General features: G+C 42.8%; 2 protein-coding genes across 2 annotated transcripts; both read left to right on the forward strand.

The window, feature by feature from the left end:
• Nucleotides 1-25,454: 25,454 nt before the first annotated feature.
• st8sia4 (ST8 alpha-N-acetyl-neuraminide alpha-2,8-sialyltransferase 4) lies at nt 25,455-43,134 on the forward strand. The gene is given in 5 exon segments (NM_001124216.1): nt 25,455-25,567; nt 32,138-32,263; nt 36,876-37,133; nt 38,829-39,122; nt 42,855-43,134. Coding segments are annotated over 5 exon segments (1,071 nt in total).
• A 13,017-nt stretch (nt 43,135-56,151) lies between these two features.
• On the forward strand, nt 56,152-57,639 carry LOC110522837 (transmembrane protein 217). The gene is made up of 2 exons (XM_021601309.2): nt 56,152-56,241; nt 56,770-57,639. Exon 2 carries the CDS (start codon nt 57,060-57,062, stop codon nt 57,624-57,626), a length of 567 nt encoding a protein of 188 aa, XP_021456984.1. The 5' UTR covers nt 56,152-56,241; nt 56,770-57,059; the 3' UTR covers nt 57,627-57,639.
• The last annotated feature ends 1,472 nt before the right edge of the window (nt 57,640-59,111 follow it).

Here is a 59,111-nt window from a genome sequence, read left to right on the forward strand (position 1 = left end):
TTGTTGTCCTTGATGATCTTTATGGCCTTCCTGTGACATCGGGTGGTGTAGGTGTCCTGGAGGGCAGGTAGTTTGCCCCTGGTGATGCGTTGTGCAGACCTCACTACCCTCTGGAGAGCCTTACGGTTGTGGGCGGAGCAGTTGCCGTACCAGGTGGTGATACAGCCCGACAGGATGCTCTCGATTGTGCATCTGTAGAAGTTTGTGAGTGCTTTTGGTGACCGAATTTCTTCAGCCTCCTGAGGTTGAAGAGGCGCTGCTGCGCCTTCTTCACGATGCTGTCTGTGTGGGTGGACCAATTCAGTTTGTCTGTGATGTGTACTACCCTCTCCACTACTGTTCCATCGATGTGGATAGGGGGGTGTGCCCTCTGCTGTTTCCTGAAGTCCACAATCATCTCCTTAGTTTTGTTGACGTTGAGTGTGAGGTTATTTTCCTGACACCACACTCCAAAGGCCCTCACCTCCTCCCTGTAGGCCGTCTTGTCGTTGTTGGTAATCAAGCCTACCACTGTTGTGTCATCCGCAAACTTGATGATTGAGTTGGAGGCGTGCGTGGCCACGCAGTCATGGGTGAACAGGGAGTACAGGAGAGGGCTCAGAACGCACCCTTGTGGGGCCCAGGTGTGGGGATGAGCGGGGTGGAGATGTTGTTGCCTACCCTCACCACCTGGGGGCGGCCTGTCAGGAAGTCCAGTACCCAGTTGCACAGGGCGGGGTCGAGACCCAGGGTCTCGAGCTTGATGACGAGCTTGGAGGGCACTATGGTGTTAAATGCCGAGCTGTAGTCGATGAACAGCATTCTCACATAGGTATTCCTCTTGTCCAGATGGGTTAGGGCAGTGTGCAGTGTGGTTGAGATTGCATCGTCTGTGGACCTATTTGGGCGGTAAGCAAATTGGAGTGGGTCTAGGGTGTCAGGTAGGGTGGAGGTGATATGGTCCTTGACTAGTCTCTCAAAGCACTTCATGATGACGGAAGTGAGTGCTACGGGGCGGTAGTCGTTTAGCTCAGTTACCTTAGCTTTCTTGGGAACAGGAACAATGGTGGCCCTCTTGAAGCATGTGGGAACAACAGACTGGGATAGGGATTGATTGAATATGTCCGTAAATACACCAGCCAGCTGGTCTGCGCATGCTCTGAGGGCGCGGGTGGGGATGCCGTCTGGGCCTGCAGCCTTGCGAGGGTTGACACGTTTAAATGTTTTCCTCACGTCGGCTGCAGTGAAGGAGAGTCCGCATGTTTTAGTTGCGGGCCGTGTCAGTGGCACTGTATTGTCCTCAAAGTGGGCAAAAAAGTGATTTAGTCTGCCTGGGAGCAAGACATCGTTGTCCGTGACGGGGCTGGTTTTCTATTTGTAATCCGTGATTGACTGTAGACCCTGCCACATACCTCTTGTGTCTGAGCAGTTGAATTGAGATTCTACTTTGTCTCTATACTGACGCTTAGCTTGTATGGCTACGCCAGGTAGGAGACCTGGGCAGACTCCCTGTGCTTACCGGGGGGCTAGAGAGACCGGACAGGCACCGTGTTATGCAGTGGTGCGCACGGTGTCTCCAGTGCGGGTGCATAGCCCGGTGCGGTATATTCCAGCTCCGCTTGTCGGCCGGGCTAGATTGAGCGTCGAGCCTAATGCCATGAAGCCGGCTCTACGCAGCTGGTCCCCAGTGCGTCTCCTTGGGCCGGCTTACATGGCACCAGCCTTGCTCTCTGTGTCTCCGGTTCGCCTGCATAGCCCAGTGCGGGCTATTCCACCTCGCCGCACTGGCAGGGCGACCGTGAGCATTCAACCAGGTAAGGTTGGGCAGGCTCGGTGCTCAAGAGCTCCAGTGCGCCTGCACGGTCCGGTTTTTCCAGTACCACCTCCACACCCCAGCCCTCCGGTAGCAGCTCCCCGCACCAGGCTTCCTGTGCGTGTCCTCGGCCCAGTACCACCAGTGCCAGCACCACGCATCAGGCCTACAATGCGCCTCGCCTGTCCAGCGCTGTCGGAGCCCTCCTCCTCTCCAGCGCTGTCGGAGTCTCCCGCCTGTTTAGCGCTGTTAGAGCCTTCCTTCTCTACAGCGCTGCCGGAGTCTCCCGCCTGTTCAGAACTGCCAGTTAGCATAGAGCTGCCAGTTAGCATAGAGCTGCCAGTTAGCATAGAGCTGCCAGTTAGCAAGGAGCTGTCAGTCTGCAAGGAGCTGCCAGTCTGCAAGGAGCTGCCAGTCTGCAAGGAGCTGCCAGTCTGCATAGAGCTGCCAGTCTGCAAGGAGCTGCCAGTCTGCAAGGAGCCGCCAGAGCTGCCTGTCTGCAGGATGCCGCCAAAGCTGCCAGTCTGCAAGGAGCCGCCAGAGCTGCCAGTCTGCAAGGAGCCGCCAGAGCTGGCAGTCTGCAAGGAGCCGCCAGAGCTGCCAGTTAGCATGGAGCAGCCAGGGCCGCCAGTCAGTATGGAGCAGCCAGGGCCGCCAGTCAGCATGGAGCAGCCAGGGCCGCCAGTCAGCATGGAGCAGCCAGGGCCGCCAGTCAGCATGGAGCAGCCAGGGCCGCCAGTCAGCATGGAGCAGCCAGTCAGCATGGAGCAACCAGAGCAGCCAGTCAGCATGGAGCAGCCAGAGCTGCCAGTCAGCATGGAGCAGCCAGTCAGCATGGAGCAGCCAGAGCTGCCAGTCATCATGGAGCAGCCAGTCAGCATGGAGCAGCCAGAGCTGCCAGTCGACCAGACTCTCCCAGATCTGCCAGTCGACCAGACTCTTCCAGATCTGCCAGTCGACCAGACTCTCCCAGATCTGCCAGTCGACCAGACTCTTCCAGATCTGCCAGTCGACCAGACTGTTCCAGATCTGCCAGTCGACCAGACTCTTCCAGATCTGCCAGTCGACCAGACTCTTCCAGATCTGCCAGTCGACCAGACTCTTCCAGATCTGCCAGTCGACCAGACTCTTCCAGATCTGCCAGTCGACCAGACTCTTCCAGATCTGCCAGTCGACCAGACTCTTCCAGATCTGCCAGTCAGCCAGGATCTGCCAGTCAGCCAGGATCTGCCGAAACCACCAGCCAGCCAGGATCTGGTAGATTCATCAACCTGCCTGAGCTTCCTCTCACTCCTGAGCTTCCTCTCACTCCTGAGCTTCCTCTCACTCCTGAGCTTCCCCTCAGTCCCGAGCTGCCTCAGTCCCGAGCTGCCCCTCAGTCCCGATCTGCTCCTCAGTCCAGTGGGGTTCTGGGTGAGGACTACTAGGCCATGGTCGGCGGCGAGGGTGGACTATCTAGGGACGCGAGGAGAAGGGACTAAGACATTGATTGAGTGGGGTCCACGTCCCGCGCCGGAGCCGCCACCATGGACAGACGCCCACCCGGACCCTCCCTATTGTTTTGAGATGCGTTCGGGAGTCCGCACCTTAGGGGGGGGGTTCTGTCACACCCTGGTCAAAGTATTTTGTGTTTATCTTTATTTATTTGGTCAGGCCAGGGTGTGGCATGGGTTTTTGTATGTGGTGTGTATGTATGGGGATTGTAGCTAGTGGGGTGTTCTAGCTAAGTCTATGGCTGTCTGAAGTGGTTCTCAATCAGAGGCAGGTGTTTATCGTTGTCTCTGATTGGGAACCATATTTAGGCAGCCATATTCTTTGAGTTTGTCGTGGGGGATTGTCCTTAGTGTCCTGATGTCATTGTTCTGTGTTAGGATACACAAGTATAGGCTGTTTCGGTTTTCGTTAAGTTTATTGTTTTGGTAGTGTTTGTGTTTAGTGTGTTACTTCATTAAACATGGATTGCAATAGACACGCCGCATTTTGGTCCGACTTTCCTTCTCACCAAGAAAACCGTTACACGGACCAGCGTTGAACAGACCTCAGCGCGGGAGCTTCTTGTTTTAGTTTCTGTCTGTAGGCAGGGATCAACAAAATGTAGTCGTGGTCAGCTTTTCCGAAAGGAGAGCGGGGCAGGGCCTTATATGCGTCGCGGAAGTTAGAATAGCAATGATCCAAGGTTTTTCCAGCCCTGGTTGCGCAATTGATATGCTGATACAATTTAGGGAGTCTTGTTTTCAGATTAGCCTTGTTAAAATTCCCAGCTACAATGAATGCAGCCTCCGGATATATGGATTCCAGTTTGCAAAGAGTCAAATAAAGTTCGTTCAGAGCCATCGATGTGTCTGCTTGGGGGGGAATATATACGGCTGTGATTATAATCGAAGAGAATTCCCTTGGTAGATAATGCGGTCGACATTTGATTTTGAGGAATTCTAAATCAGGTGAACAGAAGGACTTGAGTTCCTGTATGTTGTTGTGGCCACACCACGTCACGTTAACCATTAAGCATACGCCCCCGCCCCTCTTCTTACCAGAAAGATGTTTGTTTCTGTCGGCGCGATGCGTGGAGAAACCAGCTGGCTGCACCGACTCCGATAGCGTCTCTCCAGTGAGCCATGTTTCCGTGAAGCAAAGAACGAAAGAACAAAGAACAAGTCAATAATACAGTAGAACAAAAGAAAACAAAACGTCTATATACAGTGAGTGCAAATGAGGTAAGTTATTAAGGAAATAAATAGGCCATGGTGGTGAAGTAATTACAATATAGCAATTAAACACTGTAATGGTAGATCGGCAGAAGATGAATGTGCAGGTAGAGATACTGGGGTGCAAAGGAGCAAAATAAATAAATAAATACCAGTATGGGGATGAGGTAGGTAGATAGATGGGCTGTTTACAGATAGGCTAAGTACAGGTGCCGTGATCTGTAAACTGCTCTGACAGCTGGTGCTTAAAGCTAGTGAGGGAGATGTGAGTCTCCAGCTTCAGAGATTTTTGCAATTCGTTCCAGTCATAGGCAGCAGAGAACTGGAAGGAAAGACGACCAAAGGAGGAATTGGCTTTGGGGGTGACCAGTGAGATATACCTTCTGGAGCGCGTGCTACGAGTGGGTGCTGTTATGGTGACCAGTGAGCTGAGATAAGGTTGGGCTTTACCTAGCAGAGACTTGTAGATAACCTGAAGCCAGTGGGTTTGGCGACGAGTATGAAGCGAGGGCCAACCAACGAGAGCGTACAGGTCACAATGATGGGTAATGTATGGGGCTTTGGTGACAAAACGGATGGCACTGTGATAGACTGCATCCAGTTTGTTGAGTAGAGTGTTGAAGGCTATTTTACGGATGACATCACTGAAGTCGAGGATCGGTAGGATGGCCAGTTTTACGAGGGTATGTTTGGCAGCATGAGTGAAGGATGCTTTGTTGCGATATAGGAAGCCGATTCTAGATTTAATTTTGGAATGGAGATGCTTAATGTGAGTCTGGAAGGAGAGTTTACAGTCTAACCAGACACCTAGGTATTTGTAGTTGTCCACGTATTCTAAGTCAGAGCTGTCCAGAGTAGTGATGCTGGACGGGCGGGCAGTGATCGGTTGAATAGCATGCATTTAGTTTTACTTGTGTTTAAGAGCAGTTGGAGGCCACGGAAGGAGAGTTGTATGGCATTTTTATTTATTTTTTTATTTAATCTTTATTTAACCAGATGGGCTAGTTGAGAACAAGTTCTCATTTACATCTGCGACCTGGCCAAGATAAAGCATAGCAGTGTGAACAGACAACAACACAGAGTTACACATGGAGTAAACAATAAACAAGTCAATAACACAGTAGAAAAAAAGAAAAAAAAGAGTCTATATTCATTGTGTTCAAAAGGCATGAGGAGGTAGGCGAATAATTATAATTTTGCAAATTAACACTGGAGTGATAAATTATCAGATGGTCATGTGCAGGTAGAGATACTGGTGTGCAAAAGAGCAGAAAAGTAAATAAATAAAAACAGTATGGGGATGAGGTAGGTAAATTGGGTGGGCTATTTACCGATGGACTATGTACAGCTGCAGCAATCGGTTAGCTGCTCAGATAGCAGATGTTTAAAGTTGGTGAGGGAGATAAAAGTCTCCAACTACAGCGATTTTTGCAATTCGTTCCAGTCACAGGCAGCAGAGAACTGGAAGGAAAGGGGGCCAAATGAGGTGTTGGCTTTAGGGATGATCAGTGAGATACACCTGCTGGAGCACGTGCTACGGGGGGGTGTTGCCATCGTGACCAGTGAACTGAGATAAGGCGGAGCTTTACCTAGCATGGACTTGTAGATGACCTGGAGCCAGTGGGTCTGGCGACGAATATGTAGCGAGGGCCAGCCGACTAGAGCATACAGGTCGCAGTGGTAGGTGGTATAAGGTGCTTTAGTAACAAAACGGATGGCACTGTGATAAACTGCATCCAGTTTGCTGAGTAGAGTATTGGAAGCTATTTTGTAGATGACATCACCGAAGTCGAGGATCGGTAGCTCGTCTGGAGGTTAGTAACACAGTGTCCAAAGAGGGGCCAGAAGTACACAGAATGGTGTCATATGCGTGGAGGTGTATCAGAGAATCCCCAGCAGCAAGACTAACATCATTGATGTATACAGAGAAGAGAGTCGGCCCAAGAATTGAACCCTGTGGCACCCCCATAGAGACTGCCAGAGGTCCGGACAACAGGCCCTCCAATTTGACACACTGAACTCTATCAGAAAAGTAGTTGGTAAACCAGGCGAGACAATCATTTGAGAAACCAAGGCTGTCGAGTCTGCCAATAAGAATGTGGTGATTGACAGAGTCGAAAGCCTTGGCCAGGTCGATGAATACGGCTGCGCAGTAATGTCTCTTATCGATGCCGGTTATGATATCGTTTAGGACCTTGAGCGTGGCTGATGTGCACCCATGACCAGCTCTGAAACCAGATTGCATAGCGGAGAAGGTACGGTGGGTTTCGAAATGGTTGGTATTCTGTTTGTTAACTAGGCTTTCGAAGACCTTAGAAAGACAGGGTAGGATAGATAGGTCTGTAGCAGTTTGGGTCTAGAGTGTCACCCCCTTTGAAGAGGGGGATGACCGCAGCAGCTTTCCAATCTTTGGGAATCTCAGACGATACGAAAGAGAGGTTGAACAAGCTAGTAATAGAGGTTGCAACAATTTCGGCAGATCATTTTAGAAAGAGGGTGTTCAGATTGTCTAGCCCTGCTGATTTGTAGGGGTCCAGATTTTTCAGCTCTTTCAGAACATCAGCTATCTGGATTTGGGTGAAAGAGAAATGGTGGGGGCATTGAAAAGTAGTTGGTTCTTTAACAAATCAAAAACTGAAAAATTGGGCGTGCAATATTATTCAGCCCCTTTACTTTCAGTGCAGCAAACTCTCTCCAATGTTGACCTAAATGACTAATGATGATAAATACAATCCACCTGTGTGTAATCAAGTCTCCGTATAAATGCACCTGCACTGTGATAGTCTCAGAGGTCCATTAAAAGCGCAGAGAGCATCATGAAGAACAAGGAATACACCAGGCAGGTCCGAGATACTGTTGTGAAGAAGTTTAAAGCCGGATTTGGATACAAAAAGATTTCCCAAGCTTTAAACATCCCACGGAGCACTGTGCAAGCGATAATATTGAAATGGAAGGAGTATCAGACCACTGCAAATCTACCAAGACCTTGCCGTCCCTCTAAACTTTCAGCTCATACAAGGAGAAGACTGATCAGAGATGCAGCCAAGAGGCCCATGATCACTCTGGATGAACTGCAGAGATCTACAGCTGAGGTGGGAGACTCTGTACATAGGACAACAATCAGTCGTATATTGCACAAATCTGGCCTTTATGGAAGAGTGGCAAGAAGAAAGCCATTTCTTAAAGATATCCATAAAAAGTGTCATTTAAAGTTTGCCACAAGCCACCTGGGAGACACACCAAACATGTGGAAGAAGGTGCTCTGGTCAGATGAAACCAAAATTGAACTTTTTGGCAACAATGCAAGACGTTATGTTTGGCGTAAAAGCAACACAGCTGAACACACCATCCCCACTGTCAAACATGGTGGTGGCAGCATCATGGTTTGGGCCTGCTTTTCTTCAGCAGGGACAGGGAAGATGGTTAAAATTGATGGGAAGATGGATGGAGCCAAATACAGGACCATTCTGGAAGAAAACCTGATGGAGTCTGCAAAAGACCTGAGACTGGGACGGAGATTTGTCTTCCAACAAGACAATGATCCAAAACATAAAGCAAAATCTACAATGGAATGGTTCAAAAATAAACATATCCAGGTGTTAGAATGGCCAAGTCAAAGTCCAGACCTGAATCCAATCGAGAATCTGTGGAAAGAACTGAAAACTGCTGTTCACAAATGCTCTCCATCCAACCTCACTGAGCTCGAGCTGTTTTGCAAGGAGGAATGGGAAAAACTGATAGAGACATACCCCAAGCGACTTACAGCCTTAATCGCAGCAAAAGGTGGCGCTACAAAGTATTAACTTAAGGGGGCTGAATAATTTTGCACGCCCAATTTGTCAGTTTTTGATTTGTTAAAAAAGTTTGAAATATCCAATAAATGTCGTTCCACTTCATGATTGTGTCCCACTTGTTGTTGATTCTTCACAAAAAAAATACAGTTTTATATCTTTATGTTTGAAGCCTGAAATGTGGCAAAAGGTCGCAAAGTTCAAGGGGGCCGAATACTTTCGCAAGGCACTGTAGTCACTCTGATCACCTACTCTGAAGCTTTGCAGTGCCCAGATATTTGATTGTTCCAAATACACTTTTGTGGTAGAGTTTCTGTCACTGACAAACACCCTGGGGGGTTATAACATTGGTGGAATCAATTGGAAAGTTGCATAAACACACAGACTTATAAAATAAAACAAGTTATGGATATTAAAGTTGGAAACATTTGTGGAAAAACCTACATGGGAAATCACTCCACACCTGGTCTTCTAGCAGAGAGACTGAGAAGTTTCACAGGTGTAAACATTTAGAAGCTCTGGAGCTATCATCCGCTTTTAATTCATCCTCAGAATGGCCTGCGGCACCTCAGCAGGGGCAGCAGCCAATCAGATTCCAGAACAGCAAAGGAGAGTGGGAGACATTTGACATGAGTATTTCAATCAGATGAAAATATAGGTCCAGCCTGGTCAGCCTAGGGTAACTAGGGAAATAATTGGCAATCTCACCATTGGGGAGGAGGGACACATCGGGGTCTAGATAGGAGACTAGTTTGATTGCAGGCTGGGAGATATCAGGCTGTTGTCATCAATCAATCCAGCGTTATTGAAATGCAGCAGTGGGAAGAGATTCTAGTTTCCATGTTTATTAACAGCTGTCATGGATGGATGGGCCCGATGACAAACAATTGAAAAGAGAAATGAGGCTGAATGAATGTTGAATGTATATGTGCATTGCTTGTTGATCAGAAAGCCAAGTTTTTCTGTTATCCCATGTCTGGGTTTCAGTTATTGACTTTCAGTTATTGATATAAAGGCTTTACGAATGCTTTATGTAAGCTATGTACCACCACTCTAAAATAAAGTGTTTTCGAACGGATTTTAGCAAGACACACCAGTAATATGTGACCAAAGAAATGAACAAAAACTGATGTACGTAATGGTGGAGGTTTTTTTCTGCCAAATCATTTTGCCACTTTATCAAAAGTTGAATATTGTACGAACGGAGAAGATTTCAGGTGGATGAAAATAATCTATTAATGTTGCTTTACTTGTAGGAATATGATAGCCGTGGTAATATTTTCTCTGTGTAAAATCAAGAACAGAAGTGAAATATGTCATAATGTCACCAATACCCAGCACAGATATAGTACTGTACTGTCTGGTATGTGTATAAGTTAGTGTAACAGATGTGAAACGGCTAGCTTAGTTAGTGGTGGTGCGAGCTAAATAATGTTTCAATCGGTGACGTCACCTGCTCTGAGACCTTGAAGTAGTAGTTCCCCTTGCCCTGCGAGGGCCGCGGCTTTTGTGGAGCGATGGGTAACGATGCTTCGTGGGTGACTGTTGTTGATGTGTGCCGAGGGTCCCTGGTTCGCACCCGGGTATGGGCGAGGGGACGGTCTAAAGTTATACTGTTACATTAGCATAACTTATCATTGTGATTTTTTGGGATATTTTCTTGGATAGTTATCCATGCGCCAACCAACAACTCTATAGAACGATGACACTCTGACAGTGAGAATTCAGTAGGGAAATCTGTCACGGAGAGATTTACAGAGATTAAGGGCTTTAAATCGAACCCCTCAAGCGTTGTGTTGACTTGACAACAAAGATGATAGCTGTCATCAGTACCAAAAATTGCTTGTTGTTACAGTTTTGTTCTTCAAATCAAGCTGTCCGTGACAGAGAGAGAGAGAGACACCTCTGAAGTCCTGATCTGCTCGCTTTCTGAAAGACACAGAAGTCAGCAGCTGGGGTTTAATATCTTAGATTTCCAAGAACATGGTGCCGTTTTTTTTCTGGAAGTTCACGATTTTTCTTACCGAATGCATCCGGTGTTATGGATGAGGACTAATGAAACATTCAAAGGTGGAAGTCTTGGGCAGAGCTGGCCTAGAATATATTTAAGATGAATGGATCACTGCTTCTCCTCCCCTAGGGAGACAAAGCGTTGGTATATTAGTGAACCGGAACCCAGCCCACAGCCATGTGGTGTATATTAAATAATGGTCTCAGTTGGTAGAGCATGGCGTTTGCATGGCCAGGGTTGTGGGTTAGATTCCTGGGGCCACCCATACGTAAAATATATGCACACACGATTGTAAGTAATATATAATAATATATTATTATATTTACAAAGCATGATGAGAAGAATAAATCTACAACTTTACAATACATAATCAATACACTATACAGTTGGCTATTCTATAAAACAGGGAGAGGGATAAAGGTACTTATGGTAGTTAGACATTTTCTAGAGGGGATTACACAAGTCAAGGACACTGTGCTACCGTCAAGTGAGTTATGGGTAAGAGAAACACTTCTAACAGAGAATGACAGCTCACTTCACTGTCCCCCAAAAAACAAGATGGGAGCCTGAAGAAGAACGGAACAACTTCCCCCTGATGTGCAGTGGTGGGATGAGGGCTCCAATCAGGGGGATGAAGTGCTGCCTAACCTGTGGGGTTGGAGGTGGTGCTAAGACGGACAACTGCGTCACAAATGACATCCTATTCCCTACATAGACCCCTATTGGTCAAAAGTAGTGCACTGTATAAGGAATAGGGTGTCATTAGGGACTGCTTCACAGTGTTTTGCATCCAATACTGTACTGTGTATGTACAGCTGCTGTTACCATACCAACTGATGTCAACAAACATGACGTGCAAAGTAGTGTTGCATCAGCAGAGAAGTGGGAGTCTTCGCCAGACCCTAGAGGTCCAGAGAAACAGAGATGTTGAACTGAGCCTTGTACTCACTGGTAACAGGTGCAAAAACAGTACCGCTGAGTTGGTTCTAGTGAGAGACAGCAGGACTCTTCTGGAAGAGGGACACATTTATTTGTGTTTTATTCGGTAACCCCATGATGATATTCAATATTTGTTCTTCACATATTTTCTAGACTAGGGAACAGGTGCATTAGTACAAATTAAATGTCATTTAGCTTAATTTCACCATTTTGAACATGTTTTTTTTTAAAACATGCATTTTCCCAACACAGCAGCAATGTTGAACTTCCGGTCTGTTGACTAAGATAAAGCTGGTGTATCCAATCCCCCCCCCAAAATGAAAGTAGAGGCACGACCCAGATGGTGGATGGTGGTTGTAATACCTGTTTACAATCACATTGACCAAGATACCCTCAACTTCTCAATTCTGTCTGGAAAAAATACCACTATTCATCTTAAGGAAACATAGACATTACATTTATATTACCATTCGGAAAGAAAATCAACAAAAAAAAAACTATTTTACATGCAGTCCATGATGTGTCCCATAAGGCTGTGGACAAACATGAAGCACTAGGGAACAAGGTGCCATTTTGGACACAGACTGAAGTTGTCCTCCCCATTCTCCTCTAGTGTTGGCATGTGACGGACAGAGTGTCAGAGGAGTGATGAGTGGGGACTGAGTGCCCGGGAGAGACTCAAGCCTTTGATTGATTACAGTCAGAGAGGGCGAATTCTGGACAAAGAACTAAGAGTGAGGTAGAGGAAAAAGCATAAGCTGAACCTTAAGGTTGTCCGTCAGGCATATACACACTGTAGTTCTCCAGTTCTGAAATGAAACAGTGTTTACACTGAACTTTTGTAAATGGATGTTGATTAAACATGGCACGGGATTGAGCGTGCATTACAAATGACTCCCTATTCCCCCTTATACTGAAACTGTTTTGGATCAGGGCTCATGGAGCCAAAAGTAGTGTACTAAACACGGACTAGGTGCGATACGCGATACATGACTGACTATAACACTGTAATAACAACATTGTATCACATGTTGTTCATGTTCATTTAGTAATCACTTTGTAATACGGTTCAGCGGTTTTACACAAGCGGATGGTGGAACAGTCCTGGCATCATTAGTTTTAACAACCACATCCTCTCAACGCCGTAGCAAATACTAAACACACCACAACATGGTAATGCAATGTCAATAGAGCAAAGTGTACATAAAAAGGTGTGAGAGCAAATTGTTACAGTAGAAGGGTGTGTACGAGAGTCATCTAAACAACAATAAACGTTGTCCTTTTGTAGCTGCCATTATGCCATGCCTAGACCTACTGAAAAGGGTGATTGCTGTAGAAAAGGAATAATGTTCTCACCTCTTACCTACTATTAATGTAGAGAATAAATATAATACCACAACTTGTCATCAATCAATCAAATTGATTTATAAAGCCCTTTTCTTTTTTTGAATCTTTTTTTTACATCCGTAGATGTCACAAAGTGCTTGTACAGAAACCCAGCCTAAAACCCCAAACAGTGACATCCTACTGTATGCAACCTGAGATCCACTGTACGGATTCATACGAATAGCTCTAGACCTGTCGAAAAATACATTACCGAATGAAGGCAGAAAAGGCTACCCAAATGGAACCAAATGAGGAGAATAAATCACATTAGATAAACAGTGTGTCAGAAAAAAACATTGCCTAGAGCAACCCACTGTCAGAGTCCACATAATGAAGCATTTTAGGGTGTGCATTGAAACCGGAGGAGATAAAATGTGCTGCATCGTAATTACTTGGGTTACATAAACTCTGGGGGCGAGATTTGCAAGACACACAATTGTGCTCAGCTGGTTAAGAATTCAGGAAATGTGTGCCCTTTGACTGTCTTATGTTGTTATCTATCTAGTCAGGGTAAATATAGTGTGTGGTTGGATATGGGGAATTTAAAACGGTATTAGACTGGATCTTTGAGTGTGCCTCTCTTTGTCCTGACCTGTTCTTCTGTTTCACCCTCTCGTTTGGTCACTTAACTGGAATGGGGTCGATGAGGGCCTAATTAACTATACTGTACGTTTGAATTTGTACAAAGTAAAAGTTTGCACTAGTGATTTTGAGTAAGAGAATCATTATCAGATTGTAGTGAAATAAGGTAGAAAAAAATCAAAAGAAGAATAAAAACTTTACATTACGGGTTTATAAAGTCATTGATTATAACTTTACATTACGGGTTTATAAAGTCATTGATTATAACTTTACATTACGGGTTTATAAAGTCATTGATTATAACTTTACATTACGGGTTTATAAAGTCATTGATTATAACTTTACATTACGGGTTTATAAAGTCATTGATTATAACTTTACATTACGGGTTTATAAAGTCATTGATTATAACTTTACATTACGGGTTTATAAAGTCATTGATTATAACTTTACATTACGGGTTTATAAAGTCATTGATTATAACTTTACATTACGGGTTTATAAAGTCATTGATTATAACTTTACATTACGGGTTTATAAAGTCATTGATTATAACTTTACATTACGGGTTTATAAAGTCATTGATTATAACTTTACATTACGGGTTTATAAAGTCATTGATTATAACTTTACATTACGGGTTTATAAAGTCATTGATTATAACTTTACATTACGGGTTTATAAAGTCATTGATTATAACTTTACATTACGGGTTTATAAAGTCATTGATTATAACTTTACATTACGGGTTTATAAAGTCATTGATTATAACTTTACATTACGGGTTTATAAAGTCATTGATTATAACTTTACATTACGGGTTTATAAAGTCATTGATTATAACTTTACATTACGGGTTTATAAAGTCATTGATTATAACTTTACATTACGGGTTTATAAAGTCATTGATTATAACTTTACATTACGGGTTTATAAAGTCATTGATTATAACTTTACATTACGGGTTTATAAAGTCATTGATTATAACTTTACATTACGGGTTTATAAAGTCATTGATTATAACTTTACATTACGGGTTTATAAAGTCATTGATTATAACTTTACATTACGGGTTTATAAAGTCATTGATTATAACTTTACATTACGGGTTTATAAAGTCATTGATTATAACTTTACATTACGGGTTTATAAAGTCATTGATTATAACTTTACATTACGGGTTTATAAAGTCATTGATTATAACTTTACATTACGGGTTTATAAAGTCATTGATTATAACTTTACATTACGGGTTTATAAAGTCATTGATTATAACTTTACATTACGGGTTTATAAAGTCATTGATTATAACTTTACATTACGGGTTTATAAAGTCATTGATTATAACTTTACATTACGGGTTTATAAAGTCATTGATTATAACTTTACATTACGGGTTTATAAAGTCATTGATTATAACTTTACATTACGGGTTTATAAAGTCATTGATTATAACTTTACATTACGGGTTTATAAAGTCATTGATTATAACTTTACATTACGGGTTTATAAAGTTATTGATTATAACTTTACATTACGGGTTTATAAAGCCAATTTATTTGTAGCTTTCATTCCTCCTTGAGAAGAACAGGTGCAGCCTTTAGTAAATGAGGATCAAAGTGTAGTGTGAGTACATCAATAACTAATCAAGATGGGAGCCAGGCTGCTCTTTTTTTAAACTTTCTGAACAAAGCCCTATAGGATGATCATACTGTAATTCTGCTCTGGTGAATCACACCTGACCTGCACCTGTATGATAACCACTGGGACAACTCAAGATGCGACAAAGGACAACCCTGTGACAGAAATAATAATTTTTTAACTGTTTTTTTTTTTTTTTTTACAGAACACAAGTGGCAGCAACATGCTGAATTGTGAGAACAATTTACATTGGAATATAAAAATTGGGCAATTCTAACTCAAACACAATAAGAACAGATGAAGCCAAGGAAAGATGAAAATAGAACAATAATATTCAAGCTCAACAGCAGGCCAACCATGGCTGGGATGGCACTGCAAAGGAAACATTCAGTTCCAGTCTGGGTATAGTGTAGGCCAGGGTTTCACAAACTATGTGGAGGAAATTCTTATTTTAACTAATAATGAGGAGAGGCAAAGTCAACAATCAATCTAGGTATTACTTTTATTAAAAAGGTATTATAATAAGGAGGCTGGTCGCACCACCCACAAGTGAATGGGAGTGAAAGCACCCCGCACAAAGAGTACTTATATAGTTAAGCTATCTTATGCAAGCATCTGCAAAACACGTGATCTTATGTATGTGTATGTGTGTACAGAAGGAGAGACAAAACTGGGTTACGGGGTACAGACTATAATGAAAAGGTTGTCTCAGTCTGTCGCAACTGAGTGAGGACAACAAGTGCCAAAGTTACAGGATGTCACTCCAGACATCACTCCAGACATCACTCCAGACATCACTCCAGACATCACTCACTCCAGACATCACTCACTCCAGACATCACTCCAGACATCACTCACTCCAGACATCACTCCAGACATCACTCACTCCAGACATCACTCCAGACATCACTCACTCCAGACATCACTCACTCCAGACATCACTCACTCCAGACATCACTCCAGACATCACTCCAGTAGCTCAACGGTTCCCCCAAGTTGAGCAAGCAAGCGCCTTTGACTGTCGGCCCAAATGATAAACAATGGCAAGAAAAAGTATGTGAACCCCTTTGAAATTACCTGGATTTCTGCATAAATTAGTTATAAAATTTGATCTGATCTTCATCTTAGTTACAACAATAGACAAACACAGTGTGCTTAAACTAATAACACACAAATTGTTGTATTTTTCTTGTCTATATTGAATACATCATTTAAACATTCACAGTGTAGGTTGGAAAAAGTATGTGAACCCCCGAGGTTAATTGACTTTTCCAAAAGCTAATTGGAGTCAGCTAACCTGGAGTCCAATCAACGAGATGAGATTGGAGATGTTGGTTAGAGCTGCCCTGTCCCCTAAAAAACACTCACAAATTTGAGTTTGCTATTCGCAAGAAGCATTGCCTGATGTGAACCATGCCTCGAACATAAGAGATCTCAGAAGACCTAAGATTAAGAAATGTTGACTTGCATAAAGCTGGAAAGGGTTACAAAAGTATCTCTAAAAGTGTTGATGTTCATCAGTCTGCGGTAAGACAAATTGTCTATAAATGGAGAAAGTTCAGAACTGTTGCTACTCTCCCTAGGAGTGGCCGTCCTGCAAAGATGACTACAAGAGCACAGCGCAGAATGCTCAATGAGGTTAAGAAGAATCCTAGTGTGTCAGCTAAAGACTTACAGAAATCCCTGGAACATGCTAACATCTCTGTCGATGAGTCTACGACATGTAAAACACTAAACAAGAATGGTGTTCATGGGAGGACACCCCGGAAGAAGCCACTGCTGTCCAAAAAAACATTGCTGCATTGTCTGAAGTTCGCAAAAGAGCACCTGGATGTTCCACAGCGCTTCTGGCAAAATATTCTGTGGACAGATTAAACTAAAGTTGAGTTGTTTGGAAGGAACACACAACACTATGTGTGGAGAAAAAAGGACCAGCACACCAACATCAAAACCTCATCCCAACTGTAAAGTATGGTGGAGGGAGCATCATGGTTTGGGGCTGCTTTGCTGCCTCAGTGCCTGGACAGCTTGCTATCATCGACGGAAAAATGAATTCCCAAGTTTATCAAGACATTTTGCAGGAGAATGTAAGGCTATCTGTCCGCCAATTGAAGCTCAACTGAAGTTGGGTGATGCAACAGGACAACGACCCCAAACACAGAAGTAAATCAACAACAGAATGGCTTCAAAATAAGAAAATAAGCCTTCTGGAGTGGGCCAGTCATGACCTTAACCTGATTTAAAATGCTCTGGCATGACCTCGAGAGCGGTTCACACCAGACATCTCAAGAATATTGCTGAACTGAAACAGAAAGATGAAAATGGTAAATATGAATGGTCCAAAATTCCTCCTGACTGTTGTGCAGGTCTGATCCGCAACTACAGAAAACATTTGGTGGAGTTTATTGCTGCCAAAGGAGGGTCAGCCAGTTATTAAATCCAAGCGTTCACATACTTTTTCCACCCTGCACTGTGAACGTTTACATGGTGTGTTCAGTAAAGACATGAACATGTATAATTGTTTGTGTGTTATTAGTTTGAGCAGACTGTGTTTGTCTACTGATGTTTGTCTAAATTATATGACCAATTTATGCAGAAATCCAGGTAATTCCAAAGGGTTCACATACTTTTTCTTGCCACTGCATGTCCTACCCCTACAGAACCTTTCGACCAGAAACAGGCTCCAAACAGAACAACAGCTCTATCACTGGTGTGCAGAATATAACACCAGTTAAGCTAAGAGGAACCAGTTAGTTTCTGTCAACTCTTGGCTGAGCGCCCAAACATCATGGGGTCATTCTACACACACAGAGAACAGTTAGAACAGGCCTTTTATTAATACACGCACAGTTTTCTATCTTATATGAGTTAGTTTCTTTAACAATCTCAATCCCAATGCCTAGGCTTAAAGAAGGATATTTTAGTACACAAGTGTTAGTAAGGTTTAACAGAAAATGCCCTCACAACTCTTAGAAAAAAGGGTTCCAAAAGGGTGCTTCAGCTGAACACATTTTGGTTCCAGATTTAACCCTTTTTGGTTCCAGGTAGAACCCTTTTCCCATGTAGAATTCTCTGTGAAAAGGGTTCTACCTGGAACCAAAAAAGGGTCCACCAAAGAGTTATCCTAATGGGGACAGCGAAGAACCCTTTTAGTTTTTTTTGTAAGAGTGTACCAGTTGATTATTGAGGAGCAGTCTGGTGTAAACTAACAGATGATCATTGAGGAGTGGGTCTGGTGTAAACTAACAGATGATCATTGAGGAGTGGGTCTGGTGTAAACTAACAGACGATCGTTGAGGAGTGGGTCAGGTGTAAACAAACAGTGGCGGTAGGGATCAAGATTCTATAAGAGATCTTGCGAAGGATCTTGAAAGACATTACCTGCATGTGTGTAGTGCTGGTAGGTCCAGTTTGCTGCATCTGAGTGGGAGGTGTAGTCTGTGCCAATACACCTTGGCACAGCACTTCTCTGGACTCTCTTGCCTAAGCCAGCATATTCCAATGATGGTCGGATGTAGGTGGTGAATACCGTTACCAGGTTCTCCTTGGGGATGTGGAAGTGTTTAAGGCATCGCTGGATGAACAGGCGTCGGCTGGCCTTTTCACCGATGTGCTCCACCTGTGTTGTCCATCTTCTATTGCCATGGATGAAGATTCCTAGGATCTACATTCTGGAGTTCTGTGTTGTTAGTTGAAAGGGGTGGTAGTTTGGGTGGTGACTTGATGGAGTGCACGTGGAGCACTTTGCACTTCAAAGGGTGCAGAACCATGTGTCTCCCCACTGACCATGTCTCCAGGTCAGACAGGTTTTCTTGAATGTTGGAAGGTGATGTTAGTGTTCTGGTTTCTAGTAAGGTAATCCACAAACGTCCATTCCTTGACTGCTGTTTGCCTGGCTGGACTGTTGATGTATGCAATAAAGATTAGCGGAACAAGCAGAGTTCCTTGAGGTATGCCACAAGATACATTATACTGACACTGTCAGACAGCACACCATGATAGATCAGCAGACCAAACAGAGTTCCTTGAGTTAGGCCACAATGTAAACTGACACAGCATGATTCCTCACCTCCTGGGGTCTATTAGAGAGGAAGTTGCCTATCCATCTGGCGAGTGATGGTTGTAGCCCAAGGTCTAACATCCTGATGAGGGCGAGGTTGTGACAGACACGGTCAAAGGCTTTACTCAAGTCAGTGGTCCCCAGGGAGCAGATGGAACCATTCTTATCCCGCGACTTGAAGAGCTCGTTAGTTACCTAGATCTGCCAGACAATGTGTTGTTGATCGGCCTAGTAGACATCCCTACTGCTGGGTGTTAATCTGGGGTAGGACATCAGTCAGAGCCCATCCAGTGATCAAGCTCTAAGCTACTTTGCTCAGGTAGTGAGATATGCCATATTTCACTGATAGAGGGTGGCTTAATTTCTTGTTAAGGGGACCACTGTAAGCTATTTTAATTCACCAGGAACGATGCCCTCTTGTAAAGATAGGTTAAGAATGTAAGTCAGTGGTCTGCTCAGTTCATATGCAAACTCTTTTATAAGTCTGCCTGGGATTTCATCTCGGCCCGCTTCCCTACGGGTTTTAACTAAGAAAGCCCGTTGGAGAACTGCTGGACAACAACAAGACCCAACACATTTCTTGTACATTTGTTCTGATGAGTGTAGCAACCCAGTAATATAACGGCATGGAAACAAAATTAGGGATCGATCCTTTTCCAAATTTCACAACTTATCGCTATTAACAGTTCGGTGGACTCTGAACCCGCAAAACAGATTGATGTGTTTATCACTTGTAGTTACTTCCCTTCCATCAGCACACCGCAACAGCGGCTTCCCTTCCGATAGCACACCGCAACAGGAGCTTCCCTTCCGATGGCACACCAACAACACCTACTTCCCTTCAGACAGCACACCAACAACAGAGGCTTCCTTTCCGATAGCACACCAACAGCACCTGCTGTCACGCCTGCTCCCGCTCTCCCTCTCCTGCGCTCGAGGGTGCCAGACTGCCTATCATTACACACACCTATCCCCTTCGTTACGCGCACCTGCGCCTCATTGGACCCACCTGAACTCTAGCATTATTTGATTGCCTCCCCTTTATCTGTCTGTTTCCTCTGTTTGTTCCCTGTGTCTGCATTGATGTCGTTACTTTGTCCCCTGTCCAGACGCTGTTCCTGTCCTGTTTCATGCCCGTTATTTATTAAATGTTCTCCCTGTACCTGCTTCCATTCCGATAGCACACCACAACAGCTGCTTCCCTTCCGATAGCACACCACAACAGCTGCTTCCCTTCCGATAGCACACCACAACAGCTGCTTCCCTTCCGATAGCACACTGCAACAGCTGCTTCCCTTTCGATAGCACACCACAACAGCTGCTTCCCTTCCGATAGCACACCGCAACAGCTGCTTCCATTCCAATAGCACACCACAACAGCTGCTTCCCTTCCAATAGCACACCACAACAGCTGCTTCCCTTCCGATAGCACACCACAACAGCTGCTTCCCTTCCGATAGCACACCACAACAGCTGCTTCCCTTCCGATAGCACACTGCAACAGTTGCTTTCTTTCCACCTGCTTCCATTCCAATAGCACACCACAACAGCTGATTCCCTTCCAGCTGCTTCCCTTCCGATAGCACACTGCAACAGCTGCTTCCCTTCCGAAAGCACACCACAACAAATGCTTCCCTTCCGAAAGCACACCACAACAAATGCTTCCCTTCCGAAAGCACACCACAACAAATGCTTCCCTTCCGATAGCATAACACAACAAATGCTTCCCTTCCGAAAGCACACCACAACAAATGCTTCCCTTCCGATAGCACACCACAACAAATGCTTCCCTTCCGATAGCATAACACAACAGTTGCTTCCCTTGACCACGTGCTGTGATGCATGATGTTCCAGACAGCCTTATGCTGTCTCAGGTTTCATATTAGGAGGCTTGGGCGAGACGGCGATTCCTTTAAAAGGCTCCCTGAACGGTGCTGGATTTACTGTAATCTGAACACCTTCTCTAAAGTGCTTTCTACATGCACCACACACAGGTCTGCTATGGCTTTTTCTAAAAGGACTACAGTCTGCTCTACATTTGTCTCTCATGACTCAATTTGTTCCTGCTGAAAGCTTGACAAGTGCACTGAAGACCACTTTCCATGTAGGTTGTCTTAACCTAGTGTTTCTCAAATCTCTCCTCTAGTATCCCCAGCCAGCTCCAGTTCCATTTACTTGATGTATTCCAGTACAAGCATACTTGATTCACTGGTTCACTGATTCACTGATTCAATTGGTCAACTAATCATCAAGCTCTTGATCAGCTGATTCAGGTGTCAGCTATGAAACACATAAAACACGTGGAACTGGCTGAGGGTAAGAGAAAGAGTTCTCAACGATGACATTCTATTCTAAAAACGTATCTCATGTACTCCTGGGACTGAACAGCCTTTCACCAAGTGTGAATTACTTCGGTGCGTAACGCGCCAGTACTTAATTCTCAACTATCTGTGTTTGTTCAATTACACACCTCCTGCAGTCCTCTTCCTGAATGTGAGAGTGGAACCAGTCGACTATTATTAGGTATTTATTTTTCTACCTTTCTCTGTTCTCTGCTCTCTCTCTCTCTGCCATCCATCAGTCCCCTCTCCCTAACTTGTTCTGTCCATCATCTCCTTAATTTAATTTAACAGCCCACCCGGGTCTGTAAGCAATTTGATTCTCTCTCTCCTGCTTTACATCCATCTCCTCTTTCTCTCCATTCATTGTTTCAGCTTTCAAAATCAATCTTCAGGAGCTTTCCTTAACCTCCCGTCCTTAACCTCCCGATGTGTACATCTCTTCTCCCAGATTCTGTTTTTCACCAGGGCCTAAAAAAGCTGGACATCTTTTTTTTTGTTGCTGTTGCTTGGAGCTGCAAGACATCTACAACCTTATAGCCATTTTCTTTTCTAATCTGATTCCCCTGGCTCTCCTCAATCTCAAATGTTATTCTGTTTCCTCTGTCGCCTTCTGCTGCAACCTTTTATCTATGATCTATGTCTTGGATCACATCTGGCTCCTCTGCTCCCTAATATTTCCTGCCTACACAATTTGTTGATTTGCCTCGCCTATGCCATTTTGGCTCGAGTCCAGCAGTCCTGGGTTCAAAAACTATTTGAAATCTTTAAAATACTTTTGAGCGTTTGCATTAGCCTGCCTAGAGTGCTTGGTGGGTGGGATTTGCAGTTTGGGATTTTTCTATTGATTCCATCGCAACAGGCAGGCTCAATCAAGCTCAGCTAAAGTATTTGAAATTATTTCAAATAGTATTTGAACCCAGGTCTGGAGTCCGGACGCTTTTTGTTCTTCACACTTTGTCTACTGTCAGGAAGCAGTGTTGCTCTTTTTTTTGTCTATTTTTATTATTCATTTTTTTTTTTTACAGCTGCTGTGCATACCAAGCAGACACGTTTGATTTCTCTGTTTGATTAATATTCACTTGAATCTCAGATATCGTCTGAATATCTTTGAAATAAAATTGTTGTAGGAATGTGAATGCTAATGATATAAATGAGGAACGGTCTTCTCGGCCACATATTTATCATCTGACAATTTTTTGTGTTGACCTGAAAAAGAATTAGTGTGACTAATTTAGATTAATTTAGATTAATTGAAAAGCTGATGTTGCCAAACTCATCACAGAGAGACAATGGACATGTTCTATTTTACCCAATCAATTTTTAATCAGTTTGATGAGATTTTTAATCTGCACCTCTAATTAGTAAAGAGCTCAGTTAGAGGGAAAATCAGCAATCACATTAGGTCCATGGAAACAATTAGAAGACTTAGGGAGCTTCAACTCTTTCTGTCACCGGTATGAGTAAGGAGTAAACAGTCTCTCGTGTTTATTTTATTTTCCCGTGGCAAATAATAGTGGAAAAGGATGTGAAATGCCAAAATGAATTAAGTATATATTCTGTCCATTCCATGCCACAAGGCTACACCTGGGCCAGTGTTCATAAAGTGTCTCGAGAAGTATTGATCCAGGATCAGATCTCTGATGTCCATGTAAAAATCGGTCGTTCTATGGCAAGGCAGTTAACCCACTGTTCCCAGAGGCGCCGAAGACGTGGATGTCGATTAAGGCAGCACCCCGCACCTCTCTGATTCAGAGGGGATGGGTTAAATGCTGAAGACACATTTCAGTTAAATACATTCAGTTGGACAACTGACTAGCTGTCCACCTTTCCCTTTTCCCATGTAATCTTATTTATCGTGATCTAAAGGCAATGCTGATCGTAGATCAGTATTGCTACTCTAAGACGCTCTGAGAGTAAGGGAGCAGATCGGAGTGGGGTTTTGTATATTATATAGTTTTCACTTTCCAACAAGTATTTTTACCAGAAGATTTCAAATAAAGGGAATGTCAGTTCAACTCACTCTTGGCTCTCTTCAAATTTAATCACCTGTCAATCTTTAATATATATATATATATATATATATATTTTATTTAACTAGGCAAGTCAGTTTAGAACAAATTCTTATTTACAATGACGGCCTAGTCCGGCCAAACCCTAACCCGGACGACGCTGGGCCAATTGTGTGCTGCCCTATGAGACTCCCAATCACGGCCGGTTGTGATGCAGCCTGGAATCGAACCGGGTTCTGTAGCAACACCTCTAGCACTGAGATGCAGTGCCTTAGACCGCTGTTCCACTCGGGAGCTCAATATAGTTTAACAGGCATAATTTTGAAGGGCTATAGAGCTAACAAAATATTGTTTTACAGTAACTATACTACCGGGGTATGATACTGAGAGGGTGATCTCACCCATATCCCCTATCCATAGATTTCACCGAATGTCATTTTGAATGACACTTGAGAATTTGATCGCTGACGATCGCCGACCCAATTATATATAAAGCATTTTTCATCATGTATTTTCATTCTTCGGAAATGTTGACATTTTTCCCTCAATTATTCTTAGAACTGTTCCAGTTGTATCATGGGCTTTCACCATGAAAGACCACCACTTTTTGTTTTATTTTATTACTTTTTCCAGTTTTTCTTGGCTCAGGGATACCTCCTGGTGCAGTATCGGGACCCCTCAGATTTCAAGCCCATTGTCTATCGCGCTCTATTTGTCTCTAATGAATATAATAAGCTTATCACTCTCTATTTGTCTCTAATGAATGGAATAAGCTTATCGCTCTCTATTTGTGAAGATTGAATATAATAAACTTATCACTCTCTATTTGTCTCTAATGAATGGAATAAGCTTATCGCTCTCTATTTGTAAAGAATTAATAGAATAAGCTTATCCCTCTCTATTTGTCTCTAATGAATAGAATAAGCTTATCACTCTCTATTTGTAAAGAATGAATAGAATAAACGTATCACTCTCTATTTGTCTCTAATGAATAGAATAAGCTTATCACTCTCTATTTGTCAAGAATGAATGGAATAAGCTTATCACTCTCTATTTGTCAAGAATGAATGGAATAAGCTTATCACTCTCTATTTGTCAAGAATGAATGGAATAAGCTTATCACTCTCTATTTGTCTCTAATGAATGGAATAAGCTTATCCCTCTCTATTTGTCTCTAATGAATGGAATAAGCTTATCACTCTCTTGGTTACTTGCCCTTTTTTTATTCTCATCTTCTCACTTGCATCATTCTTGTCTCACTTCTCATCAGCAGGGTTGTCTCCCACCCAGGCCTTTCTCTGAACCTTACTAGTTGATGTTCAGGGTCATTTCTGACTACCTAGTGTGTCCTTCAAGAGATCCAGAGTTATATTCTGACAGTTCAACATCTGATTGGTTGTTAATTTTTCTTAACCCTACATTTGATCATGCTAAGACTTCCTCCCAAGTGGTGTAGCCTACATCTCAATACTAGGCCATAGGGCCCTCAAACTCAACTCTGAAAATAAGACATTTTAAGTGGTCATGCATGCTCATGAAGTCGGTAGGCAGCTTAGCGGTTAAGAGCATTGGGGCAATAAACGAAAGGTTGCTGGTTTGAATCCCTAAGTCGACTAAACGAAAAATCTGTCGATGTGCACTTGGGCAAGGCACTTAAACCTCCTGTAAATTGCTCTGGATAAGAACGTCAGGTAAAATGTAAATATAAGGAATTATAACTGCATCCTAATGTTTCATACCCGCAGGATAAAGGTAAACTGTTACCATATTTGAACGGAAAATGGGGGCACATGCGCTGCAGACCTGGTCTTTGCGATAGGCAGCAGGACGGCCAGAGCTCCTCCGCCTACTCAGCGTCTACCGGTCTTTCTATCTGTTAAATGTTACGTCTGGCCAAGCACATTGTGCTATAGATCTCTAACGTAACTTCAAAGTGAAAGTTCACGCCCTTCCCTATAACCATTGGTTTAGAGAACCAATAATATTTGCATGGGCAAAACGGAGTGAGATGATTGGCTACGTTGCCTTTCCATCACGAAGATGGACTTCATACGATGGATATGGTGTAGTTGCTGTAAGTCATGGTAATGCGCGCAGCAGAAGGAGACAAGCGCTTCGAAAGGGGGACAAATCTAACCAATAAAGGGTTTTACAAGGGGGATCTATCGCTAAGGATTCTGTCATTCACTCTGCGAGATGCGTCTCTCACGGAAACGCTGGACTATTTGCACAATAAGCATCCTGGTGATCTTCTACAAGACGAAAGAAATAACTAGAAGTGAAGAACATCAGGAAGCTCAAGTCACTGGGTATGATACGTTCTTTTGCCATCGATATGGCCAATAGAATAGCTGGAACACGCTTGGGAACACAGGTATTACCATAAGGCGCGCTGCAGAGGTTTTCTACTTTGAGACTTGGTCAATGAATGCATCCTCGTGATACATTTTCGTTTTTAGGACTTTGTTTAGATGTATATTGGTAGATATGTGCCAGTGTCTTGCAATTGGACACCTCTGCCATTGTCCAGCCCGTAGCAATTGTGTTGGGATGGACGCTTAATTCTCCTTTGTTTGATCTGAACCGGTGAGCACAATGTCAAAACGACACATTAGTGCAGATATTCAGTATTTTCTAGTTATTTAATTGGCTCGTATCATATTCACTGTGGTGTGTGAGTGGATTCTTCAAAGATTTTACACATTTCTCTCTGAATGCTACAGAGTCCATGAGGCATGCTTGACGGACTGTCTCCTTCAGAGCCTCAGCCACACATTGGGACAAAATCTCATTATACAGAGAAATATAGTTTTTTAGTTGATAGGATTTCACTTTGTTCAAAATACTGGAATGCAAACAAAATCAATCAAATCTTATGCGTTACAACATTGTGAGTGTGTGTGTGTGTGTGTGAACCCTCCAGACGCAATCACTAGTTTAAGGATACCATATTTGGGACTCTTAAGTACAGGTGAAGGTTGCCATGTACCTCAACTCCTCCACTGAGTTCAGCGCAGACCAGAGTTTATTTATTTTTAAAATGGACCTCTGACTCTTTCCAGTCACTATGCGTTGATACTTCAAAAATTTACATTCTTAAACTCTTACTGTGTACCTAGGTTTGTCCTTTGTTGTTACGTGTCTTTGTTTGCTGAAATCCATACTTTTTAATAAAACATTCATCAAATACAACCACGGACTGTTTCGTCATTGCTGTTCTTCTAAGAGGGCGACGAGGCGTGAATCCGCATGTACCCATTTGAATCTCAACAAGGAAACAGTCGGTGGTTGTGTCTGAGATGAGAAGGGTGTAATTACGGATCGCAATTAGGGGTGTTTTCTGAAATACTGTAGGCGTTACTTGATTTCAAATTGATGCTTGCCATTGGTCCTTGGCCGTTTCTTTTGCGTCGGTTCTTGACAACTGTAGCATTGTAGCTAATCATAACCCTTTTCCTAACCTTAACCTCAGCCTCCTAACCTGCCACGTTAATTATACTAACCTGCTATGTCAACAAATCATCTGTGTCGAGAAACCATCAGTCTCATAACACCAGAACTGACCAATGTCAGGTATCAATGGGCGTTTCCTGACATCAGGGAACACCCACAACAAGAAAAACCTGAACCTGGTCATTAATTACACCAAATTCCCTGATTTTTGTACCACCATCAAAACACCAAATGAAGGATGATAGAGTTCCAGACACTTATAGAATCTATGCCAAGGAGCATTGAAGCTGTTCTGGTGGCCCACACCCTATTTAGACACTAGGTTGATGTTTCATTTATTTTGGCAGTTACCTGTAGCAAATTAAAGTTTATTGGTTGCGTACACAGATTTGCAGATGTTATCGCAGGTGCAGCGAAATTCTTGTGTTTCTAGCTCCAACAGTGCAGGAATAATACCTGGCAATACAAAACAATAGGCACATATTCCAAAAAGAAGGATGACAGAGTCCGGAACATTATATAAAGTACAGCATATAATGGGTATGTGTGTGTGTATGTACACTACCTTTCAAACGTTTGGGGTCACTTAGAAATGTCCTTGTTTTTGAAAGAAAATACATTTTTTTTTTGTCCATTTAAAATAACATCAAATTGATCAGAAATACAGTGTAGACATTGTTAATATTGTAAATGACTATTGTAGCTGGAAACAGCAGATTTATCTGGAATATCTACAAAGGCGTACAGAGACCCATTATCAGCAACCATCACTCCTGTGTTCCAATGGCATGTTGTATTAGCTAATCCAAGTTTAGCATTTTAAAAAGGTTAATTGATCATTAGAAAACCCTTTTGCAATTATGTTAGCACAGCTGAAAACTGTTGTTCTGATTAAAGCAGCAATAAAACTGGTCTTCTTTAGACTAGTTGAGTATCTGGAGCATCAGCATTTGTGGGTTTCGATTACAGGCTCAAAATGGCCATAAACAAGGAACTTTCTTTTGGAACTTGTCAGTCTATTCTTGTTCTGAGAAATGAAGGCTATTCCATGCGAGAAATTGACAAGAAACTGAAGATCTCGTACAAGGCTGTGTACTACTCCCTTCACAGAAGAGCGCAAACTGGCTCTAACTGGAATAGAAAGAGGAGTGGGAGGCCCCGGTGCACAACTGAGCAAGAGGACAAGAACATTAGAGTATCTAGTTTGAGAAACAGACAAATCACAAATCCTCAACTTGCAGCTTCATTAAATCGTAATCTTTTCTTTTTATGGGCCATAAGGCTTTTTCTTTGCAACTCTTTCTAGAAGGCCAGCATCCCGGAGTCGCCTCTTCACTGTTGACTTTGAGACGGGTGTTTTGCGGGTACTATTTAATGAAGCTGCCAGTTGAGGACTTGTGAGGCGTCTGTTTCTCAAACTAGACACTGTAATGTACTTGTCCTCTTGCTCAGTTGTGCACTGGGGCCTCCCACTCCTCTTGCTGTTCTAGTTAGAGACAGTTTGCGCTGTTCCGTGAAGGGAGTAACTTGGATTAGCTAACACAACGTGCCATTAGAACACAGGAGTGATGGTTGCTGATAATGGGCCTCTACGCCTATGTAGATATTCCATAAAAAAATCTGCAGTTTCCAGCTACAATAGTCATGTACAACATTAACAATGTCTACACTTTATTTCTGATCAATTTGATGTTATTTTAATGGACAAAAAAGGTGCTTTTCTTTCAAAAACAAGGACATTTCTAAATGACTCCAAACTTTTGAATGGTGGTATACATACTAACTTTTGAACAGTGCTGGAAGACCCAGCCACGACCCATCTTCAATGCTCTTACTGAGGGAAGGAGGTTGTTGGACAAGATCTCGCGATACATGGCCCCATCCTCCCCTCAATACGGTGCAGTTGTCCTGTCCCCTTTGCAGAAAAGCATCCCCAAAGAATGATGTTTCCGCCTCCATGCTTCATGGTTGGGATAGTGTTCTTGGGGTTGTACTCATCCTTCTTCTTCCTCCAAAAACAGCGAGTGGAGTTTAGATCAAAAAGCTCTATTTTTGTCTCATCAGACCATATGACCTTCTCCCATTCCTCCTCTGGATCATCCAGATGGTCATTGGAAAACTTCAGACGGGCCTGGACATGCGCTGGCTTGAGCAGGGGGACCTTGCGTGCGCTGCAGGATTTTAATCCATGACGGCGTAGTGTGTTACTCATGGTTTTCTTTGAGACTGTGGTCCCAGCTCTCTTCAGGTCATTGACCAGGTCCTGCCATGTAGTTCTGGGCTGATCCCTCACCTCCCTCATGATCATTGATGCCCCATGAGGTGAGATCTTGCATGGAGCCCCAGACCGAGAGTGATTGACCGTCATCTTGAACATCTTCCATTTTCTAATAATTGCGCCAACAGTTGTTGCCTTCTCACCAAGCTGCTTGCCTATTGTCCTGTAGCCCATCCCAGCCTTGTGCAGGTCTACAATTTTATCCCTGATGTCCTTACCCAGCTCTCTGGTCTTGGCCAATGTGGAGAGGTTGGAGTCTGTTTGATTGAGTGTGTGGACAGGTGTCTTTTATACAGGTAATGAGTTGAACCGGTGCAGTTAATACAGGTAATGAGTGGAGAACAGGGGGCTTCTTAACGAAAAACTAACAGATCTGTGAGAGCCGGAATTCTTACTGGTTGGTAGGTGATCAAATACTTATGTCGTACAATAAAATGCAAATTAATTACTTAAAAATGATACAATGTGATTTTCTGAATTTTTGTTTTAGATTCCGTCTCTCACAGTTGAAGTGTACCTATGATAAGAATTACAGACCTCTACATGCTTTGTAAGTAGGAAACACTGACCATTTTGCAGGTTATCAAATACTTGTTCTCCCCACTGCATATGGTGTGTATGGAGAATATATGAATAGAAAAGGTGTGTACAGCAGTAGTTATATAGGATGAACCTTGACTAGAAAACAGTATATAGTATATACTGTACATATAAAGTGGGTAAAACAGTATGTAAACATTATTAAAGTGACCCGTGTTCAGTTACTCTATGTACATAGGGCAGAAGTCTCCACTGCAGCCACGTCGATGTGTAAGGTGGCGTGCTCTCTCTGCGGTCTCCTGTAGTCCACGATCAGCTCCTTCGTTTTGTTGACGTTGATGGAGGGGTTATTTTCCTGGCACCACTCCGCCAGGGCTTACACCTCCCTGTAGGCTGTCTTGTTATTACTGGTAATCAGGCCTACCACTGTTGTGTCTTCAGAAAACTTGATGAATGAGTTGGAGACGTGTTTAGCCACGGGTGAACAAGGAGTACAGGAGGGTGCTAAGCACGCACCTCTGTGGGTCCCCCCGTGTTGAGGATCAGCGTGGCAGAGGTGTTGTTGCCTACCTTCACCGCTTGGGGTCTGCCCATCAGGAAGTCCAGGACCAGTTCCACAGGGCGGGGCTCAGACCCAGGGCCCTGAGCTTAGTGATGAGCTTTGATGGACTATGCACTATGGTGTTGAAGGGTGAGCTATAGTAAATGAACATCATTCTTACATAGGTATTTCTCTTGTCCTTGTGGGATAGGGCAGTGCAATAGCGATTGCGTCGTCCGTGGATCTGTTGGGGTGGTATACAAATTGAAGTGGGTCTAGGATATCAGGTAAGGTAGAGGTGATATGGTCCTTAACTAGCCTCTCAAAGCACAGAAGTGAGTGCTACGGGGCGATAGTCATTTAGTTCAGTTACCTTAGCTTTCTTGGGTACAGGAACAATGGTGGACATCTTGAAGCAAGTGGGGACAGCAAACTGGCATAGGAAGAGATTGAATATGTCTGTAAACTTTCTAGCCAGCTGGTCTGCGCTCTGAGGATGCAAAAAAAGGGTTTTTACCGGGAACTGAAAATATGTGATTTCTTGTATGAACAGGCCTCAATGGGAGTGTTTCCCATTTATTCCCACTCAGTTAAAGTTAACGCTGAAGGGTTCATTTAAGCTTTATAAAAGAGAAGTGAGGTTTAAATTATTGTAATAATTATGTTACAATCACCAGTCAGTAGGTAAGTAAGCCGTCTTGTCCAGAACGGCACACAATCACCAGTCAGTAGGATGATACTATCAAAGAAAGGATGTGCTTTGTTTCAGTTTTTATACGACTGGACTTAAGACAGGAAGGTTGTCTCTCTCTGTGTGTGTGTGTGTGTGTGTGTGTGTGTGTGTGTGTGTGTGTGTGTGTGTGTGTGTGTGTGTGTGTGTGTGTGTGTGTGTGTGTGTGCCAGTGCCAGTGCCACTGAGCAGTAGACTGTGAGCCTACGCAAGAGACCTGCGGTTCCCCTAAGCAGGAAGTGTCAAACGAAAACAACAACCCGTCTGTCAACTGATGTCATATCCGTTCATGAGAGTTAAGACTGTTCAAAATGTAATTAGTATTACAAGGATTGAGAAAAAATATAGATTATTGTCTCTTGAACCACCACTGCAGTTAGCTTGAAAGGTTACACATTTGAATATCCAAGCTGTTTTTGTTTTAAGCCAAACAATTAGTTTAATCAGGTTACAACACCAAATAGGAAGTGACTACAGTGGTCGTTATGCGTGTGAACAACTAAGTCCCAACAGTAGGGTATTTCTCATTGTGTCCACTTATATCTCTTGAAAATCATAAGTTCACACACAACCGTGCCTCATTGATCCCAGGCAACCCTGGCAGATGCTGTGAGTCAGATGCTGTGAGTCATCTAAAATGTGAGAATGTCTGGGGCTCGAGGCTTTGTTCACTGGGGTAACCATGCATAGACATGTTAGGGTAGGGGAATGGACTGGGAGTAGCTCTTTCAGAAAAGTATAAGTATTCTTGTGAATGATGCTTCACTGTAATCACACATACATACGTGTTAAAGATATTAGTACACTTGTTTTTGGAAGACTCTGAAAGCTGTCATGACTTCCTCTGTAGAGCACGTCTCTAAATATAAAGGAAGTTACATAAATAACCTTCCCGAAATCAACTGTCCTTGCCAAGAGTAGGTGTAGCCCAAGCAAGGACAATAGACCTTTATGAGAGACTGTACAGTGTGATGGATGAAAAACAATGGCAAATCGACAGTGGGTTCAAGGTGTCTCTTTCAGGAAACAACAGAGCTTTCATATTAAGGACAAAAGACTGGATGCACATGAAACTCGGGGTGTACCGCTGTACAAATCAAGCCCTCTTTTCTTAGTCCACTATCTCTCTAGGACCTTTTTCTGCCATTCCTTCCAATGTAATTACCGGTGCAATCACCTCAATGAGAAATCGTATCACATTAAAACAAAGAACCTGAACGTGTGTGTGTGTGTGTGTGTGTGTGTGTGTGTGTCAAGGATCAAGTACTCATTCATGTATGGGGACATTGGACAATAAAGTTGTTGTTTTCTATTATTTTTTTTCATTTCTGCAACAGTGAACTCGGCACTTCAAGACTTATGGTCAATAGTTCGGAGAAAAGCAGCAGGAGTGGTGTGTCTTCCTTTTTCCAGCACTCGGTCGAAGGATGGCGGGTCAATTCGTCACTAGTTCTCATGATAAGGTGAGTCACCACTTGTCCAGTTATTGATATTGGATTAGAAGAGGCTTGCATTGACACAATGGAGGTCTTCTCTACACCACCAGCCCCAAGAGCACACATTGTCTGAGGATTACTAACCTCATCCACCACCATTGTACAACTGCACCCAGCAATATGTGATGCTTCCAAAACGGCACCCTATTCTCTACATAGTGCACTACTTTTTTTTTTTACCAGAGCCCTATATGCCCCTGGTCAAATGTAGTGCACTGTATAGGGAATAGGGTGCCATTTGGGATACAGTAGGTAACCACTGGAGACTATGAGGAGGATTAATCATTGTCAGGGTCAACATTAACTCAAGCTCATTGCTTTGGTGACACAGTTCAACCACAGTGTCAATACATTCGTAGATCTAATTTGACTGCATTTAATGGCATAAGAATCTATACCGAAGGTCGTTCCTTTTCATTACTCTACACTCCTGTCAATAAGTCTATATTACTTATGTACAACTTCTGAAGAAGTCTGTGTGCTATTTCTATACACAATATAGTTATTATACTCTTACAGCACTGTTGTATTATACAGTAACTTTGGGGAGGTTGTCATTGTAGAGGTTGTCTTCCTTTTTAGCCACCGACTGGGGTCAGTCGTGTCTGACTCGGCCCACCCAGTGGGGAGCCAAGTCCACCCAGTGGGGAGCCAAGTCCACCCAGTGGGGAGCCAAGTCCACCCAGTGGGGAGCCAAGTCCACCCAATCAGATTTTTTTTACTTGTCAGTGTTCCAAACAGGACATTTTTTTGGGTATTTTTACCTAAACATGCAAACACCGTCAGATAGAATTTATAGCAAACAGTGCACTGGGTTAGTTAGATTTGATGAAATATAACGTCAAAGGTGAACTGGGATGACATTCACTCTGACGGGATGTGTTGCCAAAAATAACTAACTGAAAGCCACACCCCCAATAAGCTATGAATATGACTGCATTGAGGCATCTGTCACTGTGGTTCTATAGCTATATGCACCATGCCACTGCTTACTTAATTTGTTCGTTTAGCTCATAGACAGCTCATAATCCAGTGCCTTTATCACAGCAACACACTGTTATTTTAGCTTTCATTTTCTCTCAGCCTCATGGCAAAATGTGTAGAATAGCATGAGATTAGCTATGAAACTGAAACTTTGCCCTATTGCAAAATGTCTATAATTTAAGGAAGTTAGCTACAGGCCCACCCACCAGCTAATTTCTGGCTCCGCCACTGCGTATGCGCTTAATTTGCGGTGAGACAACTTTTCTTTTTATTGGGCAAATGTGCCTTCCATGCCTAAGAATAGCAGCCTGCCCCTCTGTCTCCGTGTCTAGGGAATCGTCGACGTAGGACTGCAATAGAACACATAGCCCTGGGAGACAGCGAAAAAGAGACAGAAAACGGCAAAACTCTCATTACTGTATGACATAAGAGGCTTTTTGCCCATTTAGCCGAGCCTTTGTTCTGGGACTTATTTCCGTGCTTCTTTTTGTTCCCCCCATGCAGCATATTGTAATTACAAAGCCAATCAAGATATTGCTATTTGACTCGCTGTGAAAAATGTAGGCCATTTTTGCTCATTTATCTTCTTGTTTTTTTTTCTGACCCACCTAATGCTTCAAACTTTGCAGCAGGTTGACTGGAACACATTGCACCAGCATTTTAGGGTGCTTTATATACTGTGGTTTCTGTCTTTCTTTCTTCATCATCTTGCTTAGCGTTAGACATTTTTGAGACACCATACTGTTTGTCGCTGTCATGTTGGATACATGCTTACATCTGTCACAACAGGAGGCCTGTAATGAATCAAAACAGAGCATCCCCCCCATTAAGATTTCATAATTAACAACCAGAGAACTGTGACATATTTTCATCAAATATAGAGCAGAGGTGTGTGGCTGTCATCCCCCAACATCAGAAGAACTGAATCAATCACTGTCAACAGACAATGGAACTTTGCAGAGGTTGCAAAAACTGTCTAAACCCTTATCATGTGCTGAAGCCAACTCTTCTATCATTGCCATGTCATGTAGAAGAGCAGCACATACAGTAGACCTATGGGACAAGTCTATCATACAGTAGTCATACAGTAGTCCTAAAGCACCTTATACCACCCACCACTGCAACTTGTATGCTCTAGTCGGCTGGCCCTCGCTACATATTCGTCGCCAGACCCACTGGCTCCAGGTCATCTACAAGTCCATGCTAGGTAAAGCTCCGCCTTATCTCAGTTCACTGGTCACGATGGCAACACCCATTCGTAGCACGCGCTCCAGCAGGTGTATCTCACTGATCATCCCTAAAGCCAACACCTCATTCGGACGCCTTTCGATCCAGTTCTCTGCTGCCTGTGACTGGAACGAATTGCAAAAATCGCTGTAGTTGGAGACTTTTATCTCCCTCACCAACTTCAAACATCTGCTATCTGAGCAGTTAACCGATCGCTGCAGCTGTACATAGTCTATCGGTAAATAGCCCACCCATTTTTACCTACCTCATCCCTATACTGTTTTTATTTATTTACTTTTCTGCTCTTTTGCACACCAATATCCCTACCTGTACATGACCATCTGATCATTTATCACTCCAGTGTTATTAACCTGCAAAATTGTAATTATTCGCCTACCTCCTCATGCCTTTTGCACACAATGTATATAGACTCCCCTTTTTTTTCCTACTGTGTTATTAACTTGTTAATTGTTTACTTACTCCATGTGTAACTTTGTGTTGTCTGTTCACACTGCTATGCTTTATCTTGGCCAGGTCGCAGTTGCAAATGAGAACTTGTTCTCAACTAGCCTACCTGGTTAAATAAAGGTGTTCTCAACTAGCCTACCTGGTTAAATAAAGGTGAAATAAAAAAATAAAATACAAAATATCATACAGTAGGCCTATGGGACAAGTCTATCATAGTAGACCTATGGGACAAGTCTATCATACAGTAGGCCTATGGGACAAGTCTATCATAGTAGACCTATGGGACAAGTCTATCATACAGTAGTCCTATGGGACAAGTCTATCATAGTAGTCATATGGGACAAGTCTATCATACAGTAGACCTATGGGACATGTCTATCATAGTAGACCTATGGGACACGTCTATCATACAGTAGACCTATGGGACATGTCTATCATACAGTAGACCTATGGGACATGTCTATCATAGTAGACCTATGGGACAAGTCTATCATACAGTAGGCCTATGGGACAAGTCTATCATAGTAGACCTATGGGACAAGTCTATCATAGTAGACCTATGGGACATGTCTATCATAGTAGACCTATGGGACAAGTCTATCATACAGTAGACCTATGGGACATGTCTATCATAGTAGACCTATGGGACACGTCTATCATACAGTAGACCTATGGGACATGTCTATCATAGTAAACCTATGGGACAAGTCTATCATACAGTAGACCTATGGGACATGTCTATCATAGTAGACCTATGGGACAAGTCTATCATACAGTAGGCCTATGGGACAAGTCTATCATAGGAGACCTATGGGACAAGTCTATCATAGTAGACCTATGGGACATGTCTATCATACAGACGGCCTATGGGACAAGTCTATCATACAGACGGCCTATGGGACAAGTCTATCATAGTAGACCTATGGGACATGTCTATCATAGTAGACCTATGGGACAAGTCTATCATACAGTAGACCTATGGGACAAGTCTATCATACAGTAGACCTATGGGACATGTCTATCATAGTAGACCTATGGGACACGTCTATCATACAGTAGACCTATGGGACATGTCTATCATAGTAGACCTATGGGACACGTCTATCATACAGTAGGCCCAAACCTCAACCAAAAAGCCCTTTCAATGGAGAAACCCATTAGGCCGGTTTCCGAGACACAGAATAACCCTGGTTCTGGACTAAAAAGCCCTTTCAATGGAGAAACCCATTAGGCCGGTTTCTGAGACACAGAATAACCCTGGTTCTGGACTAAAAAGCCCTTTCAATGGAGAAACCCATTAGGCCGGTTTCCGAGACACAGAATAACCCTGGTTCTGAACTAAAAAGCCCTTTCAATGGAGAAACCCATTAGGCCGGTTTCCGAGACACAGAATAACCCTGGTTCTGGACTAAAAAGCCCTTTCAATGGAGAAACCCATTAGGCCGGTTTCCGAGACACAGAATAACCCTGGTTCTGGACTAAAAAGCCCTTTCAATGGAGAAACCCAGTAGGCCGGTTTCCGAGACACAGAATAACCCTGGTTCTGAACTAAAAAGCCCTTTTAATGGAGGTTCTCCATTGTGAATGCTTTTCAGTCTGGTACTTCTCTTAATCTGTCTCTGGGAAATCAGGCATGGATAAAGGGGGGGACATCTGCCCTCTTTCTTTCTACATGTCCTTGTTCTGTATGTCGTGTTTTGTATTATTTGTTTTGTACCTAGAACTCCGGGTCTTGTTGTTCCTGTCTGCTCTTTTATGTTTAGATAAGAATTGTATACCTGTCTCGAATACCTATACACCACTCTTGTGTGTGTTCAATAAAAAATATTTGAAACAGGAAATCAGGCATGAATTAAGAGTTGACTCACTACAGTACACTTCTCTTCTGACTAACATGCAGGAAGGATGTCCTGCGTTTCCTGGATGCTGAGAGGGACGTTTCGGTTGTGAAGAGCAGTTTCAAACCAGGCGACACTATCCACTACGTCCTCGACAGACGCCGGACGCTCAACGTTTCCCACACGCTTCACAGCCTGCTACCGGACGTCTCTCCACTCAAAAACAAGCGCTTCAGAACGTGCGCGGTTGTGGGCAATTCCGGTGTGCTTCTCAACAGCGGATGTGGCAAAGAAATCGACAGCCATGACTTTGTGATACGGTACTGCTGCTGCCTTTTTTTTAAAGGATAGTTCACCTTTTCAGTTTGTTTTGTTCATAATCTGTATGTCAACGTTGAAGTTTCAAGCTCCACAAACTGATGATGCATTTTGAATCATATGATAGAATTCCTTTAAGGTTACCATGTCTGGTCTGTGTTTTACCAAGATTAGGACCTCTTAACACAGACATTCTCTGACACTCTATTTGATTTCTTTTTTTTTTTTTTTTTTTTTTTTGAAACTCTTATTTTCAATGACGGCCTCGGAATAGTGGGGTTAACTGCCTCATTCAGTGGCAGAACGACAGATTTGTACCTTGTCAGCTCGGGGATTTGGTTACAAGCCCAACACTCTAACCACTAGGCTACCCTGCCGCCTATGAGAGATTGGGCAAAAAAGCCATAATGCAGTTTCCCTCCGCTGTCATTAGCCTGTGGTTAACACCTCCAGAATGTATATATGTTCATAGAAAACACTCAAGGTAATGACAATATTAGCTGTCATTATCTGATGGATAGAAGTCACATATTGGATCAACACTTAAGGAGATTGGCTCTTAGCCAGAAGCTTGGTCAATTTATTCCCCCGTCTGCATTTAATGAGGGGTTCTTGGGTTTATGTGCCCATGCGGGCCACATTAAATTAAATCAGAAAAATAGCATCACTCTTCTCTTGTCTCGTGTTTGGCTTTGCCTACAGCGTAGTGATGCTTACATAAAAAAATGACTAGATGATACGAATTTAAATTACCTGAGTATTTATAACAGTTAGGTTCATATGTCATATTGCATGACATGACATTGATAAGAAGATTGTTATGTTGTGAATATTAAATAGACAAAGCCAGAAGCACATACTGTCAGTGTGGATCAAATATGCTACTTCTGAATAGTCTGACTCATGATACGATACCACAACCTGTTGTGTGAGAAAAGCACAGTAAAGAGGAAGGAAATACCTTCCACCAATATTTCCATTGTGCCATCAGCCCAGTTCAGACATAATGATGTCGTCCCAAATGGAGCCCTATCCCTGACAGTGCCCTACCAAGCAAAAAAGACAGTACCGGTAACTGCTCAATTGGTCTAAAATGAGTTAATGTCATTTTTGCTACATTAAATACATGCTTAATCATGTGGACAAGAATCCTGCCTCTATTGTGTTTTGGAGAAAATGGGGGTCATGTTAGCAGTAACTGTATAAAGTTACTGTGAATCAAAGATAAATAAAAGCATTTTTTTTTCTCAGTTCCACATTCTGAGCAGTTACTGTCTTTTTGCTTGGTAGGGTAGTAACAGTAGTGCACTACTTTCGACCAGGGCCCAAAGCTATTGTCTGCAGAGTATTGAGTGGTGTACAATCCTAGCCTCTCTAGAACATTACTCTTCATTCCTGGTCCTGGAAAGCTACAGGGTGTACACAAGGTTTTGTTTCAGCCCAGCACTAACACGCCTGATACAAATAATAATATAAATAAATCATATAAATAAATAAGGTTAGCGTGTAAGTGCAGGGCTGGGACAAAAACTAGAATTAACACTTAGCTTCTCCAGGACCCAGGAGTGAAGACTGAAGTTTGACCGCCCTTACAAAGAACAACATTTATTCCCCCTCTCTTTAAGCTTATTGGTATTGTGAAAGATCCACGCTGTTCGAGGTTGTACCCTTTCTCAAATGACTCGTTGTTGATTTAGCTGTAACCTGCCGCCGCTGTCCGAGTTCGCCGAGGACGTTGGGCTGCGGTCCGACTTCACCACCATGAACCCCTCTGTCATCCAGAGGGCGTATGGCGGCCTGAAGAACGCCACGGACACGGAGAGGTTTGTCCAGCGCCTGCGGGGGCTCAACGACAGCGTTCTGTGGATCCCGGCCTTCATGGTGAAGGGAGGAGAGAGGCACGTGGAGAGTGTCAACGAGCTAATCGTCAAGAGGAAGCTGAGGGTGAGGACGGCCTACCCGTCACTGAGGCTCATCCACGTGGTGAGAGGGTGAGTTGAGTTTTGCCACACGTGTACTACACTACTGGTCAAAAGTTTTAGAACACTCCAGGGTTTTTCTTTATTTTTACTATTTTCTACATTGTAGAATAATAGTGAAGACATCAAAACTATGAAATAACACACATGGAATCATGTAGTAACCAAAACACTTGTAGGTTTTCTAAAACATTTGACTGGTAGTGTATATGCATGCACACATTGACACACATTCTCACATACGGTATACACTACAGTGTGTTCACACACACACACACACACATACCCAAACACACAGTCAGGTAGCTGTTTATAAAGATATGTGGGCCATTAAATGCTTGCCTATTATACAATTGGTTGCATCTTACAGCAGTATAAAGTAAGCCATGCACACCCTATTCCCTGGTCAAAAGTAGTGCACTATGTAAGGAATAGGGGACCAGCCCTGGTCTAAAGTAGTGCACTATGTAAGGAATAGGGGACCAGCCCTGGTCTAAAGTAGTGCACTATGTAAGGAATAGGGGACCAGCCCTGGTCTAAAGTAGTGCACTATGTAAGGAATAGGGGACCAGCCCTGGTCTAAAGTAGTGCACTATGTAAGGAATAGGGGACCAGCCCTGGTCTAAAGTAGTGCACTATGTAAGGAATAGGGGACCAGCCCTGGTCTAAAGTAGTGCACTATGTAAGGAATAGGGGACCAGCCCTGGTCTAAAGTAGTGCACTATGTAGGGAATAAGGGACTATATGGGAAGAACCCTAGAGGTCTGAGGTCTGGAGGATTAATGCATTCTATCAATGTGTCATTAATTGCAAATTATGTTGGGAGAGAACCATTTTAAATTGTTGCCTGATCCCAGGTCTGTTTGTGCTGTATTACAAAAACACCTATGGTCACTGTCACACATGTTGTCATGACAGTTGGCAAGACGGCACAAACAGATTGTAGACCAGACTAGACTGAAGTACTGCCCCTCTAAATCTTTAACATTACACCTAGAGAAAGACCAGTGATGTCATTCTCTGTTTGTTTTTATCTCATTGGAACCCACATTTTTCCAAAGGGAAATATTAATGAATTTCAATCTGATGTCCAAATCCCCATGAATCTGGTGTTCAAATCCCCATGAATCTGGTGTTCAAATCCCCATGAATCTGGTGTCCAAATCCCCATGAATCTGGTGTCCAAATCCCCATGAATCTGGTGTTCAAATCCCCATGAATCTGGTGTCCAAATCCCCATGAATCTGGTGTCCAAATCCCCATGATACTGGTGTCCTAAACCCCATGAATCTGGCCGTACTGCCTAGAAAGGGAGGCTACTTCCCAAATGTCACCTTATTCCCTATATAGTGCACTACTTTTGACCAGGGCTGGTCCCCTATTCCTTACATAGTGCACTACTTTTGACCAGGGGCCATTGGGGTGACTACATAGAAACTGCCCACCAATGCTGACATCCAGCATCAAAGGGGGTGTAGAGCTAGGAGGAGCTACCTGCAGTGACCTCTAAAGGGAGCGTGGAGCTAGGAGCTAGCTACCTGGGGTGACCTCTAAAGGGGGCGTGGAGCTAGGAGCTAGCTACCTGCGGTGACCTCTAAAGGGGGCGTGGAGCTAGGAGCTAGCTACCTGGGGTGACCTCTAAAGGGGGCATGGAGCTAGTTACCTGTGGTGCGTTGTGTTAGTGTGTGCCGCTTCACGCAGCATGGTATAGTGATCGGCGGGTTGCCCGGTTACATCTCCCCATGCCACAATCAGCATGCCATTCCACATGCCTTCTCGGCAGGCTACATTTTCATCTGTGCTCATGTCTTCATACGCAGATAGATTGCTAGGTATAAGACAATGTCAAATAGGATTGGCTTCAATTCAATTCCAATTTAGAACTCTGCGAGCCGTGGAGGAAAGGATAGAGGCAGTGAAAGAAGTGATGAGAAAAACGTCTTTGAATGGAGAAAGTGTGTGAGACCTTATTATGGAAAAACGTCTTTGAAAGGAGAAAGTGTGTGAGACCTTATTATGAAAAAAAGTATTTGATAGGAGAACGTGTGTGAGACCTTATTTTGAAACATTGTTATTATCATGAACATACGGCTTATGAGCTCGAGCTTCTCCATAGGAGTTAAAGAGAGGGTCATTGTGATGCTTGTCATTTCCCCCCAGGACAAATTCACAGCAGTGTATTAATTGTCCAATTGACTGGCTGATTAGTTAATTGTTTTGTGGGTTGATCGTTAGCTGTGGGTTGATCGTTAGTTCCCCCAGGGGCACGGGTTGTGACTGTCTGATTTTATGGGCACATTCGATGTCCTTGTGAGTTGCCATAGCAGCCAAGCACTGTGTTCTTTCTGTTCTGTCTATCTGCTGCCCTGCCTCGCTGCTAAATATAGTTTGGTTGAAGGAGGGACATGGCTAACAGGTCCATGGGACAGACCAATCTCAGTAGTCTTCATTTGAAGGCCCAACCTGTCGTAGGTACAGCCATTTTTGATTGTTTAAATCAATGACATATATACTATGTGTATATACACTGAGTGATTCTAGAAGAATATTACTTATGGATTTTTATAGTTCAATTGTGTCTATCATGACACAAAACAATAAGGTTATTTTTCTCAATTGTCTATGTAAACAAATAATGTGTATAGCTTCAAAATGTGGTTTAATAAACTATCATGTTGACCTCATGGACTGTCCGTTACATTTCTCAAGCCGCATCTCCCAGCTTTATAGCAAACCCAGTCTATAGCAGACTGCCGTTGACTGAAAAATAAAGATTGTGCAAAACAAATATATACGTTTAGGATGGCACTGGCCTTTATTATTACCATTATCGGTGATCATTTGGGTGGGATCAAGTGTTAGCCACTCAGATAGCACACAAACCTCAACGTAGGTACGACGTGTACAGGATACATCAGGAATATGTTGTTTTGACATCTTTTTAACACTGGCAAGAGTATTGGCGATGTATTTCAAATGTCTACGTTCTAAAATCTATTTTAATATCTCTGTGATGTCTCTCCAATGTGCAAACGCTCTCCACATTACGTATGTCAGCTGAGCCAGACGTGTACATGTTTACTGGGCACTGACACACTGCAAATAATATTGTTATCCTGTACACTTCAGGCTCAATATTCAGTTAACTGGACAGTGCATTGTGTTATTGTAAAAATATCAAATGCAGAGGCAAATAATAATCTAGGTAAGTCGGTTTATTTGGTCTATAGTAATAAGGACTTGGATTTGTTTCCCCAGCATGAGAACGTGCTATTTTTTTTCATCCAATCCAAATGATCATTCTCCTCGACACACACATCTGTCTTGGGAATTGAAAACTGTCGGTTGTTCTTTAATTCATCAGTCGTTGGGAGTCTCTCCCCCCAAATTTCCCTTTTCTGTTTCGAATCCATTGATGTGTTGAAGCCTCCGAGGATGCAGCCCATAAGCCTTCGACGTGAATATAACTTGGAGTACGGAGGAGCTGTCATTCCATTCAATTAGTAGTCTGAGCTGTTATTCTATCACAAAACAACATTGCCGCCAGCATTATTTAGGCTACTGCAGAGAATTGGGTCCATTTTGAGTGTTTTAGGGAATACGTACCTGACACTCTGCTGTTGTATGGTGGATTACTAGAGATAATAGCAGTGAGATGTTTGAAGCCATCTGTATCAGTGATGGAATCATGTTTACTGTAAGTCTGAGCGAGGCTTAGTAAAACAATTTGTTCTTGTTTTCCAGGTACTGGCTGACAAACAAGATCAATATCAAACGGCCCAGCACCGGATTGTTGATGTACACTTTGGCCACGCGCTTCTGCGACGAGATTCACCTGTATGGATTCTGGCCCTTTCCGCGGGACGCACATGGAAATATGGTGAAGTACCATTACTACGACATGCTCAAGTATCGATACTTCTCCAACGCAGGCCCTCACAGGATGCCACTTGAGTTCAAAACGCTGAAAATGCTGCACAGCAAAGGAGCTCTGAAGCTGACGACTTCGAAGTGCGAATCTTAAAGTGCTCTTCCTCGACAGAGTGCCAGTTCGTGACATACACTGACACTTTGTTTGCGTTGCTAGAAAGCACACCAGGTTGTAAGACTGCTGAGTTGATTATGAATCATTGCAAAAGTAGGAAGTAAAAGTGAGCGTGCCTTTTTTTAAACTAACGATGTAAAGGTACAAAACAAAGAATGTAATTGAAAAATGATTAGTCTATCTAAATGTCAGGTTTGGCATTGTAAGCATCATGGCTGAGAAATCAGGAAATCAATCCTTTGGATGGAGCATCAGAGACAACCAGATTGATTACAATTCCATGGATTTCTACATTGGTCATTACAGTAGTTGTCTAGTAGACAAAGCACAAAGACCAACTGCTAAAAGCAGCGATGGACGCAGTGTGTTAGCGATCACCTGCTGGGTGTCGACCAATGGTGGGGATTCAACATGCGGAATCGTCAGAAAATGACAGTCCAAGGGGATATTCTGGTCAGAGGCAATAGGACGGCCCCCAGCAAACATTAAACCCATTGGCCCCATGTGGGTATTCGATGGGCAAGCCCACATCGGCCCGAAACGGGCTAGCCCACAACAAGTCCAACACAGGCTACCCCACACAAAGCCCACATCAGCTCAACACAGGCCAGCCCAACGCAGGGCTTTCCCACACCAGCCCAACGCAGGACTAGCCCATACCAGTCTACCTGATCTTGGACACTGCCAATGAGCAAGTTTTAAAATAAAAACTTAAATGAGTGACATGAGAAACTTGTGTTTCTGATGTAATGTAGCAAGTTCCCTAAATACCTTTTTAAGGCTTGAAATTGATCAAATGTATGCATTGAGTTGAATTGTAATAAATATATAATACAATAATAATAATAATGAACATTTAAATAATAGAATAAACTGATAAATTGGCATAGGACCAATACCATGAGCTCATAATGGGCAGCTGATCCAAAGGGAATGCTTATTTCAGGCTAAGTGAGGGTTGCCTTCACCAGATGTGGTCTGCCCGTAATGGGCCACACTGGGCCAATGCCTTGGGAGCCAGCAAAGGTGTATCGGCCCAATGTGGGCAGCCAACATGGGGCCAATATTTTTGCCCACATCATGCCAATGTGGGTATGGTCGCTGGGCCACCGCTGGTTTCAACCGTTTTCGTCGTCATGGCGTGTTTTGTCAGTAGGAAAAAGCAGAGAATACAGGTTATGCTCAGTAAATTAGATTTTGGGATATAAAAAAATATAAAAAAGAATGTGCCCAGAGAAGTTGATTCCAAAGATCCCATGCCAATTTATTTGCCCTCACTACAAAACAAGGTTATGTTCTTCACAGCTGAACTTTCTAGGAATTAGAAGCCTCAGGGCAAAATTATTTTTATATTTGTCTAGATGTCAGATTAATTTATACATTTTAAATATGTATGCTGTTTCTAAGTGATTCATCTCATGTTATCTGAACACACCTTTTGTAAACTTGCATGTTAAAGGGGAGTGGAAACGTACCTTGAGTTAGGCCTTTTTAGACAATTGTTATTCATTTGTATGCATTATTGGACTGTATACAACAGGTGGGTCTAATCCTGAATGCTGATTGATTGAAACCGCATTCCAGTCGGTGTCTTTTCCACAAATTATCACCGGCTAAATCTATGACGTTAAAATGCCTATTTATTCTGTTCCATCTGACTGCGCAATCCACTGTCTCATCAGCCCAGCCAGGCAATTTATAACCTTGATCTCCACTATAAAAAGCATCTAGACATTGTCTCACATTTCTTGTAGACTAACATTTAGTTTTCAACAAAGGCAATTTGTATAAACCTCGCTGTCTGTGTCTTCGACATTTGCAACATTGTTTCAGTATTCATATTCGATCTCCAGCTGTCCAAAAGTAATGAACGTGTCGGGAGTCGATTCAAGAAAGACAGGCAGCGTTTCTCAGCCAGTCGATATCTTGAATAAGCTGGCATAATTTTCATGGATTTATATACAAAGAAATGTAAATTGAAAAAAGGTCAAACGAAAGGAAGTGCAGCTAGTTTGCAGTCTTTCCAGCTTCAGTTTGAAGTGATTGTGTTAGCTGTGTTGTTGGCTAGCTCCTCTGAACAACAGTGTCCTGACAAGTGAGCACATTTTCTGTGCCAGGTGAAATCGCGCCTCATTTGCTCATTGTTATGGATGTATCCAAATAAATGTCACTAGAAAACAGTTAAACAAATGCAATTGCTGCTACTTTGCTGTTATTCTGGCTGCACTGTTTGACGTGACTGTAAGTTAGCCGTAGTTGGCTAGCTAGCAAGCAAGGGATAAGAACATTACCAGCCAGTATGGCAATGGAACATTTAGAACGATTGTCCATAGATAGAGAACAAAAAGACTGAACGACTGGGTCGCGTCTCTGGCAACCGATAGAACGAACAACCAGCCGGCCTGGGTAGCAACCCCTAGATTTGTGTCGGGACTATTTCTTGTAAAAGGATGAAATAGTATGAATAAATCAATCAAAATAATGTTTTTAATGAAAATATGTTAAATCATTATTTGAATATGTTGGTAACCTGTTGTATAAAAGTGATAATGCCCTCGAAGCCGGTGTTTGGAGGATATATTGAAGAAGTCTCGGGCGTAACAGCACCCGTGCCAATATATCCTCCAAACACTGGCTTCTCTGACATTATCACTTAAGCAAAGTATTGCACCTTGGTGGATTGTGAGGTTACAATGCGGTGGCTGAGCCTCTACAGAGGACCCCCGGGGGAGTATAAATAGCCACTGACTGATTCATCTGATCCAGTTCATTAAACGTTACCATTCCCCTTTAAACAGCTGAATGTAAACACAGCCTAATACCATTGGAATTAATTGGTCTATGTAGCCACTGCAAATCTAAAAATGTATAAGAAAAAAAGATGACAGGAAAGATGTGGAGGTATGGAATGTTATGTTACACTATGAATTATTCATTAGCAATCAGATCTTTCTGTGATTGTTCTTAGTAACAGGATTGTTCTTAGTAACAGGATTCAACATCAGTCTGTTTCACTGTTGAATCTCTTTCATATCTCACACAGAAGTACCTCTTAGATATTTGATATATTTGAACTGCTGCATGCTCATGCTATCCTGTACTAACTTCAACTTCCTGTATTTACATAATGTCAAGACACCCTACCCTTTTTCAGTTTCTTTAATAGGCTTGAATGTAAATGCATTTATCTCACAATATGGATGATGTCATGCAACTGCTAACGAATGTTCAAAAATATCTGCCTCGAGGAGACATTGTATGCTCAAGGAATTCTTAATTACATTTTCTTTACATACCAATTTAATTTTTTAGTTTTTTTTAGTTTTTTACTCTCAGTATTAAGAAAGTCCAGTTGCTTACAGCTAAAAGATTGTATGTATCTAAGGGGCCTATATATGAAAGTCTGGGACCGTGTTCATAAATCTTCCCACAGAAGTCGTGCTAGTCTGGGACCAAACTGATCCTAGATCAGCACTCCTACTCTGAGCTGCTTTATGAATAGAGGCCCTGGACACCAGTGGAGACTGGAGCCCATCCTCCTAACTTCTCCTTCCACCAGCCTCCACTGTAAGACACCAACTTCTGGTATATGGTGGCATAAATTATGTAAAATGTCCAAAAAAACGTTGCTTTGTAATGAATAATACTGATGTAATTGGGTTTGTGGCAGGTCATTTGTAAATGATCCACTGTCAATGACGACCTAGATAGAATATGGAAATGTACATACATGGTAACATTGAATAAGGAGAACAATGAATGTTAATTAATATATGGTAGGCTAACCATTATAACGAGACATAAGGTTGAATAACTTTTTTCAATACTGCCACAAGCCTTTGAAATGACTGAAATTGTTATGTCTCGTTTGCTTTGTTACACCATGTGTCTGTTTTTGACCGTTCATAACTCTGTAATTTATACAATTCTTGTTTGATGTTCAATATGTAACACCTGTAGTTTGAGTCAATCCGATCAGGTGCTGAATGTCGTGGTAGATTTTCATCCTTTTTTGGTAAAATTTGATACCATTTTGTTTTACAGCTTCTTTTTTTATGTCAGTTTTCTATGTTTGTGAAAATGCGTTTTAGAAAAGTTAATAAACTTGTAAATTGAAGTAATCATTTGATAGGTTAATTATTCATGGGTGTTTAATCATCCATCTAGGGCCCTGTGTTTTGGCCTATCATGTCACATGACCTAGATTTTAAACTTTATTTTAATCCTTTTCAAGAAATTAGAATTACACCAAGAATGAAAGCAATTGACTGAGGATGGTGCTAGACCACTTGACATAAAAAGAAAAGAGGACAGTTTTGATGAAAAAGCTTTAAATAAAGGTTACAATTCAGGTCAAGTGACATGATTGTCCAAATCACAAGGCCATAATAACAAATGCCTTATACACAAAGATGATAGCCACAGTCTCTAACATTACCAGTGTAACCCAGTGTATGTGGGCGTTGCCCTGCCTCTGCCCAGAGACCGGCACGGTTCAAGTCCCTGTTGCAGCTCCCTTTCTCCTGCTACACTGATGGCAGTGGTGGGCTCACTCCAGTGGTCTCACGTGGAGTTGGGAAAGCGTGCTCTCTCTCTCTCTCTCTCTTTCTCTACGCTTTTGTGGCTTGGTGAGGATGCTGCTTGAGAGAAAGAGAATACTGTAACACTGCATTTGTCAGCATTGCAATGTCTGTCCTAAGGCCTGTGCTTTTGTGGCAGTCTGTTTGACGCTCGTCTATGCACGGTAGGAGCCACAGTTTGATCCCCCGTTGCAGCTCTGCCTTTCTCAATTACACCAGTAATTTCTATTAGTCAAAATTACACCCAGATTGTAACCAATTAGTTTTAAGGCAATAGCCTAATAACCTGCAACATATTACCTGATTATTAAACAAAAATATAATGTAGATTCTAATTATTAAAAAAAAAAATAGGCCCTAATGTAATGTTGTTTTTTATGGAATGTAATTCCTAGAGCACTAAGCCTACCATTAGAAATCAATGGGATGTAGGCTACACTTCCTTCAATGTTGTTTAGCCTACCTTTGTTGGTGGTCCACTCTTTGATGGTAAGAACATTATAGAGTATATAATTGACTCATTAAGATAAATGAATATTTTACATACTCAGGAGGAAGAAGTAGGTACATGCACAGTGATCAGGTGCAATGTCCTTGAAGGCGCAGACTTAGTGATTTGGAGGCCCCAGGTAGAGGCCAGTATTTTTAATGTGTTATATAGTAAAGATGTCATTTAACTTTACAAATGTATTACCTTTTAATGTGCCATGAACACGACCAATCATTATGTTTTTATCTGATTGTCAAACAAATCACTTAAAAAAGTAGGTTACCTTCGCATATTCATCCAAAAATAATTGCAGCATCTGAACAGTGCACTGTGCACCTGCCAACTTTCCTTAAATTCATAAGTGGCTGAAACTATCTCACCAGAGAAAGCATCTGAGCGAGCGAAACAGCTCCCCTCTGTCTTACTATATGTAGATAATGTATCTGATGCTGTCTGGCCAAAAAGAGTATGACATGCCATACTCTTTTTGGCCAGACAGCATCAGGCACATGGGCTACACATACATGTCCTCTGTCTCCACGACGTTGGCAGTATTAAAAACAGTATTGTATTCCCATAGAGCCTAAGGGTCCGGGGCTGGGTTTCTACTAAGCTAGCCTCGTTCGAGGACCAGGCTTCCCTAATACGGTAAGCCTGGGGAAGTTAATGGCAGAAAAATAGCTTGATATCAAATCAAAGTTTATTTGTCACTTGTGATGACTACAACAGGTGTTTAGATGTTTACTTACAGGCTCTAACGAACAGTGCAATTTCTAAGTTAAAAAAAAGTTATTAGGTGAACAATAGATAAGTAAAGAAATAAAAACAGTGAAAAAGACAGTGAAAAATAACAGTAGCGAGGCCATATACAGGCTATAACAGTAGAGATGCTATATACAGGCTATAACAATAGCGAGGCTATATACAGGCTATAACAGTAGCAAGGCTATATACAGGCTATAACAGTAGCAATGCCATATACAGGCTATAACAGTAGCGAGGCTATATACAGGCTATAACAGTAGCAATGCCATATACAGGCTATAACAGTAGCGAGGCTATATACAGGCTATAACAGTAGCGAGGCTATATACAGGCTATAACAGTAGCGAGGCTATATACAGGCTATAACAGTAGCGATGCTATATACAGGCTATAACAGTAGCGAGGCTATATACAGGCTATAACAGTAGCGAGGCTATATACAGGCTATAACAGCAGAGAGGCTATATACAGGCTATAACAGTAGCGAGGCTATATACAGGCTATAACAGTAGCGAGGCTATATACAGGCTATAACAGCAGCGAGGCTATATACAGGCTATAATAGTAGCGAGGCTATATACAGGCACTGGTTAGTCAGGGTGATTGAGAGGGTATGTACATGTAGGTATGGTTAAAGTGACAATGCATATACACTGCTCAAAAAAATAAAGGGAACACTTAAACAACACAATGTAACTCCAAGTCAATCACACTTCTGTGAAATCAAACTGTCCACTTAGGAAGCAACACTGATTGACAATAAATTTCACATGGTGTTGTGCAAATGGAATAGACAACAGGTGGAAATTATAGGCAATTAGCAAGACACCCTCAATAAAGGAGTGGTTCTACATGTGGTGACCACAGACCACTTCTCAGTTCCTATGCTTCCTGGCTGATGTTTTGGTCTCTTTTGAATGCTGGCGGTGCTTTCACTCTAGTGGTAGCATGAGACGGAGTCTACAACCCACACAAGTGGCTCAGGTAGTGCAGCTCATCCAGGATGGCACATCAATGCGAGCTGTGGCAAGAAGGTTTGCTGTGCCTGTCAGCGTAGTGTCCAGAGCATGGAGGTGCTACCAGGAGACAGGCCAGTACATCAGGAGACGTGGAGGAGGCCGTAGGAGGGCAACAACCCAGCAGCAGGAGGAGCAGGAGGAGCACTGCCAGAGCCCTGAAAAATGACCTCCAGCAGGCCACAAATGTGCATGTGTCTGCTCATACGGTCAGAAACAGACTCCATGAGGGTGGTATGAGGGCCCGACGTCCACAGGTGGGGGTTGTGCTTACAGCCTAACACCGTGCAGGACGTTTGGCATTTGCCAGAGAACACCAAGGTTGGCAAATTCGCCACTGGCGCCCTGTGCTCTTCACAGATGAAAGCAGGTTCACACTGAACACGTGACAGACGTGACAGAGTCTGGAGACGCCGTGGGGAACGTTCTGCTGCCTGCAACATCCTCCAGCGTGACCGGTTTGGCGGTGGGTCAGTCATAGTGTGGGGTGGCATTTCTTTGGGGGGCCGCACAGCCCTCCATGTGCTCGCCAGAGGTAGCCTGACTGCCATTAGGTACCGAGATGAGATCCTCAGACCCCTTGTGAGACCATACGCTGGTGCGGTTGACCCTGGGTTCCTCCTAATGCAAGACAATGCTAGACCTCATGTGGCTGGAGTGTGTCAGCAGTTCCTGCAAGAGGAAGGCATTGATGCTATGGACTGGCCCGCCCGTTCCCCAGACCTGAATCCAATTGAGCACATCTGGGACATCATGTCTCGCTCCATCCACCAACGCCACGTTGCACCACAGACTGTCCAGGAGTTGGCGGATGCTTTAGTCCAGGTCTGGGAGGAGATCCCTCAGGAGACCATACGCCCCACCTCATCAGGAGCATGCCCAGGCGATGTAAGGAGGTCATACAGGCACATGGAGGCCACACACACTACTGAGCCTCATTTTGACTTGTTTTTAAGGACATTACATCAAAGTTGGATCAGCCTGTAGTTTTCCACTTTAATTTTGAGTGTGACTCCAAATCCAGACCTCCATGGGTTGATACATTTGATTTCCATTGATAATTTGTGTGTGATTTTGTTGTCAGCACATTCAACTATGTAAAAAAAAAAAATTTAATAAGAATATTTAATTCCTTCAGATCTAGGATGTGTTATTTTAGTGTTCCCTTTATTTTTTAGAGCACTGTATGATAAAGAGAGAGTAGCAGTAGCTTAAAAGAAGGGTAGGCGGGTGGCGGGACACCGGTTGGTAGGGCTAATTGAGGTAGTATGCACATGGATGTATAGTTAAAGTGACTATGCATATATGATAAACCGAGAGTAGCAGCATAAAAGAGGGGTTGGGTTGGAGGGGGCACAATACAAATAGTCCGGGTAGCCATTTGATTGCCTGTACAGGAAGGAGTCTTATGGCTTGGGGGTAAAAATTGTTGAGAAGCCTTTTGGTCCTAGACTTGGTACTCTGGTACCCCTTGCCATGCGGTAGTAGAGCAAACAGTCTATGACTAGGGTGGCTGGTGTCTTTGACAATTTTTAGGGCCTTCCTCTGACACGGACTGGTGTAGAGGTCCTGGATGGCAGGCAGCTTAGCTCCAGTGATGTACTGGGCCGTACGCACTATCCTCTGTAGTGCCTTGCAGTCGGAGGCCGAGCAGTTGCCGTAACAGGCAGTGATGCAACCAGTCAGTCAGAGGCTCTCGATGGTGCAGCTGTAGAACCTTTTGAGGAATTGAGGACCAATGCCAAATATTTTTTGTTTCCTGAGGGGGAATAGGCTTTGTCGTGCCCTCTTCACGACTGTCTTGGTCTGTTTGGACCATTCTAGTTTGTTGCTGATGTGGACACCAAGGAACTTGAAGCTCTCCATCTGCTCCACTACAGCCCCGTCATTGAGATTGGAGGCTTGCTCGGTCCTCCTTTTCCTGTAGTCCACAATCATCTCCTTAGTCTTGGTTACGTTGAGGGATAGGTTGTTATTCTGGCACCACCCGGCCAGGTCTCTAACCTCCTCCAACGTCTCGTTGTTGTCGGTGATCAGGTCTACCACTGTTGTGTCGTCTGCGAACTTAATGATGGTGTTGGAGGCGTGCCTGGCCATGCAGTCGTGGGTGATTGGGGAATACAGGAGGGGACTGAGCACGCACCCCTGAGGGGCTCCAGTGTTGAGGATCAGAGTGGCAGATCTGTTGCTACCTACCCTCACCACCTGGGGGGCGGCCCGTCAGGAAGTCCAGGATCCAGTTGCAGAGGGAGGTGTTTAGTCCCAGGATCCTTAGCTTAGTGATGAGCTTTGAGGGTACTATGGTGTTGAACGCTGAGCTGTAGTCAATGAATAGCCTTCTCACATAAGTGTTCCTTTTGTCCAGGTGGCAAAAGGCAGTGTGGAGTGCAATGGAGATTGCATCATCTGTGGATCTGTTTGGGCGGTAAGCAAATTGGAGTGGGTCTAGGGTTTCTGGGATAATGGTGTTGATGTGAGCCATTACCAATCATTCGAAGCACTTCATGGCTACGGACGTGAGTGCTACCGTTTAGTCATTTAGGCAGGTTGCCTTAATAGGGGTGGAGACCACTTGTAAATCAGTGACGACTTGCTACACGTCAAACCAATCAAATGCCTGGCTTTGGCGGAGCTCCAATAGGGCTTTCTAGATTAGTGTTGTGGGTGCAACAGTGCGTGACTATTCTTTTTAGATCTGGGTAAGGGTACCAAAACATTTCTGCATCATTGAAGGTCCCCAAGAACACAGTGGCCTCCATGATTTTTAAATGTAAGAAGTTTGGAACCAACAAGGCTCTTCCTAGAGCTGGCTGCCTGGCCAAACTGAGCAATCGGGGGAGAAGGGCCTGGTCAGGGAGGTGGCCAAGAACCTGATGGTCACTCTGACAGAGCTCTAGAGTTCCTCTGTGGAGATGGAAGAAACTTCCAGAAGGACAACCATCTCTACAGCACTCCACCAATCAGGCCTTTATGGTAGCCTGTCCAGATGGAAGCCACTCCTCAGTAAAAGGCACATCTGGAGGAAACCTGGCACCATCCTTACGGAGCTGGTGGTGGCATCATCATGCTGTGGGGATGTTTTTCAGCGGCAGGGACTGGGAGACTAGTCAGGATCGAGCCAAAGATGAACGGAGCAAAATACAGAGAGTTCCTTGATGAAAACCTACTCCAAAGTGCTCAGGACCTCAGACTGGGGGCGAGGTTCACCTTCCAACAGGACAACGACCCATGGCATACAGCCAAGACAACGCAAGGCTGGCTTCGGGACAAGTCTCTGAATGTCCTTGAGTGGCCCAGCAAGAGCTTGGACTTCAACCCGATCGAACATCTCTGGAGAGACCTGAAAATAGCTGTGCAGGAAGAGGATCTGCAGAGAAGAATGGGAGAAACTTCACAAATACAGGTGTGCCAAGCTTGTAGCGTCATACCCAAGAAGACTCAATGCTGTAATCCCTGCCAAAGGTGCTTCAACAAAGTACTGAGTAAAGGGTCTGAATATTTACGTAAATGTGATATTTCCATTTTTTTATTGTAATAAATTTGCAAAAATGATTTGTCATTATGGGGTATGTGTGTGTAGATTGATGAGGATTGATGAGATTGTGTAGATTGATGAGGAAAAATAACAATTTCATAAATTTATAATAGGGGTCAGAATACTTTCCAAAGGCACTATATACAGTACCATTCAAAAGTTTGGACACACCTACCCATTCAAAGGTTTTTCTTTATTTGTACTATTTTCTACATTGTAGAATAATAGTGAAGACATCAAAACCATGAAATAACACATATGGAATCATGTAGTAACCAAAAAAGTGTTAAATAACTCAAAATATATTTTATATTGAGATTCTTCAAAGTAGCCACCCTTTGCCTTGATGACAGCTTTCCACACTCTTGGCATTATCTCAACCAGCGTCATGAGGTAGTCACCTGGAATGCACCTGGAATGCATTTCAATGAACAATTCCTTTGAGCCAATCAGTTGTGTTGTGACACGGTAGGGTTAGTATAGAGAGATAGACCTTTTTGGTAAAAGACCAAGTCCATATTATGGCAAGAACAACTCAAATAAGTATAGAGAAATGACAGTCCATCATTACTTTAAGACATGAAGGTCAGTCAATCTGGAAAATGTCAAGAACTTTTAAAGTTTATTCAAGTATAGTCGCAAAAACATCAAGCTCTATGATAAAACTGGCTCTCATGTGGACCACCACAGGAAAGGATGACCTCTGCTGCAGAGGACAAGTTCATTAGAGTTACCAGCCTCAGAAATTGAAGCCCAAATAAATGCTTCACAGAGTTCATGTAAAAGACACATCTTATCACCAACTGTTCAGATGAGATTGTGTGAATCAAACCTTCATTGTCGAATTGCTGCAAAGAACCACTACTAAAGGACACCAATAAGAAGAGGAGACTTGCTTGTGCCAAGAAACACGAGCAATGGACATTAGACTGTTGGAAATCTGTCCTTTGGTCTGATGAGTCCAAATTTGAGATTTTTGCTTCTAACTGCCTTTTCTTTGTGAGACGCAGAGTAGGTGAACAGATGATCTCTGCATCTGTGGTTCCCACCCTGAAGCATGGAGGAGATGGTGTGGGAGTGCTTTGCTGGTGACAGTGTTAGTGATTTATTTAGAATTCAAGTCACACTTAACCAGCATGGCTACCACAGCATTCTGCAGTGATACGCCATCCCATCTGGTTTGCGCTTAATGGGACTATCATTTGTTTTTCAACACCTCCAGGCTGTGTAAAGGCTATTTGACCAAGAAGGAGAGTGATGGAGTGCTGCATGAGATGACCTCAACACAATTGAGATTGTTTGGGATGAGTTGGACCACAGAGTGAAGGAAAAGCAGCCAAAAAGTGCTCAGCATATGTGGAAACTCCTTCAAGACTGTTGGAAAAGCATTCCAGGTGAAGCTGGTTGAGAGAATGCCAAGAGTGTGCAAAGAGGTCATCAATGCAAAGGGTGGCTACTTTGAAGAATCTAAAACCTAAAATGTATTTTGGTTACTACATGATTGCACATGTGCTATTTCATAGTTTTGTTTTTACTATGTAGAAAATAGTAAAAAATAAAGAACAACCCTTGAATGAGTAGGTTTGTCCAAACTTTTGACTGGTACTGTATATAAAAACATTATTTGATATAACATTTAATTTGGACTTCTATTTGCCCATAGGAACACATTGAATAACAGATTCATACATGGAAAAACAGTCAAACATTTAATCAAAAGGTAGATATAAGAAAGCTCACGTTACCTTCAGACCAGTCCTGTGACACTGGTATGGGGCTGTAGAGCAAAACGGAGAACACTGTGTCCGTGAGAGTCTCATCTTTCCATAGAGGGGTCATATTAGTTTGAAGGCCAAGATGCCAGTGGTGTAAAGTACCCTAAGTAAAAAATACTTGAAAGTACTACTTGAGTAGTGTTTTGGGGTATCTGTACTTTACTATTTCTATTTTTGACAACTTTGATACTTAAGTATATTTTAGCAATTACATTTACTTTTGATAATTAAGTTTATTTAAAACCAAATACTGTTAGACTTTTACTCAAGTAGTTTTTTACTGGGTGACTTTCACTTTTAATTGAGTCATTTTCTATTAAGGTATCTTTACTTTTACTCAAGTAGGACTATTGGGTACTATTGGGTATTAGGTCCACTGTCGGACGCTACAGAAGTTTTCGTGAGAAGACCGATTTTCGAGACGTATCCTGGTCTGCCAAACACCGTTGTAGCTCTGCTCTCGTTGTGCTCTCAATGGTGGATTGAGACGCATGCAGAAAAATATATTTTACAGACAGATTTTGATGGGGATTTTTTAAATGTATATATTGTATTTATTATGGCTCAAGCGGAGAAAGAGTTGTAATATGTTGTATTAATTTTTAATGTATTAATGTATTTTTGCTCAGCTCATGAGGCTGTGAGGCCAAGACAAAGAATTGTAATATGTTGTATTTATTTATTTTTGCTCAGCTCATGAGACCATGATAAAGAATTGCAATATGTTGTATTTATTTATTTGTCGTGCGCGCGCGGCTTCACTAGGGGGTTTCAACGGTTGCTGGCCTCGCGCTCATCACCTGGACCGCAACGCCAACGGATGAACCTGTTAATTGCTCTACTAACTAGCAATTTTTTAGTGTGAAAAAATAACAAGAAGGTGTGAATACAAAGTGCCCAATTCCAACAAATGTCCCGCCAGCAAGTGAGTCGAGCCACACAGCTAATATTTATGGTTGTGAAAAATATATATATTTTCGCGTCACCTTTGTTAGAAAGCAGTGTATATATATCGACTGATGTAACATTAGAAACGAACTTATTATTAACGTTAAATTAGCTAATGTTACTGTAGTTAACGTTAGCTGGGCCTGGGCTGTTTGTGATTTTTAGTTTTTTTTCTGTTGACGTTGACACATTCATCACATATTTTTATACAGTTGGATAAAATATTGGTCTCTATGTGTTATCAGATAGCAAGATAACATTACAGACCGTTTTCAATTTAATAACAGACAGGCCTTTCTTAAACACAGTCATCCTCATGACAGCTGATTTCTCTCCCAGCAGTTTTCAATTACAGTTTTATCCTGTAGCTACAGTAGCTACTGTTACCTGTCCTATGTTTGGTGTCAGTGTGAGATCAGTTTTATTGCAATAATAATCTATTATCATACCAGTCTCCAATATTTTGTTTTCAAACATAATGCAGTCTTCTGATTCTTCCCTTCAGGTGCTGTTGTGGATTTCCCTCTCTTCCAGGAGTGAACAGATTGTTCTGCATAGTCTCAGCCGTCCACTGTGAATATTAAGCGAGAAGAGTTCTGACCTCTTTCAGTGAGACATTGTGATGGAATGATAACAAATCTGACTGACTCTTCGCCGCTGTGTTTTTAAATATTTATTTTCCAATTCTGCCTCTCAACCACTACAACTCCTTTACCCTTTCACCATCTGTCTCCTTGTTTTCATCTATTCTCTCCATCTCACTCTCCTCTGTCCCATTGGACTGTGATTGTCACCATGAAGCTACTTCTGTCTTCAGGCCTGTGTGGCATGACCCCTTACCAGGGCTCCATAGTAGGAGGACTCTATTTTTTGATGGTGGGCGTCATGCAAATGGTCTTTGAGTTTGGCCATCTGCGCACAGCCAAGGAAAGCACAAACAACACCACAGGCTCCCAGCTTCTGCCCCAGGTGTGCTTTGGTTACTACTACTCTCTGCTTATCCTGGGTGGCATCACCCTACTGCTGACCCTGTGCATGCTCGGAGCAGTTTGGGCCCACCAGCATGTGGGCATCCTGGGCTTTGCAGTCTGGCTGACGCTGTACGACGTGATTCTGTTGGTGGTCACTTGCCTGCTCCAGAGGCAGATGCAGGCACTGGGCTTGGAGCTGAGTGTACTGGAGTGGTACGGAGTGATATGCAGGGTCATGGGAGACCCCTTCTGGCTGGCCCTCGTAATCACACACGGTTTGGAAGTGCAGATTGAGAGGCATCGGCTTGGGACACGACAACGCAAAGGCGGGATTCCAAAGGAGGGGACGCAGCTCAAACTGAAATTTAAGGCCTTTGACAGTAGTGTTTGAAATGGAGACCCTAATAGACACCGGTATGTGAACATGACCAACTGACTTGTTACAGTGCTTCCAGATGCTGGTTTATATTTCAGTCTTAATTAACGTCATTTATTATTTTTGTTTCTCACAGGTCTCTTCAGATACGAAAATAAAAACGTTTTTTGGATTTTTACTTACACGCAGAAAGTATAATATGAGTATTTTTAATGTTGTTTTTTTTTGTTTTACTTTGATGTTCTCTGTGTTACGTATGTATCCTCCAAATCTAAAATTATACAGTTTTTTCATTGCAATAATGCGTCTGTTCAGTCATTAATGTTTACTGTCTACTTTTTGTTTTGATTACATAATGATTACACAGTAATAAGAATTTGTAGCTTCTTCTAGCGTAAAATAATAATTGAACATATGGCTGGCTACCACTGGTCAAGTGAATATATGTTTATGGTATTTTATCACCCAAATGTGTTAAAGGTACTGTGTTCAGAAACCTAAGTAGACAGTTTTGGAAATTCAACAACATCTCTGCATACTTCCCTTTGAAAAGAGAACTGCTTTATTCATAAAAGCATTAGCTTCATGTTGATGTATTTGCATTACCAAAATGTAGCATTAAAACTCAACTTAATGTCTTGGAGGCCATTGTAGCACTGTGCTGCTTTGTGTGTGGGGCTTAACTCCCTGGTTCAATCAACCTACATCTGTGTACACTTCAAATATGGAAACTCTAGTCAATGCCAAAGTTCAGTGAATGTATTAGCAATTCCCCAAAAGTACCAGACCTACCTGTTACTCCATATTGATGACTAGAACATGAAAGTAATTCAAAACTAAATGGACTTTCTAAAGATTCCCCCAGAGGGCAATACACAAAAGCCGCTACAGACATCCAACTAAAGGGGAGCTGAGGGAGCACTAAGAAATCTAGGTCATGTCACGTGACCTGTTGTCTGAATAACAATAGTGGATGGAGGCCCCAAGATAATATGCCCCACAGTTGTGCTGATCATCTTTGTTCGTTAATTTTCCTCTATCGTTTTAGTTACCGCCAGACCTAAATTAGGTTTGACAGCCATTGGGCCTAGCCTTTTAGTCCTTTAGGTCCGTATAGAAGCACACCAGTTGTATTACCACTAGTGATGGGAGGGGGGTTCAATACAGTTACATATCGTGATATTATTTTTGACGATATATCGTAATCGCTTTGACAATATCCCAAGACTCATTTTGCACTAGTTGGTACCTAGACCAAAACTCCAGTATTTTTCCTTCATAGCTTGTTCTCCATCTTCTTTTTAAATAGGGAGTCAATTTGTTTTCAGCACTTTTATTTCCATGACTGATCAAAACTTGTTTTATCATGGCACTCTTTTGTCCCTCTGCAGCTGACATGGTGAGCAATATGTTTGGACCATGGAATCGCAATAAAATCACTGTATTGAATCGCAATACATATAGAATCGTGAGAATCACAAAACATATCGTATCTGCACC

This window comes from Oncorhynchus mykiss, chromosome 5, assembly GCF_013265735.2.
Source record: "Oncorhynchus mykiss isolate Arlee chromosome 5, USDA_OmykA_1.1, whole genome shotgun sequence".
Classification (NCBI taxonomy): domain Eukaryota; kingdom Metazoa; phylum Chordata; class Actinopteri; order Salmoniformes; family Salmonidae; genus Oncorhynchus; species Oncorhynchus mykiss.

Coding starts and splice junctions, on each gene's coding strand:
- LOC110522837 (XM_021601309.2), top strand. CDS start 57,060: ATGAAGCTACTTCTGTCTTCAGGCCTGTGTGGCATGACCCCTTACCAG.